Source organism: Macrobrachium nipponense, chromosome 47 (genome assembly GCF_015104395.2).
Source record: "Macrobrachium nipponense isolate FS-2020 chromosome 47, ASM1510439v2, whole genome shotgun sequence".
NCBI classification, from domain to species: domain Eukaryota; kingdom Metazoa; phylum Arthropoda; class Malacostraca; order Decapoda; family Palaemonidae; genus Macrobrachium; species Macrobrachium nipponense.
Window position 1 is genome coordinate 15,325,089 of NC_087222.1, and position 57,500 is coordinate 15,382,588.

The 57,500-nt window shown below is 32.7% G+C and overlaps 2 protein-coding genes across 2 annotated transcripts; both read left to right on the forward strand.

Moving 5' to 3' along the window:
• Nucleotides 1-28,420: 28,420 nt before the first annotated feature.
• On the forward strand, nt 28,421-47,041 carry LOC135204543 (uncharacterized). Its single transcript, XM_064234707.1, has 2 exons — nt 28,421-28,582; nt 44,719-47,041. The coding sequence occupies exon 2, from the start codon at nt 44,747-44,749 to the stop codon at nt 47,039-47,041; it is 2,295 nt and encodes a 764-aa protein (XP_064090777.1). The 5' UTR covers nt 28,421-28,582; nt 44,719-44,746.
• A 481-nt stretch (nt 47,042-47,522) lies between these two features.
• On the forward strand, nt 47,523-52,748 carry LOC135204458 (uncharacterized). Its single transcript, XM_064234647.1, has 2 exons — nt 47,523-47,739; nt 51,955-52,748. The coding sequence occupies exons 1-2, from the start codon at nt 47,523-47,525 to the stop codon at nt 52,149-52,151; spliced, it is 414 nt and encodes a 137-aa protein (XP_064090717.1). The 3' UTR covers nt 52,152-52,748.
• The last annotated feature ends 4,752 nt before the right edge of the window (nt 52,749-57,500 follow it).

Here is a 57,500-nt window from a genome sequence, read left to right on the forward strand (position 1 = left end):
TGGTAAGACAAAGCAAACGTCATTCATGAATTATCCGAGGAACCATCGTTAACATATAACAGCATTGTTTGGGAAGCAACCAGCGACCCTATTAGTATATCAGTCCTCTGGCCTGTGAGTTGTTCGTAAATATAGGCCTAATGCTCTTTACAATCATGATTGGTTACCTACGTTCAGTTTGGAGCAAGTGATTATTTTTCTAATGATGAGAATAGCCCTAAAAATGAATTCCTGGGTGTTTTTGCTAATCGCCCACTCTGTCAGTAAATTAGATCTCTCTCTCTCTCTCGGCAAATTTTAGTTCTTCATATTCAAGGCCATTTAAATATATTTCAATTTTTGCCTGACAAGTAATAACCAGTACTTTAAGAATAATTCAAATGCCTGGTCAGGTATGCATAAACAATGACAGAACCTATAGACCTTACAAGCAGTCACTAAAGGGTATAAAATTTCCGCTGAAAACCACTCATATATATATATATATATATATATATATATATATATATATATATATATATATATATATATATATATATAAAGGCAAGAACCAGTTGTTTAATTTACCCACCAACAACGTGAAATGAATCCAGTTCCCAAAAGAGCAGAAAAAACAATTCTAGGAATAACTTCAATCAGTTTAGCTATGCTCTCTGTGTAATAAAGGGGCTGAAGAGAGAGAAATCCATTTGATGGGTTCTGACGGCGAGCAGAGGGTATCAGTGTGATTTACACTTCATAACGGTGCTTTGAGAGCAATGAAAACCACTTGATTTCTCCTCTTTCCAAAAACAAAACACAGGAATGGCGTCGTGTAGCGTAACATCGGAAATGTTTAAAATGCCAGTTCATTAATGCCCAAATGCAACTGATTAGTTATTCTGTTATGATTACCAGTTCCTGATTTCGAACGAGACTGACAGAATCTAAGAAATAGTAAGCGAGGCGCCGTTTCCTATATTAAATCCAGCGTGTTTATCAACACTTGTCACCCTTTATTTTTAGTACCTAACATAATTAAATTAAATTAAATTGTGTACAACATTTACCGTTCACGTAACAACCTACACGAAATGAATGAAGACAGACGCTCAACCAAGCATGAACACTTTCTAGAGATATTTCCTTTGATCAAATCTCAGTGTCAATTTCGACTTGATAGGTTACAGAAAATCAGTAGCATGAACAGGACCGATAATATTTCAATCGGCGTTTCACCCATAATAAAGACAAACAAAAAAAGTCATTTATCATTAGTCAAAAAACATAGAACTCCGGAAAACAAAATTCGAGTTTCAAGTCGTCAGACTGACTGACTGACTGACTGACTGACGTCTCCTCTTTGTAAGAATATGACTATTGAAAATAACCTCTCAAAATATTTACTATTGCATTTATACGTCCTTAGTATACTATGTATATATACTTATCAGATTACGCCCTTTTACCCAAAATGTGTGTATCCTTAACTGTGATTTCCAACAATTATATGCTTTGCTTGGACTAAAATAACAACTGCGTTAATGAACTAGACTTATTCCCGTCATACGAGCGAGTGCTGTTATACCTTCTCTATCCTTAGAAGCAATGCAGCTATAAATGAATTAAAAATACTGTCCAGATTCCATCTATATTTGTACTGATTGTTTCTTCTGCATCTGCAAGTCACCAGTTTATGGCATTCAGTGTTTTCTGAAGACAACTTAACACTCCCCCCCCCCCCCCATTAAAAATGGGAATTGTTCCTTCCAGCACAAAATGAATTAACAAATTAATTAACCAGTTATTTCACAGAGCCCAATGGAGCTCAGGCTCTTGTATCCTAAATGCATCTGCTACGTCTATTAAAAAGCTGGCGACTCTATCAATAATAATTTCTTTGTCAGTGTGTTGAGGTAGTGTACATTAGACCAACATCATGGAGTACCGTTATGATTTTTCGAGTGTGTACATACGCGACTATGTGACAATAAATGGGTGGGTCCTTTATCTTCCATCCTACCGCCCTCGGTGGTATCATGACAGGTAAGGACGCCGATAGGTAACCACAGGTCAAGCTCACACAACATACACCACTCTACAGTGCCAGACTCTCACTGTAAATATGTTCTTTATAGTAACCGTTCCTCATCAGTCAACGCAACCAAGATGAGCAGAAATCAGCATCCTATAATTGAATGCTTAATGGCTCCTAAAATGTATTAACTAGGCTGCATTGACGAACTCTCCGAGATATAACATACTTATATTTTGCAGGAATTCAATAAGTTTGGTCTAGTAAACGATAACCTCATCATTCCTCTAACCTGTGAGCTTTTGTATATATGGGTCTCAAGTTTTCACTATCATGAATTTGTACTTGAAAGTTTGAAGTCTTTTGTAAGAATGGACATAGTTTGTTTAGGTTCGGCTTCCAGAATCGAGCCTAAACAAGACTGGAATGTCTAAGGTAACTTTGCAAGAACGATTACTGGAAGCTATGTTACCCTACGTCCTTGAAACTAACGCAAAAAGTCTATTGAATGACAATTTCAAAAAGACCTTATTATAAGCTGTCTGCATCTGTTAAAATCACAGCTGGTTTCTGTTGCGAAATGCAGTAGTACGAATAATGAATCCATTTTTGTCAGACAAGTAATAAAAACGTACAACAAATTCATATCCTTATAAGAGCACCTTGCCTATGCTACAATGTACTACAAGGAAACTATAAATATTGATTTGCATATATTTCATCAATATGAGCAAGACCCGCTCCTTTTTAACTGCCCACAGCAAATTTCAACAACATTGCTCTTGATAAATGCTTTACTCCAATAACAATCGCAAAATATACCCCAAGTTCTTGATGAATGCTTTACTGAAATAACAATAGTAAAATATACCTCTGTCCATCACCTAAAACTATACATGAAATCTTCAATGACGCCAAACATAAGAAAATTCTTCCTAAATAAATAACATCACAGTCGCCACAGGAGGAACTTCAGATCACAGTAAAGATCCAAGATGGAGGAGGGACACTTAATTCACTTAAGTGAATTAAGTGTCCCTCCTCCTTTTTTATGCCAAAGCATAAAAAAGGCAAAAGTTTGATGAATGATTCCAACAAATACCTCTCATTACCTGGTCAGCCTCAATTGGTTTAAAATAATTATGTTTAAGTCAAGGAATTCTCCCTGTAAGGAATTGCTGTTAATAAGATAAAATTCTTGCAAATATTGTAAAGTACCAATTCAAAGACCAGGCTGTAGTTTTTTTTTTAAGTTAAATCACAAAACTGCAACACAATTTCCATTGCAAAGTAACGAACTCGGCACATAATACCAAGTCACTCTTTTAGTATTTTTATTCTCTCACGTTCTGAGGCAGCATCCAACCCTGCAGGACAACCTGTATTGCAAGTTGATGTCTTATATTGCAAATTGATGTCTTGTATTGCAAGTTGATGTCTTGTATTGCAAGTTGATGTCTTGTATTGCAAGTTGATGTCTTGTATTGCATAACGTCGTGTATGGCCACTTGATGTGTATTGCAACTTGATGTGTATTGCAAGTCAAGGTCGTGTATCGCAACTTAACCTAATCTAAGTGTGACCATAGGAACTATCACGCAAGAATGCCTTAGATATCCAGCAGTTGTTTATGTGACTTTTAACCCTTTTTAATCTCACTATTTGAACACTCTTATTTGCCAATAAGAAATGTAATACAGCACAGAAACCAAATTGCTTTGGTGCCCAGAGTCACATTACGATGTAAATGACACCTTCAAGGTTTGGTGGCAGCCATTAAGACTTGACAAGTCCAGCTCGTCTCGAGTAAGACAGACGAATAATAATAATAATAATAATAATAATAATAATAATAATAATAATAATAATAACCTTTCAAGTCACTGGAAGTAACCATAACGGTGAACTTTGACAGAAACTAGACTTACGTTAATTACCGTCAGATTTTTCATTATGTAACGACCAGTAAGATGTAACAATACACACTACAATTACGCCTGCAGTTTTTTATCTTGAAAAGTCACAAGTACGGCATTGAGAGAGAGAGAGAGAGAGAGAGAGAGAGAGAGAGTGTCTCCACTCAATAAATCCTATCATAATCTTTAAAGTCGGAGAAATCCTGGGATTCTCTTCTTCGAAATCCCGAGCTACTGAAATGACAGGTGGGCGGGGCAGAGGCTTCGAGCTGTCAAACTGCCAAACTCGCAAACGGCCGATGAAAGACTGATTAGAAAGCTTTCTCTCCATTTCTGATAAAAGACACAGAAGCGCACTAATGCTAAAAACTTGCGCGCTTGCGTATAAAAGTTTTCACACCTATCACCTATTATGTAGCATCTGTATGGATCCTATACCCACCGAGAAACTGGGGCAAAAATAGATGCTATACACAAGCGTTATGGTGTACTTTTGGTAATCAAGCAATGGCCCAGTGATCACGGTTGTTCCCTTAAGCAGAATGCTGCAAGAGATGATTATTCAGCAGGTAGTTAGTCTAGTCACCTTACAGACTGATAGATAAATTAAGTTATGAATTGGTGATATACTGTTTCAGTGAGTAATTAGCTGTTGATTACCGATGTTTGGCTAAATTTGATTACCGGAGTTTGGCTAAATTGAGATGCGCCAAATAAACACTGATTTTCGTGGATTTTCATAAACAACTAATGACACTTGAGGGTAATTTCATCTCAACCCTTGCTATCAGATTTCCATTAATTGAATATTATATTTAATCTTAGATAATTACTTCAAACTGCACGTATCATACTTTTCAATTCAGGGCTTCATAGCAACACGAATCGCTAAACTTGGCCCTTTTCCCGCATTACCCAAGACAGAAAACGTCTGTCTGACATAGTCGGTGCCGGTTCATAGAGCCCAGATATACACAGCAGGCCTCTTTCCCCCCTTTAGCACCTTAGTCAAATTAAGACGAAAGCTTTGCTATGGAGCCCAAACCACAAAAATACAGAAATTCGCCACAAGTCAATTTCTCAAAAAGTATACTACAACGACCTTCCAGCTTCCACAGCCTTGACGGCTTACATAAAAATTTGCAGAAGGCCAGAATTCTCAATACCGGGACCACAAACCCGTTTCCATGACAGTCTTAAGACTTCCGATGGTCATTCTAACCTACAACATTAAGAATATGACCCAACAAACTCCATATTCTTACCAATTCTTAGCACTTGTTTCGGAAGGAAACTGTCCTCCGACCTGTCACCTGACACTGAGCCATCTATTGTCAGGGAAGGAATTGCTTTGGCCAATCAGAGGCCTCCACCATACACGACGTTCCTATCGCCCTCTCTCATTGGCTCAAAGCTACGGTTTTTGGACAAAGCGTCTTTGTAAACGATCTCCCATTGGCTGGTGGAATGACACCCAATTTTCACAAAGTATTTCTATGGGGACCGTTCTCTTTTGATGTCTGACACATATATGAACACTTTTATGAACGTGTAAGCACATACATGAAAAATAAAAGGCCAGTTAATAAATGAATAATTGTAGAAAGGGATGATAGAACAAGTAAAGAGATAGATATACAAAATGTACTGTCGGCCAAAAAACTCGTGGCAGAGTTTCATTATTTTTCGTTCACCTGGCTGACGCATGATTCATGCCTTATTTATCTATTTTTCTTTTCAAAGCTGGAAGAAATTATGTGTAATGACGTTGAAAACAGTCACTGATATCTTTAGAACATTATGTTATGTTATTGTGTAAAACTATTTTCCATATGGCAAAATTGACGTGAACGGAACGAAGTGATAAAAAACGTCATATCACAACCATAGATATACATTACCAAATAGATAGGAGACACCTATCACTAGTAGTATCGCATAAGCATAGTCCTTAAATTATCATTTCAATATTAAGTTGAAGGTAGTTGAACTATTCCATTTGTTAAATTTTACAGAAAACATTGGAATCTTACGAAACGCTATCAAATTTAAAAACAAAAAGAAAAAAAAACGATATCTTAACAATGTGAACCAGGCGACCTCACTCTATTGCTTTTGATGTTATGTGCACGGGTATCTAATGTCAATGTGTCATTTATCGGTCTAAGAAACATCCTTCGATGAGCGAGAGAATTATTGCACTGCATTCGGTGCAAGTTACTGTTGGAGAGATATCAAGAAAGCTTAATAGACCGGAGAGAATCATACATAGATGAATAAAATTGTTTAAAGAACGGCAAAGTTTAGAACATGGGCCTAGAGGTGAAATACCTCGAAGCACCACATGAGAGCAAGACAATACAGTAGTGAAAATGTTGCTGAGCAACATTCATTTGTGAACTTTGAATTCTAGTGCCTCGTCACGACATTGCTGAACCAGGAATCATAACTATCTCTACGCTTATGACTGGTGTCTGATGAATACTTTAGATTAGAGGAAGAGATTTTTAAATCTACACTTGAAGTCTTTGATAGTTGTCTAATGAATAAGCAAACTTATCTTTGATGGATGAGAGATTCAGTTAGGCTTACTCTTTTTGTTTTGTTTTTTATCAGTGGCCAGTGAATACCACGGATAGGGAAGGAAACGGTTTCAATGATGCATGCATTTTTTTTTTTTTAAACCTAAAGAATACATTTTATTGGGAGATAATTTATTAACATCGGTCTAATCCTTCCATCACACCTATACGCCACCTCCGCTCTCTTCTACATCTTAGGCGACTAAATCCGACTTCTCACTACGAACTCCATCTCGTGAAAGCATAACTAATGATAACGGTTATTTTAAAATTCCCCTCACCGACAACGGACGCCTTAAAATGCATGTTTATAAAATATTTTCTGTTCAAAGAAACTTTATCTTTCATTCCACAAAATATGTGCATACACTCGTGCTTCACCCTGTAGCCGTCATAGAGCAACCCTTGATTAAAGCAGTAGGTTTTTCTTGAGAAAAAGAAAAAAAAACATGAAATAGACTTAAACGAGAACGTCACCTTTCCTATTTCTTATCCTTTCAGCTACTTATAATATGCTTATGGTAGTAGGTCTAGTAGTTATACATGTGAACTAATTTGAATTAATTTCTATTTAAAAGGAATGAATAGCTACAGAAAGATCAACCTAAGAAAGCTTTAAGGAAAGTGAGCCTTTCTTAATGTATTCGTCAGTTTTGACTCCCACAGCTTTCCAACGTGTCCAAATGAAACAGGATGATATGCAAGGAATTCGATAAGAAATAAGACTGAATTATATTCTTTTGATTTTTTTATGATAGCTTTTTTACTTTGAATAGCTAGGTCTGAGTTAATTATGTTAAGCAATTATGAAAAGGATAAGAAGAAAGGCGAACATGGCTAATAAAACAAGAATAACGGGAATAGTCAAATAAAGCAGATTGATATATATATATATATATATATATATATATATATATATATATATATATAGTCAATTTAAATATTCATTAATATTACGTATCCGAGAGAGTATGCTACTGAAAATAGACCTAGGCTTATCATGTGGGAAAATCAGAAGTCCAATTTAGGCCCACTAAACCTGTCATGCTAATTATTTTATTGATCAAAGGACAAAATTAGTTTAACTAAACATCGTTTTCAAAGAATGTTAATGCCTTGATGTATTATTTATCGGCTGTAGGAGACGAAATGACAACACCCCAGTGCAGTACGATATGTTGAGTCAAGACTCGAGCGGCAGCAAAGCCAACTTCAAAATCTTCGGAATGCTGTCACGAAGCTAGAGTTGAGAATAAAATTAGAAATCGTGGACCCATCGGTATATATTTTCCATACTTTGCAAAATAATTATATTTAATACATTGAATAAGTCTACTCAGTTCTAATGTCATTTATTTCAAGTATAGCACCTTTGAAAGGAAATTTTATTTATTGTTAAGTAAATATTCTGGCACCTGCATATGGCAATATTTCCATAACGAACAATGAATTAAGAAACTACGCCAATTCTTTGTTGGCCGTCTGTACATAAATGTAACTTAAATTTAAATCTGCTTCTATATGTTTTTATATAACCATGCTCATTTCCACACACACACACACACAGGCACACACACACACATACATATATATATATATATATATATATATATATTATATATATATATATATATATATATATATATAATCCCAGTTTATTCGAGTAAGTGGCCATCATGGGACTATAACCAAAACATAAAGTATTTGAAAGGAGACTTGATTGTCTGGGCGAATTTTACTCAAGAGTTTTGTGGCTGCAGACATTAAAAACCGTCTAATATTAAATGCATTTTCTTGCAGCAAAAGTGAGTTCTTAGAAACTGCAGAGGAATTCTATAGGACTTCAAATTCCTGAAGGTATCACCTTCATTGGCAATGGGAGACATAAGTAGGTTCGTTTTGTTTACTGTCATTAGACTTTTAGTATCAATGCATCCACACACACGTACATAAAAGACATACACCCAAATAATTAGCCAAAGTGATAGTATAAGAGATGTCATAATATATTACTGATATGACACTTAATTTAAAATACACAGACACCAAAATATCCAATATACACTTGAATATTTTTGTGCACCCAAACCTCTCCGTTGACAAAGAGGCAAAAGCATGGAAGGAAGGAAGGACCTCTGGACTCGACCTTACCAACAGAGATGTGTTCTGAAGCCGGAGGAGGAGTTAATATTGGAATGACTTGCTGATCGAAACCACAGATATTTCTTCTTTTAATTCGTTATTGCCTTTTCCAGTCATCTTTCAAAAGTCAATCGCTAAACAATTTATGGACGCTGACTCTAATAGAATTAAGTATCGATATAAATTATGCCTAAAAGATGCTATGTTTTATAGAAAAATAAATTATTCATTCGAGATTTTGTCGAGTCGTCTCGTAAAATATTTCCAAGACGTCATTGAATGGGTATAATGTGGTCTTCACATTCTTATAAGCAGCTGGACTCACCTTCTCACTTCAGTCCTTCACCTACCTCCGCCCAAGAGGATGTCTGAGGTTTATTCAGACAAACGTCCGGAAAGAATAGAAAGAATAGAAAAGAAATAGAATTTAGCATCAATTCTATTTGTAATAAACTTTACGGGATATACCCGAAAATTTGACTACCCCAACTGAAATTTTTACCAATAAAATCCAATCGTTCTACCTAATTGAGATAAGCAACAATGAGAAAGCAATAATTAGAAAAATAGAGAAGAACCTGTATAAAATTAATGCAGCCGAGGCAGCAATCACTTTTAATAAAACATGTTTTATTCTAATTATTATTTCTATTACTTTATTGTTATTTATATAATTATTTTTTTTAATTTTTATTGTAATTGCTTTATTGTTCTTGCTACTTTTATTATTTTATCCTAATTTTTATTATTTATTTTATTTTACTATTATTGCTCCATTACTGTTATTTCTACTTTTATGAATTTTTAATTTTGTATTATTATTTCTGTTGTTATTTTTATAATTTTTTTCTATTATTTTTGTTGTGAAATATAATAAAAATAACATTAATACACAAAAATAAAAACAACTACAAATAAAATTAATAATTATAAAATTATGATAAAAAAATTTTAAATAATAAAACTGAAATAATAGAATAAGAAATTTAAAAGATAATGAACTTTCAAAATAAAAATAATAAGAATATAAATAGAATTAAAATTAAATGATAAAAAACAATAAAGAATTATAATAAACATTAAAATAATAAAATATTAATATTAAAAATGAAAATGAACATAGAAAAATAAAAATAAAGGAAAAGAATAAAGATAGAAATAATGAAAATAAAAATGATAAAAATAAAAATATTTAAAAAATAATTAACATAGATTTTAAAATACTTAATTAATGCAAAAATTAAAACAATAAAAGTCAAAATTAGAACTAAAATAAAAGTTATAAAAATAAAATAAAAATAATAAAACAAGATAAAAATTTAAAGTAATAAAATAATAATATAATGCAAATAAGATAAAAAGAATAAAAATTGATATAAAATAATAAAAATTAAAATTAAAATAATAAAGTAATAATAAACTGAAAATAATGAAAATATTAAAATTATGATAATGAATATAAAAAGTTATAAAATATGAATAAAAATAATGAAAATAATAATAAAAGTATTTTATTTTTATTTTATTATTATAATTTTATTATTTTTATTATTTTAATTTTAATTATTATTATCAATTTTGTATCTTCTTTTATCATTTTATTTCTATTTTTTATTACCTTTATTTTAGTTTCAATTAAAATTTTTGTTTTTTCTATTTTTGCATTGATTAAGTACTTTGATATTTATTATTATTTCATTATTATTTTTTCATTTATAATTTTTATATAATTCTTTATTATTCAATTCTTATTTTAAACATTTCTATTTTATATTTTATTTTTGTTTTATTATTTTCATTTCTATTTTTAATGCTATTTCATTATTATTTATATTTATTAGAATTTTCTACTATTTTCTATTATTTTATTTCATTTTAAATTTTAATCTTATTCTTATTAGTTTTATTCTTAATTTCATTTTTATTTTATTATTTTATCTTTATCATTTTTATATTTATCTTTATTACATTCATTTTATAATTATTAAGTATAATTTTTTTGTTATTTTTATTTTTGTTGAATATTTTCATTTTTATCTTTATTATTTTTCAAAACAAAAATAATAAAAACAAAAACTTATAAAAATGAAAATATAGTAATACTAATAATTTTCTAAATAAATATAATAAAAATAAAAATAAAATTGTTAGAAATAGAAATAATAATAGTAAAATAAGAATAATTGTTGTGTCTTTTCTTTTTCTTTTATTCTCTTCCTCTTCTCTTTATTATTCAGTCTTTCTTAGTAGCCTTGGTTGTATTTGTTTCTATTGGTTATTGTTATATGGGATAACCTTCATCTATATTGCTTGTGGTTGAGTTTTTCTTTTCTTAGGAACTTATTGTTATCTATTGTAGATTACTTACACTGGACTTCTGTAGATTCTGAAATCATATTAATTCAATTTCTTTCATCTATCCAGTCTCTCAGTAGTAATGGTTGGGTACTTGGTTGGGACTCTGGGCAAGTTAAACACCACTTAGTTTATCTTCCTTATTATTATAACAAACACAATTCACTGTTAGTACACTACACATATTCACAGGGTACAGAGATTTCACCAACACAACCTTTCCGTCCAGTGATTAGTTCTTAACTGATCTTCTCTCAGATTTCAAGTGAAGTCTGAACCTACTCTCCCAATTTGAGCTCCTCCTTAATTTCTACTAGGATACACCCTACTTCTTCTTGAGTGGCTTTTCTAACTTCCGGTGCCAACCCTATGTGAATCTTATTGGTTGTTCTAATCTACAGTAACCACCCCCTGGAGGTGTCAAAGTTCAGATTTTCCCCTGTAGTCATCATTTTCTTGCTTTTGCGAAGTTCTGGATTTGTTTTGTCTCATTTTTCAAATTTCTTTGCCTACACTCTGTTCCTACCACACTTTCTACTTTCTCTTCGCCTCCATCTACCATAACTTTACCATAACTCTACCAGTAGATTTCCCTAGCTAATTTCCCCTACATAACTATTTTCAGAATTCTGCTTTATTCCTAACATAATCATAAAAATTATGATAAAATAAAATATTAGTAGTTGACAATAAAATGATAACAATAAAAATAAAAATAATATAATAATATAAATAAAAATGAAAATAGACATTAAAACAAAAGTTATAAAGATAGAAATAAAATGAAAATGAAGATAATAAGAATATGGAAAAAATGTATATAAAGATAATGAAAATTAAAATAAAAAAAACTAAAATAGAAATAATAAAAATGAAAATAAACAAAAAATAGTAAAGAATAATAAAAAAATAGTAAAAACAAAAAATGTTATAATAAAATAATAATAATGAAAATAAAATTATTAATAATAAAGATAAAAGACTACACATGAGACTAGTAAAAATGTATCAAAAATGAAAATTATAAAATATAAAAAGAATGAAATTAAAAACAATAATAATAAAAATTTAAAGAAAAATAAAATAAAAATAATAAATATAATGATAATAAAATTAAGTATAACAGAAAGAGATATAAAATGATTTTAAATGATTTTGTAAATAAAAATTTGCCATAAAAAAAGAGGGAGAAACTCTCTGAGAGATCTTACTAGAGTTTAAATGTTTTTCAAAACTTTTATTGTTACATTTATTATCCTACTTTTATGTGATTTTTTATATGATTTCTGAAACAAAAGTTACTCATCAAAAGAGGCCAAAAAAGGCCAAAAATATTGTATTTAAATTGGAATATTTAAGGTTTTTTCTTTTTAATTTTTGTGCTTTTTAGGCAATTTTTATAATGATTTTTGAAACAAAAAACAGCCAAAATAAAAGAGATTAAACCTCTTAAAAATAATGTGCAAAAATAGACATTTTTTTTACTTTTTATATTACATTCTTTGTATTATTTTTAAACGATTTTTAAAATAATTTTTGAAATAAAAATCAGTCATAAAAAATGGCAAAACTATATAAAAAATTAAATTCTTTTTTAAACTGCTTTCAATTCCAAATTCTTGTTCTATTTTTAGCATATTTTCTAAATGTTTTTTTTTTTAAACAAAAATCAGTCATCAAAAAGAGGGAAAAAAACTAAAAAATATTGCACTAAAATTGTTATATTTTTGAAACATTTTATGCTACATTCATTGTTATATTTTTAGGCGATTATTTAAACTATTTTTTAAATGGAAACCAGTCATAAGAAAGGGAAAACACACAGGAGTATTTTATCTAAATTATTTTTTTCAACTTTTTTATACTATATTTATTGTGCATTTTAACGCAATTTTTGAAATGATTTTTGAAAGTAGCATAAATATAATATTTAAATTTAAATATTTTAAAATCTTGTTTTCTGTTTCTTTTTTGTGCTTTTTTCGACATTTTCTGCAAAAGTTTTTGAAACAAAGAACCACAAATAAAAATTAGAAAAAAAATAAATATTTTTTAAAACTTTTCTATATTACGAATATTGGGCAAAAATTAAAATATTTTTAAAAACTTTTCTATGTTACAAATATTGTGCAAAAATTTAATTTTTTTAAAACTTTTCTATGTTACAGTTTTCGTCAAAAAGATTTAAAAATCTCAAAAATTATGTACTAAAATTGCCCTAAAACTAAAATCTTAATCTTTTTCCTATTTTTAGCCGATTATTAAAGTTATTTTTGAAAAAAAAACCAGTCTTCAAAAGAAGGAAAAAAATAATAAATATTTTAATAAGATTTAATTTTTTTTTATGTTACATTCATTGTGTTATTTTTACGATATTTCTCAAATGATTTTTAAAAGAAAAATCAGTCATAAAAAATAAGGGAAAAGTGCCAAGAATATTATATTGAATGTGAGTTTATCTTCTTTACAGTTTTTTTTTTTATATTCATTGTCCAATATTTAGCCGATTCTTTAAGTGATTTTTGAAGCAGAAATCAGTCATCATAACAAGAGCAAAACTACCGTAAATTTTGCATTCAAATTAAAATATTTTTTTCTTTTTTCTGTTTATTTTTTTCTTTTTTTAAACGATTTTTATACTAATTTTTGAAATTGAAAACGGCCATCAAAAAGAGGACAAATCTCTCGAAATAATTGTGCAGAAAATGGAAATATTTGTTGATATTTTTAGGCTTTTAAAAATGATTTTGGAAATAAAAATCAGTAGTTCCCACTGAATGATATCAACGCTTTAATTTTACCACTTTACAGCGTACCAACCCAAAACAAGTATTACAGTTTTTCACCACTACACAGCAACACTTATAAATACTTATAAGTAATATACTACTCCCAAAGCCTCCCATCCCACCCCTCAACCACGAAGTGTACGAAACCCAAAAAGTGTCTAACTAGGAATAGTAGTAGTCAGCATGATACATTACCTTTGTCACGTTCCTCCTCGGACAACGTCGGAAGGGTTGGCAACTGTGTGTGTTTTGTGTGTGTGTGTGTGTGTGTGTTTATGAACTTCCACCGGCTTTGTCCAATCCCGTGGGAGAGAAAACGATTGTTGTTTGTCATTTTCCTCTTTAGATAAAGCTTTGTTAGGTTCTTCTTCTTCTTCTTCTTGATTAGAGTTGTAGGATCAGGCGGTTTCATAGCTTTCTGCAAACAGAATCTGGTGTCTTGTTTAAATATCGCTCAGTGAATATGAGATAACAATCTTCTTTTCTATTTTCTCTGTGAGATAAAATGTAAGACAACTTAAATAGAAGTAGAAATTATGAGATAAAATTTGAGACAACTTAAACAGACGTAGAAATAATGAAATAAAATGTAAGACAACTTAAACAGACGTAGAAATAAAGCAATGCACAGTAAATTTCATGGCAAAACTTTAAGAAGGAAAGCGGTCAATAGAGGAAAAGAGGTTTCTGGCAACCCCTTTGGTAAACATTGACGACGATGATGATCATCAATTATAATGTCATCATGAGTAAGGATGAAAATCTCTCTTCCCCCCTCCCCCCCTTCTCTCTCTCTCTCTCTCTTCTCTCTCTCTCTCTCTCTCTCTGTATTGTATCATTGCAATTACATAATTATAATCCCTTTCATAAAGAACTGAAGCTCCAAAAGTAATAGTAAGCACCAGTGTTATAACCATGTCTTATTTTTTAGAATAAAGTAAAGTGTCAACGTAACCTGGACCTACGCTAATGTACTGAACCATCTAATTTTACATGAGGATTTAATTATCACTGCATTATACAATTTCTCACTTTTATCGTTGTTATACACAGTCATTCATTTAGGGCAATATCAACTGACAACGAAATCATGAGTGCTATCATCTATACTGTAAACTAGGCCTATGATTTTTGCTAAGGTCTTACGTTATACGAATTACAGTTATGAAATCATTAAAACCCGTTCCTTTCAAAAGTTTATGTCACTGTATTTGTAGAATAATCAAATATTTATACAGGCACATTAATCATTTTCATATCCAAAATTGCAATGTGTATTGCAAAGCTGTAAAGTGTATCGCTAAAAAATAATTTGGTACTAAACGGCAGCGGAATGTATGCATATATTTCACAAAATTTTCAAGAAAATATACCATCAAAACTAGCAAATTAAGAATACTATCTAGTATTATGAAAAAGAATAAATGTAGATGTCGCTGAGGACCAGATTGAAAATAATTTTGAATAGGTAATTGAGGCTGGTTGGAGCTGGAGCCAGCCAGTTCGTATGGTCAAGATCTAGCTTATATTCTAGATCTTGGTTTGCACATGAGTCAATGGTCAGCGTTATGCATCTGATAAACATCGAAACGCATCCACAAATTAAAAAGGATAAAACTAATTATTTAATTTTATGGATATTTGTGTGTGAGACTTATAAAATAGAATAGTAAAATTTTTTCATAACTTATTATTCGATTTTAACTAGCATACGCTTTTTAAGTAAAAAGCGTGGAAATTTTTGCATGTGGATTCCACTCTCCACACCTAATCACAATGTGGACAAGATAAGCCATATTAGTGACGTTATTTCCACACTTCGGCAGCCCTGTAAAATTTGGCTCTGATCCCTACCAGATCAGTGATACAACCTTTTATAAACGGAATCCGAAACCTCGGATTATTTATTGCTAATAACTCAGTGGGTCTTCTTCTGGGAGGACTTCTTGGCCGCACACATCAGTGCATTGAAGGCCAGAAAGAAGGCTCTACATATTGCTCAAGATGCTACTACTGCCAGGATGGACACCCACAATGACCTGTTTACGCCATGGAGATGATCTCTCTCTTAAAGGAGGACTGGATGGATTCTCAGGAGAAGAACCTTTTCCTCCTTGATGAAATCGAAGACGCGAATTTGAACAAATCAACTCTGAGGAGAACAAACCAAGATTTACTGGATCAGTTGATGGAAGAAAAGCGTAAAGATCGCAACTCTGCTGAAGAGGAGAATGAACGCCTGAAGAAGAAGCTCACAGAGTTGGAGGAGAGAAGCAGAGAGAAAGAGACTGAGCCAGGCGGCCACGGAACTCGAGGAGAAATTGCGAGCCTCACAGCAAGAACCAATATCTGTTCTCGCAAGAAATCGTGATAAAGTGAAAAGTCCCGGTCGTGAGATGCAGGAGACTCGAGGTCTGCAGAAGGAGGTCCATATCATGGAAGACAGAGTTTAGTCGCTTCCAAAGAAGAACGAAGATGATAAGCCAAAGAATGATGCTCTGGCTGAAGAGGCCAAGGCAAAAGGAAACACTTTCTACAAGCCTGGACGCCTGGAAGAAGCTTGTGAATGTTTCTTCCGAGTACTGGATCTGGCCGACGACCAAGCAGACTACAGGCTGAGTCTGGGATTGTGTCTCTTATTGCTTGGCAGACACAGCGAAGGTATGGTCCATCTTGAGGAATTAGATGGTCGAGATGATTTGGTTGCAGCCACCAAAGCCCTGCAAAGAATGCAACATCACGGCTGCCCCTACTACAGAAAAGGCTAATTTGAAGGACATAGAGTGGGCTTACAGGAAGCGGGCGCTCAAGTTCGACCGTGAATTAGAATTCAGCAGAAGTCTGAGGAAGGGTTTTCCCTGGAATCGTCTTAGAAAGACTCAAGATACAGAGATGGATTGAAAAATGAACTGTACACCCAATGCTATAAGATTCACTAGATCCAAAGACCCCAGATGCAAGCTCCGAGATCCTTAGAAGCCAGCTTTGAAGCCTTCAGAGCTCTAATGCGTCTGATTTGAAATCCAAGGTATAGGGAAGCTCAGAGAAAAGAATAAATGGAGAACGACGATGCGACAGCCCTTAGAGCTTTCCAGAGAGAAGCAAGCTTGAGTCCTGAGGACCAGATGTGAACGGATTGAATCATGGATTGCGGAAGACGAGGGAGGATCTCAAAGAGAAATTTACGAAAAAACAGACAGCTGCCACGAAAGAGGAATAGTTGGAGAAGTTAACTACAAGAAGAAAGAAAGGAAGAGCTAATAGATACAAAATTAATGGCTACAGGAAAGCCACAGAAGTAAGGAAGCGCCAGATTCATTTGGAGAAAAATGCGCAGAAAAATTGAAGACCCCAAAGATTACATCATCAACAAGACACCACGAGGATCGCGAACATCAGCCTAGCCATCACCTGCAGGTCAAAAAGCAAACTAATCATTAGGCAATAAAAACGGAGGATGAAGATTCAGAAACAGTAAAAGCATTCCAAACAGAATCAAGCTGAAGACCTGAGGACCACATCTGAGCGGATAGAACCACGGATTTCGGAAGGAGTCTTCAGTGATTTAGTACATCAGATGATATTGAAAACGAACTAAAGAAAATAAATGATATGGCAGAAAGGTTGAAGAACTAGGAACCAAATACATCATACAGGAAGATATATATGGCGTACCCTGTGCTGGGTAAGTATGCTTCTAATTACATCTAGAAGCAATCTATTTGGTGTACCCTGTGCCAGGTAAGTATGCTTCTAATTAAAACTAGAGTCAATCTAATTAGTGTGCCCTGTGCCAGATAAGTATGCTTCTAATTACAACTAGAGGCAAACTATTTAGTGTACCCTATGCCAGGTAAGTATGTTTCTAATTACATCTAGAAGCAATCTATTTGGTGTAATCTGTGATAGATAAGTATGCTTCTAATTACAACTAGAGGCAATCTATTTGGTGTACCCTGTGCTAGGTAAGTATGCATCTAATTACAACTTGATGCAATCTATTTAGTGTACCCTGTGCCAGGTAAAAATGCTTCTAATTACATCTCGAAGCAATCTATTTGGTGTAACCTGTGCCAGGAAAGTATACATCTAATTACAAGGATAAGCAATCTATTTAGTATACCTGTGCCAGGTAAGCATGCTTCTAATTACAACTAGAGGCAACCAATTTGGTGTTAACCGTGCCAGGTAAGTATTTTCTAATTACAACTAGAAACAATCTATTTGATGTAACCTGTGCCAGGTAAGTATACTTCTAATTACAACTAGAAGCAATCTATTTGGTATACCGTGTGCCTGGTAAGTATGCTTTTTTTTACAACTACAAGCAATCTATTTGGTGTACCTGTGCCTGGTAAGTATGCTTCTTATTACACCTAGAAGCAATCTATTTGGTGTACCCTGTGCCAGGTAATTATGCTTCTAATTAAAACTAGAAGCAATATATCTGGTGTACCCTGTGCTAGGTAAGTATGATTCTAATTACAACTAGGAGCAATCTATTTGGTGTACCTGTGCCAGGTAAGTATGCTTATAATTGCAACTAGAAACAATCCATTTGGTATACTCTGTGCCTGATAGTATGCTTCTTTTTACAACTAGAAGCAATCTATTTGGTGTACCCAGTGCCAGGTAAGTATGCTTCTAATTACAAATAGAAACAATCTATTTCGTGTAATAGGTGCCAGGTAAGTATGCTTCTAATTAAAACTAGAAGCAATCTATCTGGTGTACCCTGTACCAGGTAATTATGCTTCTAATTACAACTAGAAGCCATCAATCTGGTGTACCCTGTGCCAGGTAAGTATGTTTCTAATTACAACTGCAGCCAATCTATTTAATGTACCAGGTGCCAGGTAAGTATGCTTTTAATTACATCTAAAAGCAATTTATCTGGTGTACCCTGTGACTGGTAAGTATGCTTCTAATTACAACAAGACGCAATCTATTTGGTGTACCCTGTGCCAGGTAAATATTCTTCTAATTACAATTAGAGCCAATCTATTTAGTTTACCCTACGCCAGGTAACCATGCTTCTAAATACATCCAGAAGCAATCTATTTGGCGTACCATGTGTCAGGTAAGTATGATTCTAATTACAACTAGGAGCAATCTATTTGGTGTACCCTGTGTCTGGTAAGCATGCTTCTAATTACAACTAAAACAATCTATTTAGTGTACTCTGTGCCAGGTAAGTTTGCTTTTAATTAAAACTAGAGGCAATTTATTTAGTGTACCCTGTGCCTGGTAAATATATTTCTGATTACAACTTGAAGCAATCTATTTGGTGTACCCTGTACCAGGTACGTATGCTTTTAATTACAACTATAAGTAATCTATTTGGTATACCCCGTGCCATTTAAGTATGCTTCTAATTACAAGTAGAAGAAATCTATCTGGTATACCCTGTGCCATTTAAGTATGCTTCTAATTACAAGTAGAAGAAATCTATCTGTTATACCCTGTGCTAGGTAAGTATGCTCCCATTTACAATGAGAAGCAATCTATTTGTGCCAGGTAAGTATGCTTCTAATTACAACTAGAATCAATCTATTTGGTGTACCCTGTGCCAGGGAAGTATGATTCTCATTACAACAAGAAGCAATCTATTTGGTGTACACTTCCAGGTAAGTATGTTATAATTAAAACTAGAAGCAATCTATTTAGTTTACCCTGTGCCAGGTAAGTATGCAACTAATTACAACTAGATGAAATCTATTTGGAATACCCTGTGCCAGGTAGATATGCTTTTAATTACCACAAGAAGCAATCTATTGGAATACCCTGTGTTAGGTAAGAATGCTTCACATTACAATTAGAAGCAATCTATTTGGAGTGCCCTGTGCCAGGTAGGTATGTTTCTAATTACAACTAGAGGCAATCTATTTGGAATACCCTGTGCCCGGTAAGTATTATTCTAATTGCAACTAGATACAATCTATTTGGCATACCCCATGCCAGGTAAATAACACTTCTAATCCAATCAGAGGCAATCTATTTGGTGTACCCTGTGCCAGGTAAGAATGCTTCTAATTACAACTAGAAGCAATCTATTTGATGTACCCTGTGCCAGGAAAGTATTATTCTAATTACAACTAGAGGCAATCTATTTAGTGTACCCTGTATCATGTAGGTATTATTCTAATTACAATTACAAGCACAAACAATCTATTCGGCGTACTCCGTGAAAGGTAAGTATTATTTTAATTACAACTAGAGGCAATGTATTTAGAGTACCTTGTATCAGGTAAGTATTATTCTAATTACACGCACAAACAATCTATTTGGCGTACCCTGTGCCAGGTAAGTATTATTCTAATTACAACCACAAACAATCTATTTGGCGTACCCTGTGCAAGGCAAGTATTATTCTAATTACAGTTACACGAAATGTATTTAGTGTACCCTGTGTCAAGTATTCTAATTATACAATAACAAGCAACCATTTAGGTGTACCCTGTGTTAATTAATTTTTACTCTTCGAAAATAAGCCAGAAACTCGTCTGTCTTACCTAGTCTAGTGGACATTTCTTCTTCCAAGCTAAGGTCTTACTTGAGAGTAAAATTCTAATATGGCAACGATACTAAGATACGTAGATGGTAATGAATAAATAAATAAACAAATAAACGATTTCTGAGCCACCAGTTGCTGCCTAAAGATTTTTGTTGGGGAAGCCAAATATTTTTTCGTGGTCCTGATTTTTTATTTAACTAGTGCTATTTATCTATTTATTATTATAATTGTTCTTCCACACCTCTACACAATAAATCAGACTTTGTGAACCATACCATTCTAAATGTATATCTGCCCTAGACCGATGCGGTGGTAAGAGCCCTTTCAGACACAAGTCCAGTTTAATCAGAACAAAAGCACCAGTCATAATTTAGGCGCAAAGATTTTTGAACACATTTTAAAGACTTATTAACGGGGGATGTCGCAAATGCACGGTTTAAAAGATTTATTAACCAGGGATTCGCAAATGCATAATTCAAAATATGATATAAAAGGCTTATCAACCGGCCATTCGAAAAAGGGGTGGAACTCCAAACATTTTCCTGCATTTATCACCAACTTTTGTTTACGTCTCGTTCCAAGACCTGACTTTTTAGACCGATACCATGGCCAGAACTTGGCTTTTTCCCTTCGTTGGCCTTAACCAAAGACAATACACGAAAGATGGGAAGCTCAAGCCACAGCCCCATCGGCCGCATACAATTTAGTACCTGGCATGAAATGAAGATGGCGGTAGCATTGCACCTGCCTACATCGTCCGTTTGTTTACTTTTTCACAAAGCGGGGCATTCAATTTCAATCATGAGTGGGCGTAGCCATCATCACCCGTGTGTGGTTTGCAATAGGACGAAAAATGATTTTCCCCATCTGATTTTTCATGCTTTTCCTCAGAATAAAGAAAGGTAATAAAATCATTACATCTGTTACAAAGTACATGATGACTTTTAGAGAAAATGAAGAAATAAAATAGACCAAAGCAAAATTGAATGTCGGTGCAGTGTTATTCCGAAATAAATATTGGAAAATATTTACAATACGGTGGACGCCTCTAAGCGGAAAGAAAATATATTTATATGTGATTTTCGACTAGAAAAAAATATTTGCCATTTGAAACCCCAACAACCAACCTAACCTTCCTGGTAGTGTACTTCAGTAGCCTAATCATGTCAACAGTAAACCTAACCATATCAGCAGTACCATAACCATGCCAACAGTTACCTAACCATGTCAACAGGAATTTGCAATGGAAATGAAGCAATCTTACAAAACATATCAAAATCAACTAGAAAAACTATATTTTCTTGTCATTCACAGGCGTCAATTGTATTTCAAATAAATACCTTAAAGTTATATTTGCATATCTTGAAAATCTCTAGAAATATGAAATAAACATACCAATTCCTATCACTGTCATACAATTCGTGAATATTGGGTCTCCATGCCTTTTCCAGATAGGCTACTCACAGCAACTTTGATATACTGTATATATACTGTAGTTATGTTATATTCTCAGCAGCTTACCCTTGGGTTGTAGTTATAAATGTTTACCTTAATTTTTCATTAATAAGCAACTATTTAGCAAACCACAGTTGTTTCACCAGGAAGGATGGATCTTGCGGGAGCATTCATATGGGAGAGCATAAGTAGGTTAGTTAAGTTAGAGTGTTTTACTTTAATTTCAAGTTCACTAACCTTTTAATCTATGATTGAATTTTCCTCTATGTATGGATAAAAGCATTCAAAATAAAAAAAAAATAAACCAGCATATCTGCTCCCACAAGATCCATTCTTACCGTTTCATCTATGTTTCTGCATTATATGCTCATAATTGTTCAATTTTTAAAATGAAATCTTGTAATTGGTACCAACACCCCACATAGTATTCCAAAGTAAATTTACCATTTGGCAGCAAATGTACGCAGTAATACAGTAGTAATAAATTGGCAAAACAAGTTGTGAAAACCCATGATATTTGCTTGTACTGTACATGATACAAAAAGAAACATGGTTCAAGTCAATTAGAATAATTGTTTCAAATTTTTTTAGGAATGTGCATGCTTCTTGCAGAAATGGCATTTTACTAGAAAATGCCAGGCAGAAGTGTTGGTTACATTACCTTCATAAAAGGGGGCCAATTGAATATGCATTTTTTAGAACTCCCACAATTGGGCTATGAGATTTTAATAAATTGTTATAAATAGGTTTGTTTCCTATTTGATTTGTGATTTCAATTTTTATTTGCTTTTTATGAAAATTAAGTTAAACCTAGATTTTTGCTTATACAGTATTCTGTAAAATACAACATTGCATTTGTTATAAAAGGGTACCTTACTTCTACTACTTTGTTGTTGTACTTTTCTTAGTTTTATTAACAAATATTGCTTAACTTTTGCCTAATCAGCATGCAAGTTAAGTCTGCTTTTTCATTTTGATTTCATATTATTGGTTTTGATTATCCCATGCTTTGTTTGCTATTTAAATTCTGATATATGCATGTTTTGTTTGCATGACTTGTATGACTATTGCATGCAAATGAAGCTTGTGCCATTTCTTTTACTTTGTTTATGTTCTTTGCAAGAACATTTGTGTACAGTCGCTTACTTATGTACAGTATACAATCATAAGCACAAGCCCAAAAAAAGGAAAATAATTACTGTATACTACATTGGTGAAATAATAAGATAATATGAGAATAAGTTTGTTTCATTCTAACTGCCCTCTCAATTTTAGATAGAGATACTTAGCAATTAATGTTAACTGCCCTCTCAATTTTAGATAAAGATACTTAGCAATTAATGTTACATTAACTGAAGGATTTTATTTAATGATTCAGAAATGCCTAATATATAAGTCATAAGCTATGATAGAGCCCTATAATCATGTTAACAAGCAATATTAATCGATTTAGTATTCAATGATTTATAAAGAGAAGTTTATTGCAGCATAAGAATAAATTTTAACATTTAAAAAAGCCGCGCTACGACACAACCGAGTTTTAGTTGAGGGCATGATCAATAGATGGCGTGCATTCTGACGGGTTGGATGATGTTTTTTTTAATGGTATTAATAGTCAGTTTCCCATCTTTCGTGTATTGTCTTTGGCCTTAACGGTACTACTCCAGCGGTATAGGGGAGGAGTGAACTGTCTGTCATTGCTGAATAGGAATTTAAAGGAAATGAAAAGGATTAAAAGGAACGGAGAGGAATGTTACCTCTTGTTTTCGCTTACTCGGGGAATAAGCCTACAAACTACTTCGTTGTTGTTGTTGTTGTTGTTGGGGGTATTCGGCCATCTTTGAAGGGCTGCAATATTCTGTGGAAATGACGTTCTCGGTAGTTACTGGCTGGATGCCTTCGACAACGTTTATTATCACTTCAAACAACAATTGAAAATATCAATTAGAACAATTGTCTATTAGAGTAATTTTCAGGTAATTTCCCGATAGCGCTTGTTTTCATTTCAAACAATTAGAATAATTTTCACTTCGAACAATTGCCTATTAGAGCCCTTTTCTTTCGAACAATTTCCCGTTCGAATAGCTGTTTTTTGAGTAATTGTTTTCGAATGATTGTTTTCGATTAATTGTTTTCGAAAAATTTTCATGAGACGGGGGGAGAGGAGGGAGGGGGGGGGAGGTGTGTAAGAAAGGTCTATGGAAGAGCTTAAATAGGTCGGAAAAATGGTTTTACAGATACAGTTAGGATAGGATATTTATGATTTATTTGTCAGAATAAAATGAAAAAATAAGTAATTTGCATATTAAAAAGTAAAAAAAAATTATTTCTGATATTATATATATATATATATATATATATATATATATATATATATATATATATATATATATATATATATATATATATATATATATATATATATATATATATATATATATATATATATATATTATATATATGTATATATATATATATATATATATATATATATATATATATATATAATATATATATATATATAATGCCTCATTGTTATAATGAACACTGGTGTTTTTTCAATAAAAGTACAAAAAACAAAAAGATTAATGAAAGTATTAACTCCCTCTCTCACAGAGTATGGCTATAGACATGAGTAAGACCTTAGTGAATGAATTGCATCAGAATACCAAAACATTCTTCTAAAGTGACTTGCGATGGATAGAGAAGACTTTGTCAATAAATAGGCCTAGTGTTTACAGCAAGTATAAAAACAAAAGGGTCTTCTTTATTTCTCACAAATAATTTTTGTTCTTTTTTGTTCTTTCAGCAACCACTAAATATTGCAATGCCTGAAATAAGAGAGAGAGAGAAGAGAGAGAGAGAGAGAGAGAGAGAGAGAGAGAATGTGTGTGGTGACCAAGTACCGATCTATGTATGGGGGTTGGAGGAAGGAAGGTGGAGTAGAGCCGACTCAGCCGAGCACTGTCGCACTCAGGATCCATACAGGATCCTGGTCGCACTCACAGTCTCACAGTCTAAGTTGTCAGCAAGTCGGTTGGGGCCGATGGGTGACGATGTGTGATATGGAGCTGAGCCTGTGATGGCTGGAGGGGGTCAGTCATGTGGTTGTGTTTACCTGACTCCTCTATATCATTCATTCTTATTCAGTCGCATTATTTCACGTTCTCTTTTCGTTCACATTCACTTCTCGTCTTTCTCACAGATTATATGGCGTCATAAGTGCTCCAGAAACATTTATGAATGAGATCTGTATTAAGTATAAATAAAAAACACAAACTGGCAACTCTTCTGTTTGCTACGATTACTCAAGAGATAAATGGATGTGATGACGTCACGGGAGGAGATGACGTCATCCCCGCGGCAGGGCGGGAGGGAGGGGAGGTGGGGAGAAGGATGAGGAGGCAGAAATAGCCTCTGTTCCCTCAGGCCACAAGGTCGAGAACGTCGTGCTCTCTCTCTCTCTCTCTCTCTTCTCTCTCTCTCTCTCTGGCGTTTCTAGGCCGAGTCATCCTTTGGTTATGGAGTTCAGTTCCTCATTCATTCGTCTTCATTACGACAATGAAAACGCTATTTCGTTACTTGTTCTAGAGAGAGAGAGAGAGAGAGAGAGAGAGAGAGAGAGAGAGAGAGAGAGAGAGAATGTTCTTGTTGCTGTTGTAGAAGAAAAAGCTTCGTGATGGCACGGGTCCTCCTTCCCCACCCCAATATTCAGTCCCCCATCCATACATTCATCCATACATACATAAATACATACAAACAAACACCCCTAATTCTTCATCCATTCAAAGAAAATCATATGAAGAAGCCCAAACCCTCAGGAGCGCCCATCCTCTTTTTCACAATATTCAGGCTTCCATAACTCGAGAATCACTCCAACTATTGACCTGGGGTTTGCATCCCTAAACAGAGCGGACTAAAATAGGGGGTTGGGGGGTGTCCGCTGGGAGCATCATGGGCGTGGGAGGATTCCACTCTCAGCTACAGGGCGTTCGGCCTTGGGATTTTTCCTTCTAAGGGGCGTGAAACAATTAGAATTCTATTTGAGGGCATCACTCGATAACGGTTTGAGAAAACGACCCTCCCCCGGTCGTTGCAAATTGCCAAACTCGACCAGGTTTTGGGGGAAGGCGGAATATGGGTGGTTGTGGTTTGCCCTTAACTGCATTCAGGTATTTCAAATGAAAGAAAATCAACGCCCACTCAATTGCAACACCTTCCCCAGTTGACAGGTCACCCTCCATTCCACCTGTCAGGTCAATTTCATACACACACACACACACAGACACACAACCACGTGACTGACCCCCTCCAGCCATCACAGGCTCAGCTACATATATATCTATCTATATATATAATATATATATAATACACATCTATATATAATTATATATATCTATATATAGATATATATATATATAAATATATATATATATAGATATATCATAGATATATCTCTATATATATATATTATATATTATAATATTATATATATCTACTATAGATATATATATATATATATATATATATATATATATAGATATATAGATATATATATGATATATATATATTATAGATATATATCTATATATATTATAGATATATATATATATATATTATCTATATATATATATATAATATATCTTATATATATATAATATATATATATCATATCTATATATATATCTATATATATTATATATATATCTATAATATATAGTATATATATATATATTAGTATATATATTTAATTTATATAGATGTATATATATATATATATATATAATAATATAATTATATATATGATATATATATATCTATATATATATCGATATATATAGGATGTATATCTATCTAGTATTATCTATATATATTATATATATATATATAGATATATATCTATATATATATAGATCATATATATATATTATATATATAGATATATAATATAATATATTATAATATAATATATAATATAATCTGATATTTTATAGATATATCTATATAGATGATAGATATATATCTATTATTATATATATTAATATATTATCATAGATATATAGATATATATAAAAAAAAAAATATATAGGATTATTATATATATCTATCTTATATATATATATATATATATATTATATAGATATATCATATATATATATATATATATATATACTATATATATATATATATGATATATATATATATATCAATATATATATATATATATATAGATACTATTATATATAATAGATAGATATATATCTATATATATATATATATAATATAATATATATATATATATAGATATATATCTATATATATATAGAATATATATAATATTATAATAATATATATATTAGATATATATATATATATAGATATATATATCTATATTTATATAGATATATATATATATAGCATATATATATATATATATATCTTATCTATATATATATATATATATATATATATAGATATATCTATATCTTCTAATATATATATATATATATATAAAAGATATGAATCTATTATATATGTATATATCTAGTATATATAGATATATATCGATATATCTATATATATATAGATAGGGAAATATATATATATATATACTATATATATAGATATATATCTATCTATATCCAATACATATATTATAGATATATATATATAATTATATAATTATATTATATATTATCTAATATATGATATATATATATACTATATATATATATATATATATATATATATATATATATATCATATATATATCTATATATAATGCAAGCTGTTTGGGCAAATCTTCTTTCAATCAATTTATATTGACGTCAATGTCATTATTTGCAGAGATCTTTTCTTTTGGGTTTTTGGAATGTCTATATTTCTCTCTTTCTCTGTCCTCAATTGAACATCTCTTCTCTCTCTCTCTCTCCTCCTCTCTCTCTCTATCCTCTATCTGAAGGCCCGGCAGTTCCTTTGAAGCAAGAGGAAATGACACACAACCCAGAGGATAACGCGTCCCTGCTCACTGATCTGATTCATCCTTATGTTGCCATAATTCCTTATCTGTCTCTCTCTTCTAGTTTTTTATAAATTTTTCCCTGTAGCCAGGTTTCGCTGTCTTTACTAGTTATCCTCTCTCTCTTTCTCGTCCTCAATTGAACATCTCTCTCTCTCTCTCTCTCTCTCTCTCTCTCTCTCTCTCTGAAGGCCCTGCATTTCCTTTGAAGCAAGAGGAAATGACACACAACCCAGAGGAAACGTCTGCTTGTTCTGCTGTACCTCACGTCTCTTCTTCTTGTTTTGATTTCTTCTTCATCTTTTTCTTCTTTCTGCGCCACAAGGGACGTGACTCATCGGAAATTCCACACCGATGTACATGACTCGAACACGACGGAAGATCTCTGTCGCCAGAAATTGCAAGCAGCTGCACTGTGCTTCGAAGGAAGGTGTGAGGTTGGTCGGTGGTGTCCATCTTCTCTCTTTTCTTTACTCATGAGGAAGAAGTCAAGAAGCAGCATCAGCGTCACGGGATAATAATAATTATTGGTATCATTAACAGTGCCCTGACCGAAAGTTAGTAGCAAGGGAAGTGCTGCTGTACGACATTTTGGCTGTCATCCACCGTTGCTGCTCTTCAGCTCTATCTCTGCCTTCAGAAGTTCTTCTGAGGACGTCAGTCTGTGTTTCATGTTTAGTGTGAACAAGCTTCTCTTGTTTCAACTTATCTGAAGAACGATAAGAAGCAGCAGTTTCTGTTGCCGGTGAACTCGAGAGAAGAGCAACCAGTTGCTGCTGCCTCAAGCATCGACCAAGTAGGTCTATTTAGTTCCTTTCGTCTTCTCTTCCCCTCCTCATCCCGGAGGAGGAGGTGGAACTGAAATTGTGATTTATTCACCATCTTCTTTGTCATCATTATGATCCTCATTCATAATGTCACTATCATAGCCAGCTTCGCCATCAACCCTCTGGCCTCTGTTTCTCTTTAGGCGCAAAAAGGAAATCTTGCTCTTGGGTCTGGCAGCAAGTTCTGCTCTCTCACGGGGTCGCTGTTTAGATAAGAGAGGAGGGGGATTGCAGAGGATGGGGGATTTGGGGGAGGGGGAGGAGATAAGTGTTATCATCGTCTGCCCGTTGCTCCGTTTTGTCTGTTTCTTCTTCTTCTTCTTCTTCTTCTTCTTCTTCTTCTCTTTACTTGAATTGTTATCAACAAACACCTGTTCACATGTTCCATATCACTGCTTATGTGACGGAGAGAGAGAGAGAGAGATGTCATCATCTAAAGTGTAAAGTATTTTCAAGGTCACAAATGACGATAAGCATTACAAAAAAAGAAAATAAACTCGTTATAAGAAGCATTTCATACAGTGTTTCCAACGGATTGAATCCTCTTTCTTTCGCTATAAAATCGCTTTATGTTCATTTATGAATGACAAATGTTGCTATATCTTGTTGTAGATGACAGTTTAGCGAAAAACAAGATGGTTCAGGGGCAACTGGGCGACAGGACAACTGATAAACAGAACAATTTGGCGACAGCCAACTGGTCGACACGACTGGGCGAGACGTTTCACTATGTAAATAATAATAATAATAATAATAATAATAATAATAATAATAATAATAATAATAATAATAATAATAGTAGTAATAAATGTACAGTGATTGAAAATTAATCCTTTATTATGACAGTTAGCAGCCGAAGAAGTGGACGAACAACTGCCCGACAATGAGACAATTAACAATTAACAAACAGAACTCAGAAACAGTTGTCAACTGCCTGGAGGTCAGTACTAGGGTTTGTTTCCCGGGATCCCGGACAATTTTCAAGGTTTAATAACCCCTGGATATTTTTGCATATCCCGGGAAATCCAGGGATAAGATTAAATACAAAAATAGGGACAAATTTGACTGCAGGATAAATGTGGACTTGTTGTTCCTATAGATAGATACATACATACATTCATATATATATATATATATATATATATATATATATATATATATATATATATATATATTTATATATTATAGATACATACATAAATACATGCATATATATATTATATATATATATACATATATATATATATAATATATATATATATATTATATATATATATATATATATATATATATAATATAGCTTAGTGGCAGGAGCCAGGAGTCAATCCATATTAATAATCATCAATGAAGGGAAGAGGACACACACAGATGTGCATGCTGTCTTTATTGTGACGTTTCATAATTATCAAATTAATTACATCATCAGGCTATTAAAAGGAAAACTAAAATTCGTAGTAAAATTGTAAAAACAAAACTAAAAATTAAAAATTCCGAAATGCAAAAGCTATAAAAAATTATTCTTACTAAGTTTACAAAATATGCACATTAAAATTAAGGAAATTAAATTATTTAAAAGGACACATTAAAATGAAAGACAAATGACAGCGTTAAACTAAACGTAAACATAAAAACATAAATAAACAACACAAGTCAAGACAAATACAGACGGGAGGAAGACGTATGGGCGTTCAACGACAGAACAAGTTGTTTAATGAAGAGCGATTCTAGAATAACAAGGTCGTGCGGGTTGGTGGTATGGCCTAAAATACAGAAGTATTTATTATCGATATATGTTTTACATATTTTGGAGTGATTTCTAATGTTGGAGTGTTCCGGGTTTGCAATCCTGCTGCCAGTAAGGAAGCTTATGCCACGATGAGAATCGATACGCACCTTAAGGAGTCTGCTGGTGGATCCCACAGAGGTCCCTCATATATATACTATATATGAGGTTGTAGTCCACAGGGGAAAAGAAAAGGCGATTTGAAACCTTGGAACTGATTGGAAATCATTTTAAATAGGTTTCTTCAGTAACTGACTTTCCTGTACTTCAAGGACCAATGTTTATCTAACTGCTTATTTTTATTTTTTTCTTTCTTATATTTTACTTTGAATGTACTGTAAACACATTCTTTAGGAAGAAAAGGGAACACCTAATAACATATAGGAGTGGGGGAAGATGCTCCCAGATAGACTATTTCTTGTATAAAAGGATAAAGCTGGTGGCGGTCAAGAACTGCAAAGATATTCCAGGCGACCTTGTAGCCCCCCAACAGAGACTACTATGTATGGATTTAAAGCTAAAAAGGGAAAGAAAAACCTGAGCTAAAGGGATAAGAAAAATTGAATGGTACAAATTAGTGAGGGAAGGGGATAAGAAGAGAGAGTTTAAGAGGAAGGTTTTGGAGGATATTGATATTGGAATTGACGATGTTCAAGAATGGTGGGCACGAAATGCAGCAGTAATAAGAAGGCATGGAAAGGAGCTGCTAGGAGAGACATCTGGTATCATATGGGAAGAAAAGGAGAGTTGGTGGTGGGATGAAGACATTGAGAGAGTAGTAAAAGATAAGGAGGCAAAGAAAAGATGGGAAGAGCCACAGTCAGTGGAAGACAGAGATAGGTTCAGAGAGAAAAACAAGGTGGTGTAAAAGGTGGTAACCCAAGCTAAAGCAAAGTCGTATGATGATGTGTATAATGAACTGGGGACAAAGGAAGGATTAAACAAGATGATCAAGCTATCAAAGGCTAGAAGTAAGAACACCAAAGATATTACACATATCAACACAAAAGATCAAGATAGTGTAGTACTTAGAAAGGAGGTAGACATTGTGAAGAGATGGAGAGTATATTTTGAACAGTTGTTAATTGCAGAAAATAATAGACTAATAAGAGAGGATGGGCAAGTGAACATTGGCATGGTAATGAGGTTTTCTAGGCAAGAGGTACTAAATGCACTGAAGAAGATGAAGAATGGGAAGGCAACTGGACCAGAGATGATTCCTGCGATGCCATGGAAAGCATTAGGAGCTGAAGGAGTGGATATACTGTATGATCTTATGGTAAAGTTCCTTGAGCAGGAAAAGATACCAAATCAGTGGCGTGGGAGTATATAATTATAGGGGCATTAAATTGATGTCCCACACTTTGAAGATACTGGAAAGGATGATAGATGCTAGACTGAGAGAAGAAGTACAAATAGGTAAAGAGCAGATGGGATTTATGAAGGGAAGGGGAACAACAGATGGTATATTTTGTCTGAGGCAACTAATGGAGATATTCGGGGAAAAGCAAAGGAACCTACATATGGTATTCATTGACCATGAAAAGGCTTATGACCGAGTCCCAAGACAAGAGGTATGGAGGAGTCTGAGGGAGAAGATAGTGCCAGAGAAGTACGTGCGATTGATACAATAGATGTGCCGGAATGTATTTACCAGAGTGAGGAGCAGTGTTAGGGAGACAGAGGGTTTTGAGGTGAGAGTAGGATTACACCAGGGGTTGGCTCTGAGCCCATTTATCTTTAACATAGTGATGGATGTTATAATAGAAGAAGTAAGGAAGGCAGTACCATGGAACATATTGTATGTGGATGATATTGTTCTGTGCGCAGAGTGCAGGGAAGATCTGGAAATGAAATTGGAAAGATGGAGACAAGTACTGGAGGACAGAGGAATCAGAATAAGTAGATCTAAGACATAATATACGAGCACCACCAATGAAGGGGAAGATGGAGAAAGTATTCAGCTTGGTGGAGAACATATAAAAAGAGCTGATAAGTTTGATTATTTGGGATCCTTTGTTAACGCTGGTGGAAGTATGGAAGAAGAAGTAAAACATCGGGTACAGGCAGGCTGGAACAACTGGAGAGCAGCCTCTGGAGTTCTTTGTGACAAAAGAGTACCGCTTAGGTTAAAAGGAAAATTTCACAAGATGGTGCAGTGGGCCAGAACAGTAATTTTATGGACAAAATTATATTTTGCTTTCACATCAAAGTATTATTTATCATTTTCTTTTATAAACGTTTAGAGTATTGTATTTAGAAGCATATTTAATAAAATGAGTTATATGTTTACCCATTTTTTGTGTATTAGGTAAAATATTTAGGTAGAACCATATAACCTTTATATATAATACCTTTATTTGATGCAGAAAAGATAAGAATAAACTATATGTAGGCAACATTCCTTGACCTAAGAGTAGATAAACCTTGTTTCAATGCTTCTTGACTTAAAGGACGGGTTTTCAGTTTTCCGATGTTATTTAGGATTTTGGGAGAGGCTTCACATACAGAACAACACTACATCGAATTTGTAACTGTTGGTAGTGCTGTTGTCACTTTTCTATCAATCATGGTTAAACTTACGTTGTTCCTCATCAACTAAGGCTTGTCTGGTTTCTTTCAAAAACGTGAATCTAATTGGTCGACAGAAGAGTGGTGATGATGGTTATGTGTTATTCCAGATGACAACTTGTTTTCAGGATTCAGTAAAGTTACATTTAGCTCAAGAGATAGCAGAAATAGACTATTTTTTGGCGCAAGATTTCTTTCAACATTAGCCAAGAGGCTTTGCTTGTAAATTCTTTGTCCAGATGTTCCATCAAAACCAACTTTACAGTCCAGGTATAACATTTCAACTGCTAAGTTTCCAAGCTTCTCAAAATCGGCGATTTTCATAATTCTTTCAACTGTGTGATCAATCAAAGCTTGGAAATCTATTTCTGCATTATAATCTGAAATTCTCCATTCAGAAGCAGGTACTGGCAAGCACGCTTGTTTCGCTTCCCGGATTACATTATAGGCTGGATAAAGTTTGCTATTGCTTTCAGTAGCTCCAGGCCTTAGGAGTTGATAGCATCTCTTACTTAGTGAACAATTAAATATTACCTGAGCCAATGCTTCTTCGGGAGAGTATTCATTTTTGTTACCAAAAGTTGTTTTCAATGATATATTTGAAGTTTTTCAGCTAAACTTTTGCACCTTATTGTTTTTTAAATTCTTATATGTAGCATAAAACATTCTTCCCAGCGAAGTAAGAAGTAGCTGTTCTGATTTACGCTTTTATGAGCAATTTCTTTCCGCTCATATGCGATGTTATTCAACCAATCAGCATATTTCTTTGTAAATTTAATCTTGCTCCGTTATACAGTTACCCATTTAGGTTTAAAGTATTTGAGAAAATGAACAGATATTGACTCCGAAATTTCAGTCATTTGTTACACTGAAAACAAAGTCAATAGTATTTTGGCATCTTGGTCATTAAAATTTTTTATCGTTTTACTTTTGTTACCCTTATGAAGTTCTTCAAAAAGATCAAAGTAAGTAATGATTACTGCTGAACCAATTTTGGGATATCTAAAATTATTAATCTGAAAAAAAAGATATTTAACAAGATACGACTAACTGAAATAGACTGAAGTGCTTCATCCCTTCTTATATAAATAATCTACTACTCTAAAATCACTTTCAAACATAAAGGCCTGAGCATTCTTATAGGTTCATTTTTAGTTTCATTTGAGAATTTCATTTATGGATGAGTAACGAGAAGTGAATTTCTAGCACCAGGAAACACTTAACCTCTTCAACGGAACCAGCTGGGATCGATCTCAGAACAACAAGGTTGGCTTTTAAGTGCTTTGTCTTCACCGACTGATGATCTCTATTGCAAATTAGTAATTGTAGTATAAGCAGTAAAAATTTCCTTATGCATGGCTCCATGTCTTTCCTAATTTACAGTTCTAGATATTTTCCTGCCCAAAACCAAGAAATGCTTTGAACAACCTTAAAATCCAAAACTTATAGCATCCAAATCCCCTCCAACTTTTTAGGCTGGGATTTGCCACAAACCTTTTGAAAACGCCATGTAGTATTAAGATAAAGGTAACTCTAGTCACCATATGCCATTTGGTTACTCAGACTCGCTGGTTGAATGGAGCCATGGTAGGGGAAGTAGCTCTTCGGTTATTATTGCCCACAAAAGCTCGTAGTGCAAATTGGTGCAAAGAAAACAAATATTTTCCCTTTCTACACAAGTTCTAGTATAATAAAATCCATAAGAGATACAAAGCAAATGCAAGCGAAAAAATTGCTGCATACTTGTTTTTGTTAAATAAAACATATTTGAAGAACTTTTGTATATATCAATATAACATGGATTATTTGCATGTTATACACAATATTTGAAATGTTTAGTCCCAGAAATAACACGTAGTAAACTTGTTGAAACTCTCATATAAACTAATGAAATACAGACCTAATATCACAGATGCTACATGCACACAATTCTGATGTAGACTAATCACTAGCGTACAGGGAGAAAATGTACTTAGCCGATTGCGTCTAAAAACCATAGCGCCAGTCTAACGCATACTCCTTAAATAATTATATAATATGCGGTTCCCTTACTAAAAATTATTATAATTTACGTTTTTTATATAATTTTGATAAAACTAGACAATAATTTTTTTGGTTTTTATCCACCTCCTGGCCCACTGTGCGGTGGTAAGAACAGCAATGCTGTATGCTACGGAAACAGCAAGCATGAGAAAGAAGATGGAGAAGAAGATGGATGTGGCAGAAATAAGAATGCTTAGGTGGATGTCTGGTGTGACAAGAGAGGAAAGGATCAGAAATGACTACATAAGGGGGTCGACTAAGGTGGTGGAAGTATCAAAGAACTAAGTGCAGGAGGGGAGGCTCAGATGGTATGTACACCTGTTGATGAGAGATGAGGACCACACTGGGAGACATACTATGGGGATGGAGGTTCAAGGAAGAAGAAGATGAAGACCAAGAAAGAGATGGAAGGACTGTGTGAGAGGAGACTTACATGAGAGGGAAATTGATGAGGCAGAAGTGCAGGATAGAAAAAGATGGAAATGTCTCATCCGAAACAGCGACCCCATATAAAGATGGGAACCAGCAGGGAAGATGAAGAAGACCACTAGGAAAGACTACAATTTCAAAAATTATCTAGTCTAGAAAGGAGAAGAGAATGCTACATGATAATACAGACATAGAAACAGATAGAAGGAATTACCAAAAACATCATGGAGCTAAAAATATCAGAAAGAGCAAGCAGAGGTAGATTAATAATGCCCAAAACTATACCAGGAAAACTAAGGAAAGCACACAGGACATTAATCCAATACGCACCAGAATCGAAAATGCAGCATCTATTCAATGCACAAAACGGCTCATCTAAGGAATATATCAGGAGTGAGCGTAGATGTGTTTAAGAATAAGCTAAAAAAATATCTAAGCTGCATCCCAGACCATCCAAGATTGGAAGATGCAAAATATACCAGAAGATGCATTAACAATTCTCTGGTAGACATTACAGGTGCTGTAAGGTCTATAATTTCTGTAAGGTCTCTTTTGGTCACCTATTCCAATCTATTTAGCTTTATATTTTACGTTTCTTGTATTCATTAATCCCTTTTATTATTGTTTCTTCTCTCTTCTGTCTGTCTCTCTCTCTCCTTCGATAACCTATTCCAATCTCTCTTGATTTATATTTTCTGTTTCTTTCATTCATTTTTCCCTTTTATTGTTTCTTTTCTCTCTCTCTCTCTCTCTCTCTCTCTCTCTCTCTCTCTCTCTCTCTCTTCTATTCCAATACATTTTGATTTTTATTCTCTGTTTATTGCATTCATTATTCCATGTTATTGTTTCACCTTCTTCATAGGTGAAGGGAAGATTATAAATGAGGATAAGAGAGTAGCACCAGTTTGTAAGGAAAACCCAAAAGAATTCTTTGCTCATGTAAATAGTAGAAAAGCAATAAAAAATAGCATAGGTCCCCTAAGGGACAATCGGGGAAACCTAGTGAAAGACTTGGAATATATTAATAATAATAATAATAATAATAATAATAATAATAATAATAATAATAATAATAATAATAATAATAATAATAATAATAATAATTTTATTTCCAATTGACACTGGTTATTCTACAATTCATATATATACATATACAGGGGCTACGCCTATGTATAACAAGGATGTTATAACCTGCGATGTTATACGGAAGTATCTGTTTGTATACTTCCCATTCTCATCGGAGTGACATCGATTGCGGAGAGAGTTTCTAAGTTTCGTTAGTATCTTCTTTGAGTACAAAGGTGAAGACGTTCAAACTCATGTTGTCAAACTTAACATATATTTGCGAAAGTACATCTCTTGAGTAGAGGGAAGAAGTGATTCAGAGAACTTGTCTCGAGGAGTGGAAGTAGAGTTCTAAGTTACAATGCATTTACAAAAGATAGGAGAGCAAAGCTTAGCTCAGCATACATAACATACAGACCGATGAACATGTGACTAGGAAGTCACGTAGTCGTCTCTGTGGGTTATAGGTCACAATATTCTCAGGCGAAAGGACTGTGACCTGTTTTACACAACAATGGATTTGATTACCACAGGCAAATGCAAACCAGGGCGTTGCGGATACAACACACCAGCGTTTAGCTTGCATTCTTTATCTTTCCTTATCACACTCCTTGTTCTCGTCAGTGACCCCTTGGGTCATGGGCTTATTTACATATATGGAATATATATGTACTTTGAAATGTAATCCTTACATTAATTGCTCAGTTGGCTACAAACCAAACACTAAATATTAAAGTTTAATTTGTATATGACTCATAGGAGTGTGATAGAGAAATTAATATGAATATATAGTTAACCCTAGTTACCATCAAGTGGTTAAGGAATGATTTTCAACTGATTATATGTAAAAAAAATCAGATATATAGAAATACTCATAAGTAAAAGAATACTGCATGGAAGATACAGATCCACGTACAAGATAAATGCATATGATATTATACTAATATTAAAGATAACATGTCATACATAATGATAGTTATATACTGTTAGTCATGAGAATACATATTTAACAGAAAGTACTGACGTACGGCTGATGATTGCATGATATAAGAATTTCATTCTAAAAATCATATATGGTTAAGAAGTAAATGGTACCAAAAATGTGATAAGATAAAAAGGTAACTGATTAAGTATAGTTGCTACCTGATTAGTATATATATATATATATATATATATATATATATATCTATATAGATATATATATATATATATATATATATATATATATATATATATCTATAATATATATATATATAGATATATATATATATATATATATATATCTATATATATATATATAGATATATATATATATATATATATATATCTAGATCTTATATATATAATATATATATATATATAGCTATATATATAATAATATAATATATCTCTATATATAGATTATATATAGATCTATATATATCTATTTATATAGATATAGCTCTATATATATATATATATATCTATATTTATATATATATATATAATAGATATACTATATTAGATAAAAACGTAATTAAAAAAAAAAAAAAAAAAAAAAAAAAAAAAGATATACTATATCGCTCTATATATATCTATATATATAGATATATATATATATATCTAGCTATATATCGTATATAGATATATTATATATGATATATATATATATATATATATCTATAGATATATATATATCTATAGATTATATAGTATATATATATATATATATATCTATATATATATATATCTATATATATTATATATCTTTATCTGATATCTATATATACTATATATTATATGTATAGATATATATATATATATATATATATATATTATATAATATAGATATCTATAGTATTATATAATAATTATATATATATATATATCTATATATATATATATCTATATCTAGTACTTATATATATATATATATATATATATATATATATATATATTATATATATATATATATAGTATATATATATATATATATATATATCTATATAATACTATATTATATATATTATATATATATAATATATATATAGATATATATCTATATATATATATCATATATAAATATATAAATATAGATATGATATATATATGATATAGTATATATATATATATATATATATATATATATATCTATATATATATATATATCTATATATATATGTATGTGTGTGTGTGTGTATGTGTGTATAATGATTCAAATAGATTCAGATAAGTGTGCACATCATACAGATTCTTAGTGTATACACGCACAGACATATTGATTCGTTGTAGAACTTCAGTTGATTTCGTTAGGTGCGCTACCAGACAATTGATTTCATTAGGTGCGCTACCAGATATATTGAATGATAAATGATAATTAAGCTTCTCATACTTTACATATGGAATGCAATGTCACAGAGGTTCCTGTTACACATTTACCCAGCGTTCAAACCGCTTTTCACACAAAACACAATTCCAAACAACTTTCCTCCGAGTCAAATGAAATGACCAATTTCAAGTGGTTCTAAAGTCAAATGCCTTAAGGGCTACAGGGAAATTGTCTGGGCAGGGTACGACGTTCTGTTGATGATCCATCCGTGTTCGCCTCAACCTACGCCAAGCAAATACGTTAGCGGTGACCAGAACAACCACCAACACGCATGTCACAGCCAGGCCTTGAAGTGCAGTCCATACTAGCCAGTTTTGATATTTGATGGGCCACTTTAGTATTGTATGGAAGGGGTAAAGCTGGGATGATAGTACTCGACCAGGAAAAATTCGCAAAGTAAGCTTGTTCCCGTATGATGCTGCTTACTCCACGGACCGTGTAGTTGGGCGTTGCTCCACTGCAGCCGTCCGCAGCGACGAACATCCGTGAAGAGGCCATTGATCAGTCTGGGCATGCAACATGAAATCCTTCTCTGTCGCATCGTATCCACAATCCGTTGTTCAGCCTGTAAGCGAACTTATACTCGTCAAAAGGGTAAATTTGTTTCAGACAACTTTCACATGTATGGGAGAGAGAGCCGTTTAGCACTAGACCTAACTCGCATGAATCCCCTTATATATAGTGGAATTCAAAGGAGTTAGATGTACAAACTTTACTACCCATGGCAAATGAACAGTGAGTGAACCTATCCAGGTCTCTGATAACCGTAAATGTTTCCTTATTAGGGGAAATCAATACGTATCCCGTCAGATTAGATATTACTGGTAATGAGCTATTCGTCATGAAAGTAGGAAACGGTACAATTTTGTAAGATTACCAGGCATCAGAAGAATTAAAAGGAATGTTAATCATGATCCTGTAATTCTCAACACTTACTGATATTAAGCTATAATAAAATTCTAACAAAGGAATATAACCAAGTTTATCTCGTCCGTTCTCTAAAGTTAATGTTAAATCTTTGATAGGCAAGAGATGTGGTGAAAGAACACCATTTGTAGCTAGCATGATAGCTTCCACATAGTCTTTTGATTTTTCTATAAAATGTGAAATTTTTGTACGGATATGGTCTACCTTTGAGCAGTAATATGCTAACGTTGCCAGCAGGTGTTGCACATCCATCATCTGATTGATATTACTGGAATGTTCGTTCACCAATGTCATAAGTTGATTGATGGATGATAATTGTTTACGGAGTTCGGAAAAAACTCATTCATTTTCATGTTGCAAAAATTCAATTCTCTTATTCTGATCATTAATCTTAAGATAAATTGAAATTCCCAAACCTAAACTTGCAACGGACCCGAAAACGTTAAGCACAGCAAATATAAACGGGTTACGTCTTTCTAGGCTACTGTACCGCACGGTCCACATAAGCAGATCACGAGCCAAACATTCTGCTTCAGCAGTTTTGTTTTGCAAGTCGAATGATAAAATTTCTGCAACACCTAAAGTCTGAGCTAGCAAAATCTCTGGATTAAAAGGAAAATGACGGTGTAACTGATTCAATGATTCGGCAAACCGCGACAAGTCACTTTTTAGGTTAATGACATCATCTTCTGGCAGGAAAATCGCTCGCAAATCAACTTCTAGAACTATATTGCTTGCTGTAATGAAAATGTCCTCTGTTCTTTCAATTATAGAGCCATGTGTAAAATGTATATTTTTTGTTTTAGCACTCTTCCCACACGACAAGATTATCCGAACAATTATTCATGTTTGAATTAACTACTTCTATACAAAACAGAAAAAATATTTTCATACAAATATTATATATACATACTTTTATCATGCAAGTTAGATACTTTTTATTAGTTATGTTTCATATATAGGCATATATAAATTCTCTTTTTTTTCTTTCTCTCTCTCTCTCTTTCTTTCTACCCCTTTTCCTTAACTGTGAACATGAGCCAACGGTATTGTTCTTACGTCAGTAGGTTGGGATATGTTTTGAACTTTTAGTGTGTTGGCCGTTAATATCTCTCAAATGCTAAATGGGCCTTCAAACTTAGGCGTTAGCTTATAGTTCAAACCCTTGCGTACATATACTTGTATATATATATATGATCGCCTGCTGTATATGATTTAGTTGGCTTAGCGATTTTTTCATGATTTCTTTTCATTATGATTTGTGATTCTTCTAAATTCTTACGAAGTATATTATATCGACTTACACTTGCTTCCATAATATCCCATAGGGGATTTGATAAATTGGTTGTAGGCATAAATACATGGAAAGGTGTCATAGCTGGGGTACCGTACAATGCCTTGTGTGGCGACATTTTGATAGATACATGATATGAATGGTTAAGAGTACTTAGAACCGCTGGTATGGCAATATCCCAGTTGGGATCCATTCCCCCAAGTGTAACTCGTAGGATATTTAACACCTTCCTATTTATCTTTTCAATTAATCCATTCGACTCTGGGTGATAAATCATGGTATTGATTTTCTTAATGCAAAGGAATTCACACAACGAGTTAAGGAAATGATTATTGAATTCTCCACCCGAGTCAGAGATTATCATGTGTGGAATTCCATGTTTACAAATGTAGCACTCATAAAATTTCCTAGTGCATTCAATTGCGGTTTTAGTTTTTAGTGCTATCAATTCTGTATATCAAGTCAAGGCATCTACTAACACTAAGATGTGTTTATTCCCTCGGTCAGACTCGTAAAACCCTGTTAATAAATCTAAGTGTACTCTTTCAAAGGGTTGGTTGGGCATGGGATAGGCCCCCATGCTGACAGGTGTCTTAGTGTTCCCTTTGTTTTTATGACAAATGTGACAATTAGCTATGTGTTTTTTTATATCTGTAAGCATCGTAGGCCAATAAAATAGTGATTTGGCTTTCTGTGACATGATAGAGAACCCTGGATGACCATGTAATGGATTGGAATGCAACCAGTTTAAGACGATTGGTATAAGGGAGATTGGTACCACTACCTGGTCGTTAGTCACCTGCGGGGTGCTTCGGGTTTTCCTTGACACCGACCTACACAGAATGTTATCCTTGATTATATAATTCTGCTGCGTATATTTCACATATTCCTTTTCTTTAGGATTACCGTTCAAAGCATCTATTATTTTCTTTAACTGCTGATCTTTTCTTTGTTCAGTCTGTACTAGTTCAGTGCTCCAACCCGGGTCTTCCTGTTCAGATACAGTTTTAACAATAGGCACGGATGTTGATATGTCTATTAGTTCAGCTAATGGCTCCGTACAAGATGGCACGGGGTTATGTGATAGTGCATCAGCAATGATATTTGCTTTCCCAGGCAGATATCCTATCCTTGCGCCAAAGTCTTGAATGATCATATGCCACCGAATTCTTTTGGTACTGTGACTAAAGCCTTTGAAGAAGTCGGTGAGGGGTTTATGGTCAGTAAGAACCTTGACAGGATAGCCGTATATTATGAACTTAAAATGTACTAGTGAGTTAACAATGGCTAGCCCTTCCTTGTCTATTACTGTATATTTACTTTTGGAAGGTCTCAGTTTACGTGAATAATTAGCTATAGGGAAGAACTGTTTGTCATATTGCTGAAGCAGTACCCCTCCTACCTCTTGGTCTGAGGTGTCAGTTGTGATAAAGAATTCCCTACTGAAGTCAGGGAATTTTAAGATAGGTGAACTGCATAATTCCTCCTTCAAGGTATCGAACGCCTGTTGATGCTTTTCTGACCATATAAAATCTATGCCCTTCTTCGTAAGATTGGTTAGAGGAGCGGCTATAAGTGAATAATTGCATATAAAATGCCGGTAGTATCCACTACAGCCTAAGAATTGCTGTATGCCCTTGACATTGGTAGGTATCGGAAAGTTACGGATAGCCGACACCTTATCGATGACTACCTTAAGACCTTGACTAGACACCGTAAAACCTGAATAGACGAGTTCTTTTTTAAAAACTCACACTTAGTTATCTTCACTCTTAGATTATGTTGTCTTAGTCTCTGTAGCACCAGCTCTAGCTTAAGTAAATGTTCTTCTAAGGTATTAGAAAAGGTTACAAAGTCGTCCATATAGGCAGGTAAGATATCCCCTAACAAGTCTCCAAACACTATATCAATCATTCTGGTGAATGTAATTGGGGCACATCGTAAACCAAAAGGCATACGTAAAAATTCATAGTGTCCCCTGACTGTGCTGAAGGATGTGTATGGGATACTCTCTTTTTCTAAAGGTATCTGGTGAAAGCCTTTAAGTAAGTCCAAACTGGTGAAATATGTGTTCTGTCCTAACAAAGATAAAATATCGTCAGTACATGGCAATGGGAATCGATCAGGAATTGTTTCCTCATTTAAGTGACGGAAATCTACGCAAATACGCCAAGTCCGATCTTTTTTCGGTACAACGATTAAGGGGAAATTATAAGGGCTGTTCGATTTCCTAATGACTCCTTCTTCTAACTTTTTTCCTACTTCATCATTGATCTCATTCTGGAATTTCATTGGGAGTCGGTACAAAGGTACGTAAATGACTTTATGCTTGTCTTTTAGCCATATTTGGTGTTCAATGACATCCGTTTTTCCCAGAGATCCCTCGGTAGTGGAGAAAATATCACATGATATTTAGTTAAAAAATCAAAAAATTTCTGCTGAATCACCTCTTCTTGAATGTCTTTATTGATTTTACTTTTGATAGATTGTAAGATGGATTCGTCCACAACAGGTTGAGCGTGATTAATTTCAGTGATAGTGAGAATGCAATACTTATAAACTTCCACATCCACAATGTGTTGATTTTTGTGGATCACTAGATTGGTATTCAAAAGGTTACAGACTTCAATGTTAACTTGTTGCTGTGAATCAACAATGTATATTGCTTGTGATATGGACAGTCCGTTAATTTTCAGAGTGTCGGAAAGGATTAACATTTCAGATCCCGGCAAAGTCTTCTTTACACTCACTAATATATTCGAAGGTACGTTCGGCTCGAGAGTTTGCGTGCATGCTGCTATTACGGGTGTGCGAGAATTCTGTTGGGTTGCTTGAACAATGTCATGATTCATGAGACAAGTGATTGGTTCCTCAATGTACGTTAATGTTTGATTGTTTGTCTCTTTTTTGTCCAAAACTGATTTTAAGGTGTTAGAAGACTTATAGAATTTTCCTTTGATATACACACCGTGTTTGGCAGGGGCTAAGGTAATGTTTTGAATGCCCATAGACGGGTATCCTATTATTATTGCTGGATACATATCAATGTTTTGTACAACTATAAAGGTATCGGTAAGCGTGCGCTTGCCCACCTTGTACTGAATTTGAGTTACTCCTACTACACTTAATTCATTATTTCCAATACCCGAAAGTCGTACTCTGGACTTTTCAATAGGAAAGTTTGAAAACAACATGTGATGAGTCCGCAAATCCGTGATATTATGTGGACTACCAGAATCGAAAAACAGTGTGAAGGGTCGGCTAAATTCACGGCATGCAATGTAGGACGTAATCCATCTTTGCCGATAATAGCGTGTATACGGTGAAAGTCTACGGGAACCTGCACAGAGGGGGCCAAAGTCTGAAAACTTAATCTAACCTAACCAGTCATAACCTACCCTGAACGTAACCAAACCAAACTAAACTTACCTAGGCTAACCTAACCTAAGGGAAATGTCTATTTCCTTCCCTTTCTCCAGTCTCCTCCTCCTCCAATTGATCTCATCATGAGGAGGAGTCAAGTTGAAGCTGATGTTACTGCTGCTTCTCTTGTTATCATTATTACTGATGTTTCTCTCATTCTATTTCCTCTTCTTAACTGCTCTTGTTGTCTTCTTCTCCTCAGGTTGGCTCTTCTTGAAGTCTTCTGCAAAATGGCTTCCTCAGCACCTGTTATTTCTTCAAATGACTTCAAAACCTTCAAAATGACCTTGTTTGTGAGGAGGTACGGAAAGAAGGTGGTTCACCTCATATACACCTTCCACTTTCTCCACGGGCAACACAGGAGCATCCTAGAGATTCTCACCGACAACCAAGTTCCACTTCAAGGGAGGAGATGTCCTTTCAATGTCCAGGAAATAACAAATCTTACAGATAAGCTTCCAGAAGATCTGGACATCACATTGATGAACAAAGTCTGCCAGGCTCTTTGGCAAAAGGGGGTGAATGACCCTGGTGATGAATTAAAAGGGTTATTAAAAAAGATCAAAGATGAGAGGAACTTTGTTAGCCATGAAGAGCCTCATATGTCAGAACTAGAATTGGAAAGTAAACTCAGAGACTTTCAAGCAACGCTCGAGGAAACTCTTGAGAAAATCAAGTCTCTCTTTCCATCTCACGGTTCTGACACTGACCAGCTTAAAGCAGAGATCCAAGATGCTCTTCCAAAGCTCCTAGAAAAGGTCCGTGAGAAATATGATCCCTCAAACCCCCAGGATGTACAAAGGCTTAAAGATGAAATAGGAGAGTTTAGGAGTGAGTTCTATGACTTGATACAAGAATCATCTGAAGCAGAACTCCTGTCTCTTAATGAACGCCTCTGTCAGATTTTGCCCTACGACTGGCTGGCTCAGTATGGTACTACAGATCCAGGGCAGATTATGGTATCTTTACAAGTTGAAGATGATCAGGAGTTAAATAAAGGTCTCCATGGCAATAAAAGCATCATTGTAAATCAAAAAGAAATCTTCAACATCAAAGACCGAATGGGAAAAGACCCTGAAGTTGTGATTATATCTGGCGATGCAGGTTCTGGAAAGACCACAATTCTTTGTTCCTATGCAGAGGAATGGTGCAAGAAGACGATGGATGTGCCAGAACTCTCTTCCTTCCCATTTCTGCTCTGTATGCAGTTCAGGAATCATGACCACGACAACTTTGATGACTACCTTAAAAACTTGGTCACAAAAACTGTTGCTCTATTTCCCTTTGACCTTGTCAGATCAGTTGTCCTGGATTCAAAGTGCTTGGTCTTATGTGACGGCTATGATGAGGCCAATGAAAAATCTAAGAATCTATTTGAAGATATGTTAGCCCTTAATTCAAATAAGATGAAGTTTGTTGTCACAACACGTCCAGGGAACACCGAGGGACTAACAAAAATTGTGAACAAAGGAAAACGTTCCAGAATCAACCTCAAGGTTTCAGGTCTTCAGGAAGAAGATATGAAATTGCTCACAGAAAAGCTCATTGGCCACCTGATAAAGGATGATGTCACCCAACAGGAGCAAACAAAAAAGGAGCTGCTTCAGAAAATAGAGGAAATGAACACTGACACTAGAACCATCCTGCAAACCCCACTGTATTTCAACCTGTTCGTTCTCCTTTACATTGAGTGTCCAGATCTAAGGGATGAAATGAGCACCAGGACATCAGTCTACTTACAGCTGAAAAGGCACAAGATCAAGAGAATCTCTGACAAGACAGGAATTTCTGAAGAACTGCTGGAGAAATTTGATGTACTGTACAGAAAATGGTCCCTGAAACATTACACGGAAGACAAATATGAATTCTCCGAGGCAGATGTAAGAAGCTTTGAAGAGGAGATTAAGCAAGCGTTACCTGAAAAAGTATTTCAGAACTTTGATCCCATCATGTCGTCCTATTTCTCCATAAAGAAAACAAAGAAGCACCTGGACATTGTAAGGGTCTACTGCCACAGACACAGAAGTGAGCAGGAGTTTGCAGCTGCAGGCAGTATCTGTGATGACATCGTCGCATCAAGTGGAAGGACGCAAGGAGAGAACATTGTCCTAGACATCATCACATCAAGTGGAAGGACGCAAGGAGGTGGAAGTGATCCAAGACAGTTATTTATGAGATTCAGAGGTGTGATTTCCTTCATACCAGGAATACTTTGTGGTACTGAGAGAGATGTGTTGCATGATACAATAGAGGAGATTCATGAACTCTATGTATCAGACTCACTCTCTTTTGGTATACATGATGGTCTTTTGGACCCATGTATTGAAACCAGACTGGACGATAAGGTTTTGGAATCACTTGTGTCACAGATGAGAAAAACATTGCTGAAGGACCGAGTAAGATTTGAAGAGCCAAGAGTCTTTATGTCCTACCGTCCTTGCCTTGCCTCAAAACTGAGGCCCAAAGGCGATTATATTGAAATTTGTTATTTCAAATGTAACAATACATGTGTCACAACTCAGTGAAACTCTGAAGTCTGCTATCCATAATAGCATTTATACTGAGGTTCAGCTTTCGATGCGTCTAAGTGTTTGCGCACAACTTCCAGGACAAGAGGAGGTTTTGAATCCAGTGGATTATTTAAGTAAGTAAGAACTTCAACCTTTAGTACAACGGCATTTGTGCATTTTCTCTCTCTCATTATATATACTATATATATATAATATATATATATATATATATATATATATATATATATATATATATGTGTGTGTGTGTGTGTGTGTGTGTGTGTGTGTGTGTGTGTGTGTGTGTGTGTGTAAATGCATAGAGTTATATAACAATCAAAACAATAACAGTTTTGTTATGCTTCTTTTTTCTATAAATGATATTATTGCTTTCTTTGGTTTTAGATATAATAATAATAATAATAATAATAATAATAATAATAATAATAATAATAATAATAATAATAATATCTCAAAAATTTGTTTCATCCATCATAAAATGGACATTTGGGATGATGGCTACGAAGACTTAGAGAGGTTGAGGAGGCCCTTTTCTCTCACGACTCCACCAAAGGAACTGAAATTAAAATACTTCATGTTTTATGCTCCTGAGAATCGTAGTCATGTTTCCCAAGTCATAAACAGGACGTTTCCAACAATCAGGGAAGAAGGAGGAAGAGGAAGCACCACTGATTTAGTGATTCACTTATATAAAGGTGAGTAGTAGTAGTAGTAGTAGTAGTAGTAGTAGTAGTAGTAGTAGTAACATCAAAATTCAACCCTCGAAAGAAATTGCTCTTATTCCTTTTCCTTCTTCTTCTTCCTCCACCTCCATCTCCTCCTCTTCCATTAAGAGCAGAATAAAAACAAAAAGAAGAAGAAGGAAGAAAGATGACAAGAAGAAGGCAAGAGAAGAGGAAAAGGAAGACTTAAAAAATTGTTTCTCTTCTCTCTCTCTCTCTCTCTCTATGGTAAAATATAATAATAATAATGATAATAATAATAATAATAGATTTAAAATTAACTACATTTTAAGCTATTTCTCTTTTAACCTCCTCCTGATTATATTCCCTCTCAATTTTTGCTCTTCTTTCTTCTTCAGTGATTCGTGTAGTCACTATTTATAGATATACTAGATTCATATAGATGTATATATATATTTATATATATTATATATATTATATATATATATATATATATATAGAGAGAGAGAGAGAAGAGATAGAGAGAGAGAGAGAGAGAGAGAGAGAGAGAGAGAGAGAGAGAGAGTAATATAATAATAATAATAATTCTTTATTTCCAATATTTACATTGGGTATTCATAAAACATAAAGCCACAATTAGTAAATCATCTTACAAATAGTTAAAATATTTGTTATTTTAGACATACAAAAGTTGTTTTAAGAATCAACAAATCGGCTAAAACTTTGCAATTAAAATAATTCATCAGTAATAAAAGAATATCATAAAATTAGAAAGCATTTACTTAAAATATAGTGAGTAAAAAATTACTCCTCCCGAATATTGAAATACATTGTCATAGACCACATAAGTTGTGTTAAAAACAAGTCATGTACAAATAGTATTAAAATAACACAGAGTAATCAAATAAGCATACTAGATTATAAGGAAATCTTAATTTGTAAATAAAAGCCATCTTATCCATAAGTACTAACTAAAAATAATTTCAACATCTATAACAGTACAGTAGTGCCTTCAAAAGCACTTTTAATAAGACAATTAAGCATAACGTTCTTACATTAATCGGAACCATTTAAAGTTAGTTTCTTTAAGTGTACATTAAAAGCAGGGAGAGAGGATTTTTGTTTAATTGTGCCAGGTACTTTATTGTATAATGCTGGGCCTCGAATACTAAACTGGCGGGAGCCTATCTCTGTTTTCGCCCTTTCTACATACAGATTTTCCTGCTGTCGAGTAGAAACCCCATTAACTGCGTTTACTGTTGGAAAATCATATAACCATTCAGGAGTTATTTTACGTATTGTTTTGAATACCAAATTACAGACATCTATGGTATATTTGTCTTTTATCTTTAACCATTCTAATTTTTTGAGGTAAGGGGATATGTGGTCATGTTTTTTTTACATTACCAACAGCCACTCGGGCGGCAAAGTTTTGTAGTTTTTGAACCCTTTTCATTTGTGTAGACCCAGTTACTCCCCAAATTCTTAAACAGTAGTTGATTATACTCATAGCCAGCGACTGAACAACTATTTTACGCGTAGAAGAATCAAATGAGTCTTTTACTCTATTTAAATAAATTAAAGTACCCATCACTTTCTTATAGATTTCATCTATATGCGTTTCAAACGTCATATATCTGTCAAAATAAACCCCCAGATTTTTTACAGCTTTCATGGGTTTAATCATATTTCCATTAAAATCTATTTGCACATTGTCTCCAATTTCTGATATATATTGTCGGGAACCTATTAAAATGAATTGTGTTTTTTTCTCATTAAGAAGCAAATCATTAGTTAAGAAGTAGTATTTGGCCTTCTTTAGTATGTATTCTGCCCTATGAATTAGTTCGTCTATTTCATTTACATTTCCTTCAATTAAGATCTGGGTGTCGTCGGCATATTGGATGACGAAACAGCCGGGTAGTGATTTTACCAGATCATTGACATAAATTACAAAGAGTATTGGGCCAAGAATAGAGCCCTGGGGTACACCAAACTCTACAGTTTTTTGGGAAGACACAGTTTGACCCATTCTAACTGACTGGGATCTGTTATGTAGGTAACTCATAAACCAGAGTGGATCTATACTCAGTGATGTACATTTATCAAATAAAATATTATGATTCACGCTGTCGAAGGCTTTTGAGAGGTCAAGTAAAAGGAGTAGTGAGACTTTCTTATTATCCATGTTATTATAAATCTTATCTGATATTTTTAATAGAGCCGTTTCAGTTGATAATTTTGGTCTGAAGCCGTGTTGACTTTGTGAGATTAGACCATTTGTCTCTAGAAAATCAGTTAATTGAATAGCAATTATTTTTTCCAGAACTTTAGACAATACCGGTAGCAAAGATATAGGACGATAATTGGAGACGTCTTCCATATCACCACTCTAAAAAACAGGAATTACGTGGGGATTTTCCATAACTCCGGATACTGTTTAGTGGCTATGGATGTGTTAATTATAACTGTAAGGTAAAATGCAATAATATATAACCCATCCCTAATGAAACGCAAACTAATCCCGTCAGATCCAAAGGCATTTGTGTTTTTAAGATTTTTTATAATTAAGATGACAGTATTACAATCAACAGGAGTAGGCTTAAAACTATCTAATTCTCTAACTGGAATATTACGTACTGTTTCAGTAGAGATATTACATTTCCTAATTTCCTCTTGGGTTTTTTCGAAAGTTTTTTTCCCGACCTCAGCGAAAAAATCATTGAATTTTTCAGCCTTAGAGTGTACATTAGTTACTGCTGGCAATGGCATAGAGCTCCTATCTGTTTGCTTGTTGTCCATTAAATAGCATATTTTTTGTTATTTTCCAAGTAGCAGAAACATTGCCTTTCGCTTTCTGATATTCGCTTTTGTAATACTGCTTACGGCTTCCCGCTAACTTTGAATTTACTCTCTTCTTCAGGTCTTTATGTTTTTCTCTCAGAGAAATGTTAAAAGTTTGATTTTTTAACTCACTTTTCAGTCTGTCTCTTTCTTTCATGTCTCGCTTTATTTCGTCTGTTATCCACGGCGCAGGGGGACGAATGATTTCTTTCGTTACAACCGGAGCACAAATGTTTAGACACGATGTAAAGACGTCGTTTAAAGTTCCAACTTGGTTGTTTACATTGTCAGTATTTAATATACCATTTAATATATTTACGTTATTCGTGAGGAGATCACAAAGAAAGTCTGGAGAATAATTTTGCAAACATCTAAAAGTTTTTAAAATAGGTTTCTTTTTTGGCTTACGAATATTCAGATGAGTTAAGATTGTCTCGTGATCTGCCACCAAGCTTGGTATAATATCAATATTTGTTATCATATGCTTAGCATTTGTTATTACGAGATCAATTAAAGACGCTGATGTAGGAGTAACTCTAGTAGGTTTGTTTACTATCTGATCGAAATTTTGTTTTTTAATTAGTTTAGACATTTTATTCTCGGTCTTTAGCAGATCATCATTAAAATCCCCATAGATAAATATATGCTTATTTCGTAAAATAATTTCTTTAAAAATATCGGAGATATAATCAAAAGAGAGAGAGAGAAGGGAAGGGAAATAAGGAGCGGAAGGACGGAACAACCTCCTAATGAAAAGAAGGGGAACGAAAGGAAGGAAGGAAGGAAAGAAAGAAGACTAGAGAATATAAGGGAGAGAGATAGAGATAGAGATAGTTTATTACTATTATTATTCTTTTCTCCTTTGCTTCTGATGGGGATAAATAAATAAATAAAGAAATAATTTTTTGATGACTTAGTCACTTATTACCACTACTTAATAGCTTTTTGGGAGAAATTCTTTTTCCATTGTTTCTTATTATATTATAGCCATAAATCAGTTTCAGTTTAGTCTGTTCTTCTCTGTCTTATATATGTGTGCATATATGTGTGTGCATGCGTGTGTATAGTCATATATATATATATATATATATATATATTATATATATATATATATATATATATATATATATATATATATATATATATAACAAAAATTGTAACAGATATATATATATATATATATATATATATATATATATATAATATATAAAATTGTAACAGAGTAATTATGCTGCTTTTGTTCAATATAGTGAGTGTGTGTGCGTGTGAGTGTGTGTGTGTGTGTGTGTGTGTGTGATTGTTGAGCAAGAGTGAGAGGTGGCAGTTAGGGAGGTCAAGTAGAGGAGATGTTGATAATACCTCGCCCTTTTTGTCTTTCCTCAGATCGAGACATAAGGCTCCTACTCGAGTCGCTGACTGTTGCGCCTCTGAGGGAAATAAGGATTCATGTGCCTCCTGGCACGAAGATTGACGATGTTGAAGGACTGAAGACGCTCGCAAGGGAGAGGGGTCTTGGCACATTATACCTTTCTGGAGTAGTTGAAGAAGAGAAGAAGATCGATTGCTGTTGTATCTTATGAAGATCTTTCGGTAAAGTGCAAATGGTTTCTTGTATCCCAGGTCTCTTTTATCATACATTTATTGTCTTTATTCTTTGTTCAGAGAGAGAGAGAGAGAGAGAGAGCACAGATGTCCATAAGCAGCAAGTCTATCCTTCAATGCATCTCTCTCTCACTCACTCTCCAAGGGTGGCTGCCTGATTCACTTCTCTACTGCTGAGTCAGGGAGGAGGAGGTGGAAGAAGAAGAAGATGACTTCCATATCACAAGTTACTCAATATACCTTTATATACTGTTCTGTTTCAACACCTCCCCCTCCCCCTCTCCCTCCCTAGCACATCCTAGGCCCTCCTCCCTCCCTCCCAGTCCCTCCTGTAGTCTCCCATTGTTCCCACATGCCCAAGCCGCCGCCTGAAAGAAGCTCTCTGTCTGTTCCACCTTTCTTTTCTGTGCTTTTGTCTGTTGTGATGTCTTGCTGTCACTGACAGGAAGGGAGAGGAACTGCATCTTCCTTCTCTCTCTCTCTCTCTCTCTCTCTCTCTCTCTCTCTCTCTCTGATGTGTCAAAGTGTTGGTTTCGAGTGACTGGATAAATAATCAGTTGTTCAATTGTATTAATATTAAGGCCATACTCAACAGGGATCTATCATTACTTAGAGAACTTTTCTTACACAATTAAAGATATGCTGTTCTATATATGTGTGTATGTATGTATGAATGTATATATATATATTATATATATATATATATATATATATATATACATATATATATATATATATATATATATATATGTATGTATGTGTGTATGTATGTATGTATATATGGTGTCTCTGCTGTTGTTCTGAAATTGTCTTCAATACAAAGGATAGAGGAGGAAATGACAGAACTGATAAAAGGTGTTGCTCAGCTTTCTAGATATTGTTGTTATCATTTGTTTGTTTGTTGTTGTTCTCTAGAGTATAATATATCTGTCAGCTTCCTTTACGTTGTTTTACAGGTGAAGAAAGTCAAAGTAATTCATGAAAGATCTGCGGTAATGTTTGTACACTAATTAAGTTTACTTAGCTGCATTTAAAGTTCCACTTGTAAAAGTGACAATGTTGAAAATGTTATACAATATATAATTGTTTTCATTGTTCTGCTTTGAGTTCTTTGTGACTCTTGAGATTTATTTGTTTATCTTTAATGTCCTTTCCTCAGAACCAGTTTGAGAACCTGTTGCATTTTTATAACTACAGTAGTGCAGTCAATAGACTTACCTATCTATCTATCTATATGGAAATATTTATAACTATAGGTAAATGCAGTTCCATAAGACTTACCTATCTATCTATCTATATGGAAATATTTATAACTATAGTAGTGCAGTCAATAGACTTACCTATCTATCTATCTATATGGAAATACCAAAATGCCAAGGATGCATAATTTGTTGAAGCTTTGCAAATACACTGGATGCTTACTGGCACTGGGTGTTTTATTAACCATGTTATACATCAGTAATGAAGCAGTTTTGGTAAGAAGGTTTCATACTGGAAATGGAATTTTAACATTTTTTTTTTAGAATAAAAATTTTAGGTCAACTTTATCGTCATCTTTTGTGATCTGCATTTTGGTGATGCTTCAGATGCACACAACCTATGATACTGAAAATGTAGATATACTGTATCTACAACCACAGTGATGACAGTTGCAATCAAAAGGCGAAGTCAATTAGTCAAAAGATTCATTCAACTTGTATAAGTTATATAAAGTTACCAAGAAAATTGCCTCAGGAAAAAAAACCACAAAAGCAAATTAAAAAAATTGATGCAAATAGGCCAGCGTCAAATTAGACAAAATAAACATAAATGGAAATGAATCACATTCTGACAATTGTCAGTCAAAAGGAACAAACACTTATGGATAAGAGGCTAATGCTTGAGAGCTCATATTTGGAAAAATTAAAGACAGTGCTGGAGTTTTTATTGAAGGTAAGAATAGTAATGCCCAGGTTTTTTAGTTTTTTTTCTCGTGAACTCTTTGTGTTAATGATACAAAAGTGTGAATATTTTTATTAACAATGTCTTTGAAAATTATTAAATCAATAATAAAAAGAGAGTGACTAATAGGCTGGAATAGGGTATCATACATTTTGGACAATTTGGTTATGGTTTTCAGTTTTACATCCATTTCCATGCCCAATCATTTCTTGGTGGTATCAGTATATAGCTGAGTAGGGTAAAGTGAAAAACGATACAGTTTAAATTTGATGAACTTGGGGATAGTGTTGTTCAACTGGCAGTATTGGAGAAAATCTCTATCCAGGCGAGCTTTTGTGAGCCTTCTTGCAGTCTTCTCCAGGCGGCGACATTCCTGTAGTAGTGGGAGGGCATATTTCGTTCTTGATACTCTTGAACATTAGTACAGCCGTGAAGACGAATACGTAATAGAAACAGGACGGCGAAGAGTGTACCACAGGTTGACATGGTGGAAAGGGAATGTTTCATACATCAGAGTCCGATATAAAGGATACAGGTGGACAGCTAAGCAGTCGATATATGAAGACCAGAGGGCAGTGGAAACAGGCTGGTACATAAAAACAACTCTATTTGTGCCAACGTTTCAAGACAACAAGTCTCATTTTCCAGGCTGTAAATAAAAAAGAATAAATCTTGTAAATGATAAAAACAAACAAATTATGCAAAAATCTGTTTAAAACCAAATTTGTATCAGAATACATTCATCATTGCAGGAGGTACCAACCTATATAGAAAGAAGGAGGGCGAATGGAATAAGGGCAGGTGAAAAGCAAAGAAGACGGTTATGACAGGTAGAGAGGGGTGGAGGAGTTTTGGGCATTCGACAATGGTACTGTCGGTTTGATGGTTAGAGATTCTAGAATAGATAGTGCTAGCTCGGAAGAGGCCCTTGTTATGATTTTAAATTGATTGTATTCAATGTTGCTGCCACATTTTTTGGCATGTTCTCTTATGTTCGAAAATTCGGGATTACTCAATTTATTGTCCGTTCGATAAATAAAATAAAAGTAAATAAATAAGCAAATAACAACTATAAATATAATAAAAATCCTATCCAAGTATAAGTACAAAAAACAAAAGTAAATTAAATAAATAAGAAAAATAAAAATAAATATAGAAATCAAAATAAATGAATCATTATAAATAAAAAAAATAAAAAAAATAAAAAAAGAATAAAATAAATAAAATAAATAAATGAAATTTATAAATAAATAAAAAAAAATTAAAATAAATGATTGAATAAAAAATAAAAATAAATAAAAGCAATAAGTAAATAAAATTAAATTAAATTAACAAATACGAATAAATATGAATGATAAAATAAAAAATGAATATAAAATAAAAAATTATTATGAAAAAAAAATTATCAGAAACTAACAATAAGTAAAATATTTAATTAAAACAAATAAAAAATAAATAAAAATAATAAAACAAATAAACAAATAAATAATGATAAAATAAATACAAATCAAATCAATATATAAAAAAATAAAAAAAAAAAAATAAATATTTAAAAAAAAATAAATTGAAATAGATAAATGAATAAATAAGTAAATAAAAATAAATCAATAAAAAATAAATGAATAAAATAAGTAAAAATAATTAAATAAACCAAAAAATAAATAAATAAAATAAATAAATAAATAAAAATACACAAATAAATGAAAATAAATAAATAATTGAATAAGAAAATAAAAAAATTAAAAACGAAAATAAGTTAATCAATAGAAGTAAACAAAAATAAAAATGAAAAAAACATGTGAAAAAAAAAATAATGAAAATAAATAAACAAAAATAAATAAAAAAAAATTAAAATATGATTGAATAAATAAATAAATAAATAAAAGCAATAAGTAATAAAATTAAATAAATTAACAAATACGAATAAATATGAATATAAAAATAAAAATGAATATAAAATAAAAAATTATTATGAAAAAAAAAATTATCAGAAATAAATAAGTAAATATTTAAAATTAAAACAAATAAATAAATAAAATAAATAAAAACAAATAAACAAATAAATAATGATAAATAAATACAAATAAATCAATAAATATAAATAAAAAAATAAATTATATTTAAAAAAATAAATTGAAATAGATAAATGAATAAATAAATAAAAGTAAATAAAATCAAATCAATAAAAATAAATGAATAAAATAAGTAAAAATAATTAAATAAAAATATAATAAATAAAATATAAAAATAAATAAAATACACAAATAAATGAAATAAATAAATAATTGAATAAGAAAATAAAAAATTAAAAAACGAAATAAGTTAATCAATAGAAGTAAATAAATGAAATGAAAAAAATAATGAAAATAAAGTTAAAAATAAACAAAAATAAATAAATCGAAAATAAAAAAATAAAAAAATAAAAAAAATAAAAAAATAAGTAAAAAAAAGTAAATAAAGAAATAAATAAATTAAAAATCAATAAAAAATTTAAAAAATAAAAAGTAAAAAATAAGTAAATAAGAATAAATAATAAAAATAAAAATAAATGAAAAAATAAAAATAAATAAATAATAAATAAAAATAAATAAATAAATAAAAAGTAAATGAAAAGACAAATAAATATAGAAATAAAAGAAAATTAATTAAAAATAAAAAATGAATAAAAAAAATAAAATAAATAAATAAATAAATAATAAATAAAAATGAATAAATAAATAGATAAATAAATAATGATAAATAAAAAAGATGTTAAAAAATAAATTGATTAAATTAAAAAATTAATAAATGGAAATAAATAAATACATAAAAATAGATAAAAATAAATAAATAAATAAAAATAAATATAGAAATCAAACTAAATTAATAAAAAAATAAAAAATAAAAAAAATAAAGAATAGAATAAAAATAAATAATAAAAAAAATAAAACCAAGGATAATTAATAATAATAAACAAATAAAAAAAATAAATAAATAAATAAAATTAAACAAATAAATAGAAATAAATAAATAAATAAAATATATAAATGAATAAATAAATAAAACAAAATAAATAAATAAAAATAGATAAAATAAATAGGAAATTAATAAATAAATAAATAAACAAAACAAAACAAATAAATATATAAATAAAATTATTAATAGGAATATATTAAATAAACAGATAAAATGAATAAATAAATAAAAAATAATTAAAATAAATAAATTAGATAATTGAATATATATAAATAAAAATGAAAAATTAAAAAAATGAATAAAAATAAATAATCAATCATAATTAATTAAAAATTATTAATATAATAAATTAATAAATAAATACATACAAATAAATAAATAAATACATATAAATGAATAACAGTAATGAATAAAATATATAAATGATTTGA

What these genes read in the sequence shown, in the direction of transcription:
- LOC135204543 (XM_064234707.1), top strand. Translation starts at nt 44,747, where the DNA reads ATGGCTTCCTCAGCACCTGTTATTTCTTCAAATGACTTCAAAACCTTC.
- LOC135204458 (XM_064234647.1), top strand. Translation starts at nt 47,523, where the DNA reads ATGGACATTTGGGATGATGGCTACGAAGACTTAGAGAGGTTGAGGAGG. An exon ending in AGTGATTCACTTATATAAAG is followed by an intron (nt 47,740 to 51,954) that starts GTGAGTAGTAGT and finishes GTCTTTCCTCAG; the next exon opens with ATCGAGACATAAGGCTCCTA.